The sequence below is a fragment of the Cupressus sempervirens genome, chromosome 5 (assembly GCF_028749045.1).
Source record: "Cupressus sempervirens isolate cs-2001-9-10 chromosome 5, ASM2874904v1, whole genome shotgun sequence".
Taxonomy (NCBI): Eukaryota; Viridiplantae; Streptophyta; class Pinopsida; order Cupressales; family Cupressaceae; genus Cupressus; species Cupressus sempervirens.
In genome coordinates, this window is record NC_143122.1 from 234,848,274 (window position 1) to 234,920,362 (window position 72,089).

The window sequence follows — 72,089 nt, forward strand, 5'->3', positions numbered from 1 at the left end:
TGTGAATATAATTTCCACTTGCTCAATTTGGCCAAAGTGGACCTTTGATTCTTAGTATTATTACAAAAATATGAAGGAATAACATACTCAATATAATTAGGACACTAGATTTGTAAAGGATCTATAAAGTACAATCACCCAATAAGAAAAATAGACCAAATTCTAAAGTGAATTTTCATCCAATCAAACCAATCTTAGGATAGAAAATATGGTCTTCTCTCTAAAAAAATATGAACTTTAGAAAAAATGGCACTCTAAAATATATTTGTATGAGCCCAAACAAACCATCTGAAGTTGTAAAATCAAGGATTGGACATGTACAATCACCAAAATTTGTAAATTCTCAAAAATATGTTAACCAAAATTAGAAAATAGCTACACCATTTAAAATCTTAGAAATTTTTAACTAGATATGGAAAGTAGACAAAAAATTATGCACTTTAAAAAAAAACTACACCTAAGAATGTGTTTGTATGAATCTAAAGAAGCCTCTAAAGTTGTAAAAAATGGGGTTTGTGATTTTAAAAAAGAGGGATAGAGATCACAAACAACCTCCACCAATGTATAGATCATGGAATTCTACCCAAAAAATGAAAAATTGCTTGAAAAAAGGAGTTTGAATGAGTGAGATATTGTTGTTTGAAAATCACCTCTGTAAATTTTTTTTTAAATCACCACCACCACACCTTGCAAATTCAAATGACTTTGGATTTCACTCCGATGTATGCTTTAGATGAAATAAAAGTCAATTTATGGGTTTTTTTAACCTTGTCAATGTAAAGCCAACATTTTGTTTGCAACAACAAGCTCTAATCTTGACCTACAAATAAACATTTCTCTCCAATGGCTATGCAATGGACACTTCTTTGACTCTGATACCATGTAAGAATTTTCTTAAGGAAAATAATGAAAATACCAAGACCTAGAAGATCAATTGATCCAATGTTGATCAAATGATAATTGATAATCAGATGAATACATCATAGAAGTGCCTTGTATATAAAGGCAATCAAGATGACTATGAGTCATGCAAAGAGATAAGTATAACAACTAAGAACACACCCACCAAGAGTGGATTATCCTCTATTATGCATGAAATTACATGCAATAATGATAGGATAAGAACACAAAGGTGTATCTCAAAAAAAGATGTAGTTTACAACATGTGCTCAATTGGAGTACAAACTACTATGTTGTCTACATGACAATTCATACGAATATGCAAATTCCTAGGCATCTACATGACAATTAATATAAAAATACATTATCCTAAGTAAAATTAAGTAAATTTTAAATATTAAATACTTATTTACATCAACAAAAATAATAATCACATTGAGAGCTTTTCCTTCCACTATACTTTTCTGGTAACCTTTTTTTAATGCAATTTTGACACCATGGAAAACGAGTAACATTTTTGCCACATATGTCAAAAAAATGCCTCTAAACTTCCTAATGAGGTCATCCCCTCTCGCCCACCCCAAGTTTCCAAGTGATGAACCATAAAAGTTCAATTTGATACATCCAATATTGGGGTGGCGATCCTAAATTCAACTAATGTTACAATTGGATAAAATCAAGTGTAGTTGTAGACATTTCATGTGACATAGAGATTTGATTTGTGCAATATTATTCATTTACTTTTGATTTTTCTTAAATTTATTTCTTTGTATTGATTGTTAAGGACTGGCTATATTCAAACATACATTGGAAAAGATAATTAGTCAAAAGGTTCATTTTCTCTTAACTCAATTAGGCTAACTCTAAAGTCATGGAAATGAATAAATATAATAAAACTATGATATTCTGTAAAATAATAATGTAGGACTAGGTTCCTTTTACTACTACAAATTAAAATATTCTTAGAGTTATCTCTCCTAGAAGTAGGAATGATAGTAATTTTTTCTTGATGTGATAATCTAATGCACAAACATACTTTGAATTTTATAAATAATGTCTTTGTGTATGGATAAATTATGTAAAATATTTATCAAGTCAACTTGTAATAGAGATAACCACGAATAAGAGAAATCTAAATTTGAAAAAGTAGAAATATAATGGTTATGAATAAAAGAATAAGGCCAACTTTCCACAAAATTATATCATTTATCAATATATAAATTATTATAAACCACTCTACAAAAGTTCCAAGAATAATTAAAAATGACAATATATTAAAATTTTGCCATTATGAATATATGCTTATCTTCTTTACAAATACTTTGGACAACTAATTTATGTTTCTGTCTAATAAAAATGACATTTTCCCTAGTAATTTAAGAATTTATTTATATCTATATTTTTCAATGAAGTAAATCAAGGCAGGGCTTGAACCCTAAACAAACACTTAACACCAAGTTTAGCAAATGAAAAGAAAAATATTCACAAGTAGTGACACCTTACTAAATATAACAAGAATAAAATCAAAAATAAAAAATAAAACCAAACAAAACATTTATAGAATCATAATGGAATAAAACAAAAAGCAAAAACTAGCAACAAATTAGAAACCAACACAACAACATGAGATGCACCAACACTAACCAAGACAATGACCAACAACAAAAGAACCCAACTACATCCTCATGTCCTTGAGATTTTTCCATTGACCAACATCTTTTTTGGAAACAACTTATAAACCTTCATCTTTTCCATGAGCTTCCTCTCTCCTTTTTCTTTTGAGCTTCCTTTCCTCCAGCTTCACTTGAAACCCTCCAATGGTAATATCTATCTTGGCTTGAGATACTTTATATTGTGAATCTAGTTCTTCAATTTGTTCCCCCGACTTGTTTTACAAAAACTTCATAGATACCAGAGCAATGATAATCTCATTTTTCTCCTCCTTTGAGGGCACCGTGTTGTAAATATCTGATAATTGATTCTCCTACAACTCCCAATTTTATAGTTTCTTACGAAGTCTCTCCCCACATCCCACAAGGCCTCATCTTTTTTTTTTTTTTTGAATCCTTTTGTCCATTTCTCAAAAAAAATTCTACCTTAGCAAGGGCTTTAAGCTTGTTGATTTTTCTACTTGCAATATGTAATTAGTATAATAGCAATTTGATGACTACTTTGAGATGATTATAATAGATGAACTCATAAACTTTGAGCACAAGTTAATTCCAAGTTGACATCATTGTCATCAGTTGTGGGAAGAAGAGTAGGAGAACCATAGTCAGCAATTTGAAGGTTCTCAAGATATCTCAACTTATTCTTAATGAAAGGGGGGAAAAGGGAGGTTGGGCAGAGTTTGGAAATAAGTAGTGAGTGAAAGAATTAGGGGTTTGGGATAACTCTATGGCCCATGAAGAAGTTGAGACATAATCATCAAATACTTCCACATTATCCTTTGCTTGCTCTTGCTCCTCCTCTTTTTTATCTATAACTTTACAATCAGGAATAACCCTAACACTTGAGCCATATGACACTCAGGGGTGCTGCTAGGGAGTCTAAAACTATTTCATTGAGGACAACACAAGGGTAAAAACAAGATTATTGAGCTCCACAGTTAGATTAGGGAAAGTGCCAGATTGAGGAATCAAAGCCCAATGAAATTCATACAACCTATAAATTTGGATTTGATGGAGAGGGGGACCCTTAAAGGGGACTTCCTCTATGGACACAAATACCAGAGAAAAAATCTAGAAGGGGAAGTAGAACTACACATTTCTCCTAAAGTGATTCAAGATATGAAAGAGGTGGGAATATAAATGCTAATACTTACCTTCATAAGTGAAAAACTTAATAAGGGTAGAGGCCACCTCTTTTCATTCCCTAGGCAGTTTCTTTTAGTTGAACATTCTTGAGGTCTTAGGATATTTTCCACTAGCTTCAAGAATAGCTTGTAGTCTTCTTTGAAATACACTTTGGTCTTCAAGGGGATTCTAGTGCCCTCCATGCTAATCCTAGTCATAGCTCCAATGATTTCCAACATCACCATGAATAAAACTCCACCAATATAAACCTTACCCTCCTCTTGTGACACCACAAACCTATGAGAAATCTCTTGGTTGTAACCATTTATGCCCTCCACATAGGATGTTATTTCCCTCTTTCCATAGTATTCCAAACCTTGGAATCATTTTTGAATTCCTTGCAATTATCAGGTTCAATTTCATGAAGTTCCCTACTCATCATAGCTTGTAGAAACTATCTTTCATAGGAAACACCTGACCAAAATACCAAAAACCATCCAAACTAAAAAATATCAAATGTTCAACATTGCAAAGAAGAAAACTTCACTATAATTTTAAAAAATAGAGCTCACAGAAGGAAGTATCAAAGATGAACCAACACCAAAGACTATAAAATAGGTAAGAAATGACAAGATTAACTCCCATTAAATGCATTGAAATCTTTATTTGATTTGACAATATCCTACATGATCACCGCAAGAGAATCTAAGGGAGTAGACTGCATGTCTTCCTATATTTTTGTTTGATTGGTATACTTTCCTAGGGAAGCCATCCCATCAGTGACATTATTTACCTCTCAATACATGGGATGGCATGTCACGTCATCCATCATTGCAACTAAAACTTAGCTTATTTATGATGTCTTTTACAATCCATCCCGCATCAACTTTATTATTCAATCTATTGATCACATTCAATGCATCCCCTTCCACACTAACTTTCTTGAAACCTTTTCCAATCACCAAATTGACACCGTGGAAAGTGGCTATCATTTCTACTGCATATGCTATTTGAGTACCTAAAATGACTATATACACAACCATAAACATCCCTCTAGAATTCCTAATGAGGCCACCCCTTCCTTCCTAACCTAGGTTACCAAGTAATGAGCTATTCAAGTTTAATTTGATCCAACTAGGATTGGGGGGCCAATTTTATGTTTTTGCTTAACCCAATTGTATAAGTTTTGAATTTTTTAAAACATTCTACAAGATTGCATCTTCTTGCAATATCTCAATCCCACGAACCCAAAGGGTACCATGCTGTGAGGGATGAATAGTTCTCATATTTTCCTTGATGTTGTGAATAAAGGCATGGATCATAGAATTAACATCTTTTCTTTTATCTTTAATGATACAATTCTTTCTTTCTTTCCAAATAGACCATCTTCTTGTTGGAAATTTGATTGAAAATGAATACTATCAAAGAGGGAGATTGTTGCAAAAAGAAGGAAGATTGTTGTTAAATAATGTTTCAATCATTGTTTTGTCATTGATGTCAAACCTACTATTTGTTGGAATTACAATTTCTTATAAGATCCAAGTACTATCACTTAGTTGATTGATGAAGAGGATTTAATCAACAAGATGTAACAAAAGTACCTAAGGGAAAGGTTGAGTTATGGTTTTGTAATGAAGTGCAAGGATTAGTTAAGAAAATGGTAAAATGATGTATTTATAACATAATTGAAGATACAGAGGCTGGTCACACTTAAAAACACTGGAATAATAGGTTACAAAAAAGATGTTTGCAAAGATTAACTAAAGTTCATTAGTGAGTGCCGAGCAAGCTAGTTCGAGCTGAGCAGATTTTCAGTTAGTGCCGAGAAAATAAAAAATCTAGTGTGTGCCGAGTGATATAGAAGAAGCCAAGTGTGTTAAGGTGCTGAGAAATGTAACAGGTGTCGAGCATTAGTAAAACTTAGTGGATGCCAAGTGAATCCACAATAGGTGTCGAGCATTAGTAAAACTTAGTGGATGCCAAGTAACACAGTATGTGCCGAGCACCAAAATTTCAATAGTGTTGAGCTGCTGCATTATTGGAAAAGTCAAATATTCACCAGATTTGAGCCGAAAAGTTTGTTACCTTGAATTTTTTTAACCAGATGGAGGATAAGGATATTGAACTGGTGGCATACAATTTTATGTAAACCATTTTTTAGCGAATTCAAGAGGATTCTTCATAATTTTCTTCATACCTAATCTATTTGAACTAGAATTAAAGGAGGGGAGAATCAAGAAGGGAAAACAATTCCAAACTTCTATTTAAGGAGTCACAGGCTGAGAAGCTAGAGTTGTTGGTGTGCCAAATTGCAAAGTGGTTGAAGGGTGTCAAGGAGAAGGCATCAAGGAGAAGAAACAATAGAGCACAGAGACTCTACTTCAATAAGTGGTTATATAGGAGATTGCACTAGTACATCAAGTATGAAGTCTCAAGGAGATAATGCTTGAAAGTAGGAGAAGCTATCAAAGCTACAGAGACTAAAAGCCAGGCAAATTGTGAAGAGTTTAATAGAGATCTAAAATTTGCAAGATAAGTTATGAATTGTAATCAGGTCAAAAGTCCTTGTTGTTACTTTCTAACAATTGTGCAACCTAGGGTAAAGTCCTATGGACTTAGGTTAGTTTAATAACCATTTGTAAATCCTTTAACAGTGTGACATTCCAAGAGAATACTCTAAAGTCCTCTAACCAGGCTGACTTCTAATAGGATGGATAAATCCTTTAACCAGGTCACATTTAACAGTGTGTTGTAGTCTTTAATAGCGTATGCCTTTTATAGGGCATCACTTCAGAAGAGTGAGAATTGAGTAGCATGTTACTAGTGGTTTTTCCCAAATTGGGTTTTCATGTAAATCACTGTGTTATGTGTTGATCTTTCATGTGTTATTCTTGCATGTTGATTTACAGTAACTTGCTAAGTTGAAAAGCTTAAGCTTGGATGTATGAACAATTTAATAGGCTCACTTTACTTGATGAAAAATTTTTAATTGGACATTTGGACCTTGAATAACTGATTCACCCCCCCCTGAGTTATTCTAAAGCATTTCTAACAATTCCATATAGAAGAGAATGCCACTCGACTTCTTTAGTAAAAATGATGATTGATGGGAGGAATCCCTGAATCAGTCACCTCTTTGGGGTTATTATCCCAACACCAATGGTAATTACACAAGTTCGAGGTGCATTTCTTGATCTCCCAAGTAAAAGGGCACGAGAACAAAACATGGGAAATATTTTCTCCTTCTTGTTCACACAACATGTACTTGTTAACTAAATGGAAACCTCTTTTTGCAAGTTATCCAACATGATGATTTTCCTATGACAAATTGCCCACCAATTTTTATTTATTTTGGGAAGAGCCTTCATCTACCATAATCTTCCCCAATCAAACTCTTGAGGCCATGAGGGCGTAAGAAGACCGAAACCCGTTTTCATTGTGTAAAATCCTAAGTTGGAATTCTTCCATATCAAGTTCTCCTTTTGATCCAATCTATGGAACTTGAGGGATGAGAGAGTTTGATTGAGCTAAACAAAAATCCCTTTAAGACCATTCCCACCCCAATTGTTGTTAATCTTCCATTGGAGAGGAACAACAGAAGAATCCCAATAATCACTAACCTTATTTCTCAGATGCTCAGCCAACGTATTGTTTTATGTTGGGAATATTGAGTAGAAATCTAGAGGAGGTTGGTTGACCTAGGGATCCAACTAGAAATCCACATCATTACCATTCATAATTTTCTAGAAACAACCTTAGGTTAAGAGAAGGGTGAATTTTTGAAGATTGTTCCATATATTAGAACCTATCTATTGGGAGATTTTAAGAAGGATTGAACCCTTGCAACTTTGTAAATATTTCTCCCTCATAGTTTTAACCCATTCCACTCCAGGGTTCATAATATTCCATTTGATTTTCATTACCAAAGCAATGTTAAGAAGATGGATGTCTGTGACATAGAGACCTCACTAATCCTTGGGGGAGAAAACTATCTCCCAATTTACAAGAGAGAGGAGCTTCTTCTCCTCCAGACCCTCCCCAAAAAACCCTATATCTGAATGTTAAAAAGAAGTTAAATATTTTATATATTATAACTGTAATTGAAAAAATGGATAAAACATTAAAAAAAGGTACATAATTTAGTCACATCCAGTGCATTTGGTGGGATGGCCCACTAAGCACGAGGTGAAATAAATGTCCACATATAGTTTGTGACTAAATTGAATTGCACCATTGACCTTTTTTGTAATAGTCATAATTGATGAGAATTTGATATATATATATCTTGTGGATCATATATTTAACTAACTTGTTTGAATACATATAGTATTAGATTATGATACTGAAAAGATTCAATATATTTGAAATGCAGGGGTGGAGACATATGATGTAGATATGCAGGAGAAGAAGGTCACAGTTAAAGGGAACGTGAAGGCTAAAGATGTTCCGCAAACTGTGTCTAAGACTAGAAAGACAACTACCTTCTAGCCTATTCAAGAGAACATCGTTGCATCTATAGGACAAGTTTCCCAGTAAATGCTTATGATTATATATTTTTGAAGAATTTGGAGTTGTATTCTATGTATCCTCATCATAATATTGTGTAATATATTATGTTACCTATAAGTCTATATTATAACTTTTCCTTTCCTTTTGTTAATGGAGATTTTTAGTAAATAAAATTATGTTTGCCCCCCTTAATTCTTCACATTCTCAATCCCTCTTTACAATATTTTAAAGAAGGAAATGTACATAGAATTGTTTGTCAAAAGATATCTTTTAATTGTTGAGCCAATTGATGTTTTAGAACAACCTTTAATAATTAAAATGGATTAATATAAAACCTTCAATGAACATGAGAAGTAACTCTTCATATCTACTATAACGTTTGCCTATCTTAATTAATTATTTTCTAAATAACATATTAAATTTTGTGGAAGGAATAAAAATGGGATTTTATATAGGGATTGTTTTAATTTAGAGAAACTTTTGTATTAAATATAAGGAGATAAAAAAACAAAGTATCACCAAAGAGTTTCAAAAATTACAAGAGATGAAGCCTCCAACTGAGAGTATTTAAGAGTATAATAGTCCAACATATAAAAGTAAAAGAATGACTAATGAAGTAGGTCCTAATGAGTATCCATCCATGTCGTCCATCCCATACTACCTTCCATCCAGACAACATTCTTCTAATTTTGAATTTGATTGAGCAGGAGGATCATGTTGCCAATAGTGTCTTTGTTGGTCCTCCTAATTTCTTTATTAAATTTCTTGATGGTTTTCTTGAAAAGATGGATGTTCTCCATATGCCTCCTCCAAATGTGACCATCCTTGAGCTTGATCACGAAGAAGGTGGTGTATCTAGTTTTGAGCATCCTTTCGAATTTATCTTTATCAATTTTCATAGTATTATGAACCTGCAATTTTTTTTAAAAATGAGTGAGACTTCGAAAAGACTTAGTAAGCACCCTGGGAGTGTTTTGAAATCTTTCCTCTTTCTTGCATTTCCAAATCTGCCATAAAATGTTAGAAGAAAGAATGTTCCAAAAAATATTAGTGTGCTTTTTAATCCCATTAATATGACTAGTAATCATTTCAAAATTATTAAACTTGGTAGACATAGAGATACCAAACATGAGCCAGACCTCTTTAGCAAAGTTGCAATCAAAGAAAATACATCTCCCCATTTTCAGGGTTCTACAAATATTACAATAATTCATCTAGAATTAACAACCACTTAAAACATTCAATCTTAGGATCAATCATGCTTTTCCAAAGTTTGTCAAAGTATTTCTTCCAAGAGGGGACATCAAGATCAGTATACCACACTTTATTAACATGACTAATGATGGATTCATTATAATCAAGAAAAATGTATATTTTTTTTGCTTTAGGCTTGGTTATAATGGTTCCATCTAACCATTTAATGTTTAAAAATTTGTTAGAGTCAACATGGCAGAGAGAAGGAATGTCTTTGCAGGCTTTGATGAGCATATTATATACGTTCTTTTGAGACAGGGCGATGTTAAATCTATGTTTTAGCTCATGCCACATAATGAGCCTATCAGTTTCAAATATATCATCAAGTTGAGTGAACCTAATGGTAGACCAATGCTTGGTAGAGCATCCTTAGGAGAGGGCCAGGAGCTTACCAGCTAGCTGTAGTTTCCAACAAATGGATCTTTCACCATAGATCTGCTTGTTATCACAAAAGTTATTATTCATGATGTCAGGTTTTGACATGGTTCCAAGATTTCCAAATGGATTTAAAAACAACAAAGCCTTAAATCACAATAGGAAAGTTTCCACAAATCAAGTCACAAAAGTTAAGTTTTTCTAGAATTTAGCATTCTTGGGGAATCCTCCATCAATGTTACTTCTAACAAGAACTTTCTAAGGATCATCCCTATCCTAGGAGTGGAAGATTCATTTGGAGGCAAGAGCTAAACCGCTAGTTTTAAGGTTCTTCAACCCTAAACCTACAAGGAGCTTGTCAATATGACACAACTCCTATTTAACAACATGAAGCTTCTTGTTACCTTTGCCTACCCAACCAGGGGTAGTCTTGATGGCCTTTTGAATTTCAAGGATCTAGTAATTGTTGAACATCCAGTTAGAGGCATAATAAATATTGTAAAAAGAGAGGATTTTTTGCTAGACATGAAATTTACCAGCTAGAGATAAAGATATGTTGTGCCATTTATTTAACTTCTTGATGATTTTTTTCTTAACCCAAAGCCACATATCTTTAAGAAAAGGTTCCATAGAGAAGGGAATGCCAAGATACCTAACAATCTTTTGTTTTTGATGAATAACATGACATTTACAAGCTTATAACATTTGGAAGACCAAGAGTCACAACTTAGAATCCACACAAATATAACCAAAATGTCCCTCTTGAGATTTAAATCAAGAATCTCCACAATGAAAAATCATTGCTTCAACCAATTAAACTAAACACCTAATTTTATATTTTAAAAATAGAAAATTATTTATTTTTATAAAAATTCATTAAAACGTTTTTTTACAATCAAATAATATGTAAAAATAAACTTAGAAAATGTTTATTTCAAAATTTTATAATATTTATGACTAAAATAGAAATTTGAACTTGTTCACATATAATTCTTGAAATTTATGGAAATAACATTGAACACATTAATAATATCAAACTATTTTAACATTTAATTTTAAAAAATATTAATGTAAGCTAAATATTAAAAAAAAGACCCTCTCTAAGATAGACCTAGAAAGAGTACTTAGTGATCCTTTTTACTAGAAATATGAATACAAATTAATCTTGATTGAACTTCAAAATAGTAGTTGATTGTTACAAGAGGTTTATTGGTATTTTCTAATTTATTTCTCTAAAAACCATTTAAATAATAACCACTTCTTATATTCAAGGGACCTTGGATCAAATCCCAACAAACAATAATCAATCCTAACTTTAGATCCTTCTTCACTTTTGGTTTTGCAAGACAAAGAGGGGTAGTGGGGTATGACAATACTGGCTGATGTGTTTCAAAAATATTTATGGTATTCAGTAACAATTTCTAGAAGTGATTGTGTTGGAGTTTTTGCATCAACATTTTGGATCACACTTTGTAGACCAGGGTAGGGGCAAAGGGGTTGAAAAGAAGAAAAAGAAAATGAGGCCCAAAAGTCAAGGACAAAAAGGGAAGAGGGGACAAAATAAAATGAAAAAATGGAACCAAAGGAAAACTTTATATTTTTAAATTTTAAATATAAAAGAAAAAGAAGAGAACCAATAAAAACAAAAGACAAGAAAGAAACAAGAGAACCAATTAAAGAAAAGAGAGAAAGATCACAAAAAATAAAAATAAAACCCAATAAAATATATAAAGACTAGGAAAAAATTAAGATAAAAAAATAATTAAAGAAAAATATGTATCTAAAATCACAAATGATAAAGAGAACAAGACATTTTACTAAAAAAATACCAACAAAAATATTGTCACTTATTAAATTGAAAAAATGTTAAATGATCCATTGTTTTGGCTATTTTCTTCGACCAATTTTCTCTTTTTTATTATCATGTTTTGAGAACATGAAACCCTACATTAACTTATCAAATAAAAGCCACCTATAACATGCTACTAATTCTCACTCTTCTGAAGTGATGCCCTATGAAAGGCTAACCTTGTTAAAGGTTACAATATACATTATTAAATGTGACTTGGTTAAATGATTTCAATCACCCTGTTAGGAGTGAAACTTGTTAGAGGACTTTAGATCATTCACTTGGAATTTCACTCGATTAAAGGATTTACAGATGATTGTTAGGTCAACTTTAATCCAAAGGATTTACCCTAGACTGATACAATGATTATAAAGTAACAGTAAGGCTTGATCTAATAACAAATTACAACTCACTTGCAGATTACAAATCTCTATTTCAGTCCTCCATTTCACTTGGCTTCCACACACTTCAACTTTGATATCTTGTTCACACTTCAAGAATTCATATTGTTAAGCCTTCTTGCTTTGCATGCCATTTACAATCTCTTCTATTTAGCCACTGAATGAAGCAATACCCTAGACTCCTTGTATTCCTTAGGTTCTCACACATGAAAACCTTTTCTTTTGATTAGCTCTCTCTATAAATAGAGATTTGAGATCTTTTTTCACTTAACCACAATCGTCCATTTTAGGGTTAGGTAGGATACAATGAATCTATCCACTTTTCTATTTGGTTCCTCTAGAAACTTCTTCTTTAATCTACCTTGATTTTGTCACAAAATGGTTTACCTTGAATTTTGTGCCACCAAATCATTATAGTTATCTTCCATATGGTTCGCATAATTCAAGAAAGAAAAATAGTTAGCTCAGATTTGTCAAATCTATGTTTTAACATGAATACTAGTACTTGACATCAGTATGCTATTACTCAACTTCCATACTGTTCTTCCACTCATCTTCCACTAGTTTACTTGGCAAACAGTAAAGTTTACTAATGCTTGACATTAACTAAACTTTACTCAGCTTATACTATATTCACTCAGCATACATTGAATCTTCATTTTTCTCAGCTCCAACTAATTTTCTACTCAGCTTGTACTAACTTCCCTCGGCACCTACTATGCACTCGATCAAGCTTGGGAGACACAATTCATCTTACTTGTTCTTCTAGAATTAATCAGTGTATCCTACCTTTGCAGCCTTAAGTAGATAAACAATAGACAATATCATCACTGTCTTAACTGATCTTTGTACTCCTATTTCATACCATTACTCAACTTTTTCTCTAGGTGCTCTTGTTATCTCATTTGATCAAATCCTCTTTATCAATCAAAGAAATGATAGCACTCAAATCAACTATGTAGTTGTCTTACCAACAAGTAGTAGGTTTGACATCAGTGACAAAACAATGATTGTTCCATTGTAGATTCTTCACTTCAAAACAATCTCATCTCAACAATCTCCCTCTTTGGCATTGATGGCAAACCAATACCAAAAATAGTGCCAAAAGGAAAATAATTTCTTGTATTTAAATCTCTCCCTCTATTAGTAGCTTTCATCTTTCGTATAGGCTATGAAATTCAATTTTGATCAACAGACAATCAACTCTTCCTTATGACTCCCTTCATCTGTCATCTTGTAAGGTTTCTCCTTTTGACTTTCTCTGATCACTTCCTCTTTTTGATATGTCTACTCTATTCTTATATCTCCCTCAATACTGTCTCCCTCTTACTAGGTAGATGTATTTCTCCCTCAATTATAATTATCAAGTACACTATTTCCCTCTGAGAAGGTATTTCATATTTCTTTCTCGTTCTAAAGTAATTCTCCCTCTTTTTGGTATTCTTTATTTCTCCCTCTTTGATAATAATGCCAAAAACTTCTCATCTCAACATATAGATGTTAACAATTTTAGTTTCTCCCCCTGTCACCTAAGTTGTGATTGATCTTCTATTCGAGCTCTTTGATTACTTTAGGAAGCTCCTAAAGTAATATCAACTACATCAAGTTGTAAGATACAACATTCATCTTGGTTGATGTAGGGCACTACTCATGCTTCTTAAGTAGCTTTGGATATGGGTATTACCCCTAGTTTACCTCTTAGATACTCATAAGCATCCTTAAGTAATTCTTTTGTGAAAATATAAGTTATCTACTCTTTTGTATCCACATATTCCATCTTTACTTCTTTTTCTTGAACGAACTCTCTCAAGTAATGATACTTGACTGAAATGTGCTTAGTCTTTGTGGGCATCACAGGGTTCTTTCATATATTTATAGAATTTGTATCATCACAATAAAGTATCACAGGTTCAAGGATTTCTTATTTCATACCTTTGAGTAGTTGTTTGATCCATACAATGTTTGTACAATTTACTACAACAACCACATATTCAACTTCAATAGTAGATTGATATATGCAATTTTGTTTCTTGTTGATCTAGGTGACCAACCTCTTTCATAAGAAAAATGCTTCTCCACTAGTGCTCTTTTTGTCATCAATGTTTCCAACTCAATCAACATCAGTGTAGGCTTTCAACTCAAACTTCTCATTTTTCTTGTAGTATAGATCATAGTCTTTTGTTCCTTTCAGATATCTCATAATTCTTTTAAAAACCATCAAATGATTCTCCTTAGGATTAGCAGAGAATCTTGTAACAATCCCATCATATAATGAAGGATTTGAACAAATACGCAAATCAAATCCATGAAGCCCTCGAATACCTGCATGCAGAAAACTTGTCAGAGGGAAGAAAAAGACAAGACGAGGCAAGGGTTTGCTTTGAAAAAATGCAAATTGTATTCTTAGATAATGAAAAGATGTAAATTATTACAAAAGATCAATCCTTATAAAAGGAGATCGAAATCCAAAAGGGTAACCTAAAAAGTTACAAAGGGTAACCTAAAAGGTAAAAGCTGTTTAATAATTACTAATTAACTATTAAATACATAATGCGAAAGGTGCATAAAGAAAAATCTTAAGAAGGGAGAAAAGATAATTTAATTAATGAAATTAAATTAACCTTTTTCTTTGACAACCCCTCTTAAGATGAGCAACAATGTAGAAAGAGCAAGGAAACTACAATGCAATATTGAAAGAAAACTTGGGTCCTGAAAACAAGGCCTGATGAGGTACCCAATCAAAACCAAATCTCTATGAAATAGAGAATAAGAGAAAACCCAATGGAAAAAACTCTACTCCAATTAGAGATGGCTAAAAACCTAGTGAAGGACTGTAGAAGCCTCCAACTAGAGGATTGTCTAGAAAATAGGAACAAAGAGAAATTATGAAGAAAACCATTGAAGCATGTAGAAGCTACAAAGCTCTGTCAAATGTAACTGCTAATATGAAGAACTGACACTGAAATAGAACCTGACTAGGTAGAGAAGATTTTAATCTGCATCGAATCAGGAGGCACATAAAGGAAAACAACTAAACTTGAAGATACAGATGACATGAAACACCAAAGCCTAAAGAGTTGATCAATCAAACATGGAAGGCTGCAACCAAAGTAGGAACAAAAAGAAGAGTGTCTATATGCTAAATGATCCATCTCACTGAAATGCATAAGTAGCCAGCTACTACATTTGCTTAGTACATAGGAACAAAAACTAAATACATAGCTCACTCCATTAAACCAAGGAAGCATGAGAAACAAAATAAGAACCCCCCCTTAATGTAGACAAGGGTAAGGTGACACGCAATTGGGAAAGTGGGTCAATAACTCTTGCAAAATAGAAATAACCAAGAACATCGACAGTGAGGAAGAGGTACAAACACCTATAAGAGCATGTGTCATTGACACATCATGGGGCTAATGTCATGGAAGGAACACTCACTTGACAAAGGAAGAGGGTACTAAAAGGAAAAAAACTATCCCCACATGAAACCTTATAATGTTGTGCAAGTATACTAAGTCGCAATGATGAGAAAGATCCTGAAAATGCAAGGAGTGACACTTTATCTCAGTGTGTTTTCATAAACATGCTTACAAAATATATCAACAATGATAAAAAAGGGAAAAGAGCTATTATAATAGATAATACAACCCAAAAGAAGAAATCCCATACCACAAAAAAGATCCTTGGACCTGAAATACACAAGATATCCACCATATCACAGTAAAGAAAAAACCATAATAGAAAGAGTTTGGAGTAGAATTTGGAAGACAAACTAGGATTTATAGAAAGAGTACTAAATCGACTTTCCAAAAATATAATATTTTTGAAAACAGAGATGGGATACTCAAGATATGCCCCCCCAAAGTGAAATAAAGAAGATTTTGCTTTGACTATCCAAATAGGCAACCAAACAGCATCAAAATCCAAAAATTCATGTGCCACTGTCTCCATCTCACAACCAGCTTCTCAATGCTTAATTTAGATCAAAATAATACCTCTGTATGCTCAAGATATGACCAAAAAACAACAACATGTCAAAAGAGGATCTAAAGGGCAAGTAGGAGGGATGATGTAGTGCTGACATCATCATTTTGCTACTTTAAAATTGATGGGTTGTTAGTTTCCATAGCAAAAAAAGAGTGCCATGTGGTAGTGCCACATGGCATCCACATGGCAGTGGGCCCAAAAAGAGATGATGTGGCACTTTACACGTGGTAGGTTTTAGTGATGCCATGTGGGCAAAGGAGACAGAGGGACCAGAGGGTGGTAGAAAGACTTCCTGTGGTGATGGAGAAGATTCTGATAGTGGCAAAGGAGATTTTGATAGTAGTGTCAAGAGGCAATTGGGAAAGGCCACACCAACATTGGGAAGTGATGCTTGTGCCAGAAAAAGGCTCTGTTGATTGGAAAAGGGGGTTGCAGGCTAGAAAAATGGCCTACAAGCTCTTTTCTAAATTTTAAAAAAAATCACCTTGGAGTGCATTTTGGATAAATGTTTTTGCCTCCCAAATTAAAGTTGTCCAAAATGGAAAAAATTAATATGGAAACAGGGGTTTTGACACCTTCTAGATCCATCTATGTAGTCCATTTAGCCTCATACTACTCTAAAAATTAGTGACCCCCTATTTTCTCAAGAACTACTTAAAAAAATTCTAGATCTGATCTATCAAACCCTCATTGTCCTTTTTTTCCAAATACTGAACAAGCTAAAACATATCTAGCTTTGATACAATGAAGGATTTGAGAAAATATGCAAATCAAATCTACGAAGTCCTTGAATACCTACATGTAGAAAACTTGTCACAAAGAAGAAAAAGACAAGAAGAGGCAAAGTTTTGATAGGAAAATATGAGATTTCATTCTCAAATAAAGAAAAGATGTAAATAATTATGAAAGATAAATCCTTATAAAAGGAGATCAAAACCCAAAAGGGTAACCTGAAAAGCTACAAAAGGTAACCTAAAAGGTAAAAGCTATTTAATAGTTACTAATTAATTATTAAATAGAGAATGCAAAAGGTGCATAAAGTGAAATCTTAAGAAGGGAGAAAAGATAATTTAGTTAATGAAATAAAATTTACCTTTTTCTCTAACATATAATACAACGTTAGGTCTTATATGTACTATGTATTGCAATTTTTGAATCATAGACCTCTACAATGTTTCATTCACATCAGTTGAATCATCATTCTTTGACAACTTGTGTCCTATCACCATAGGTGTGCTAACTGGTTTGGAATCTTCTAATCTAGAAGTTTTCAATATTTCCTTCACATACTTAGACCGAGTGATGTAAATACCATATTTCATCTGATATTCTTGCAAACCAACAAAAAACTTGATCTCTCCAAAGACAGACATCTCAAATTCTTTCTTCATTTCATTTGCAAATGTCTTACATAATACATCTTGACCTTCAAATATGATATCATCAACAAAAAATTCAGCTATTAAAATACCTTTACCTCCTTCTGTCTTCAAGTACAAATTGTTCTTATCATCGGTCTTCTCAAATCCAATCTTCACAAGATAATTGTGAAGCCTTTCATACCATGCTCTCAGGGCTTGTTTTAAACCATATATAGCTTTTTGTAGTCTACATACCATGTTATTTTTGTTAACATCAACAAATCCTTTTGGTTGTTCTATATAGACCTCTTATTCTATAATAGACCTCTTATTGTAATAATTTTGGGAAGTGTTTGAGCTGGAAGGGTGTGATAATAATTTTATCACACATTTTATGCATAGTTTTAGTTTCATTTCTTCTTAGTGAGGCTTCATCGATTATAAATTATTTTGAGAACTTGGCTCTGCAACTTGTTAAACATGACAAAAAATTAGGAAAAGGGAACCTGATAGCTGTAAGAAATGGATGAAAGAGAAGGAAATGTGGGAGAAATTGGAAGAAGGGGGTCTCACTCCTTATATGGAGAAGATGAAAATGGTGAAACTAGATGTCATAAATTTGTTCTTAAGAGGTCAGAATAATGGTGAAGTCAACCTGGGAGGGAGAAAATTGCAAATCAATGTTACAATTATGGCAAAAATTATAGGGCTCAATGAAAAAGGTAAGCTTTTCTTCCAGGATCTTAAGTATTATGAAATGACCATTAAGAAATTCCCCAAAGAAATAGATGGTTAGTTGATTAAAGGGGAGGATGGTATTAATGTTATTATATCTATTAAGATACTTTGGAGGCATGTTCTTATTGTTATAATGGATTATATTTTGCTTGATCAATGGGAGATATGATAGGGTCCATACTACTACTTTGTACTTTTAAACCACTTTAGGTATAAAAAGGGTGTGCTTTTTGTTTCTATTTATTGTGTTCTTTTTCTCATAGTAGTAGTGCTTTGAGGTCTGATCCCAAAGAACCCATAACACATGAGGGTTTGATGAGATTGATTTATAGTGATTTTAAAAAATCTATCCTTGATCTAGTTTTGAAGAACATAGTGGAACACAGTGGTAAAAATCCAGGGCTAGGGGAAGAATTGGGAACGGTAAAAGGATTTTAGGGGAATTAGGGTTGGAATCCCCTAGTTCCAACAAAATCATGAAGGCTAACGTTAATTATGTTGAACTTGTCTATGAAAATGAAGAAGATAGTGAATATGAAGTAGAGAAAGAAGAGATTGAAGGACATGCAAAGAGGAGATGAAAATGGATAACTCAAAAGAAGTTGAAAATTTTGAGTTTCTGGAAAGATTTTTTGGAGGTGGCAATGTCCTAAGATCTCCTTCCTCTTTGTGTTCTACTCAAAATGAGATAACGTCTCCTCTAACAAAAATAAAGATATTTGGGTTACTCAATATGAGTCGAGTACCCCTATTCAACTCCTAAAATTAAAGAAAACCTATCCCCTTAGAATAAAGAGGATGATGAAGAACCTAGAGAAGTAATTAGGCTTGTTGATTATGAAGAATCGATTGATCATGGTGTGTATATCTCTCTGAGAGATATTGAAAGGAAAGAGAATGAAGGCCTATCTCCTAGCATGAACTAGTTTGAGAAAATGGATAAAGCCTTTTGGGAGGAAAAGGAGAAGTGTAAGGTGAGAATTCCTATGTTTCAAGTGATGGACGAGGAGGAGATAAATGTTAATTTGAATGAGGATGACATCAAAAACATGGTTGTCGATCCTCCCCATGGTGTTCTACAAATTGCTAAAGAGATTTATCTTTATTTGCTAAGATTGGACAAATGGACTTGTACTCTCTCAAAATGCTAAATTTGAAGTATAGAGTATTAGTAGGGAAATTTGAGGAGATGTAGAGAAAATGGATGAGCAAGGGTAGAAAGAGAAGGTGGGTGATTATAAGGGGAATATGGAGATAATAGAAGAGATAAGCAAGAAGATCACAAAAATGGAAAAAGTGACTAAAGATATACTAAAAAAATTCTAGGATTTGTTGGATTCTATGATCGAGTGTACAAACATGGTACTAAGCCACATAGATTAGGATAAGGAAGTGAAGGTTGTGCTCAACCTTGAGGATGTTGCGAAGGAAGATGTTGAGGCTAGACCTAGAAAATTTACCTATTCCAACACAAATAAGAAGCAAAAGAATGAGACTCAAACTAACAAAAAATACATCAAAGAGGTTATAGAGAAGATAAAAAGAATGCAACAAGAATTGAAAGATAAGGTGGAAGAATTATCCTAGCTTTTTCCACCTTATTATTTTTGTGCTTTAGTTAGGTTGTCCATTTTTTAGTGTTGCTAGTTTTGGTACTGGTTGTTGCTTGGTTCTGCTAGCTATGGATGTGAGTGTGTCTATCGGTTAGATTTTTCTTTCATTTTGGGACTTGAATTTTATATCTTTATGTAAAATAAGTGGGGTTTCTAGTCTATTATAAAAAACTTATTTTAGCGTTGATAAAAAAACATTGGTATTGTCGCATAAAAGAGAAATAGTTTCATCAAACAATATTTGAATTTACTTTAATGTTTGTTATCTATAATATTTGAGTCTCACATAAAGAAACAACAATATATTTAACTTAATAGTTTTATTGGCCAAATCAAAATCATGAAAAAAGGCAGAATTGCAAATTTCAGCAAGCATCTAAACAAGGCATTCGTTTCTCAAAATAATTTTGGGTGTACTAATCATGAACATTGACAGATATGTACAAATTTCTAAGATTCTTCTCAGGCATTCTTTGCAATGGATACTGATAAAAAAATTTCCATATTGGCAAACTTGGACAATCATACTGTTCCAAATCTCGACAAGTCAAATTCGCAACATGAGGAGAAGCATGGAGGGAAATCAGCCCCAGGGAGTTTCCATCAAGCTGTTCTCAAAAATCTTCAAATTTAGTTGGTAACATCCATCCATACCTGTATTTTACTTTAGAAAGTCTAGATCATCAAATTAGGGTTTTTAGTATGACCAAATATGCATCTTCAAACTTGCACAAAGTGTCTCCATATCTAAAAGTATTAGATAGGGTTTCATTATAGTCCCCAGGACATGTCAACTTCCCCAATACAGATATGCCTAGTGTTGCATCTCCAAAATGCTACATTCCCTCATATCGGTGATCCGCAAAGAGGGCTATCAAGAACATGGAAAAACCTAATGGAATTTTAGTTCATAATGAAAATCTAGGTGACAAAGACAGTCCCATCTTGATCCAAAATGATGAATCTAAAGTAGCATGCTAGGAATGTCAACATCTTGGTATTTTTGTAGTTTGGAATGGGCCTAGTGAAGAAATGTTCTTTCTCTCCAACTGGCTTAAAGAAAACTATCATGACCAGGTAAGTATATCCTTGTTTTCTGAAAAAGTCCTATATTTAAACTTTTTAGATGAACTGGTTAAAAAGGAATTTGCAAATGTCTTTGAGTGTTCTTTTAATAGTCATATTCTCAAGTTTGTCAAATGGTGTCCAAACTTTAAATTAGAAGATTTAGATTTTAAATGCCCAATTTGGTTCAACATTCAGGCCCTACCACTAAAATTGAATCAGATTGAAATCATTAATTCAATAGGGTCTTCTTGTGGTGAGTTCATAGGGATTGATGTATCATTTCAGTATTATAATAATGTGAAATTACTAATCAAGACTAAATTCAATCATTCTTTACATTTTCATAAAAGAGTAATAACCAATAAGAAAACTTATGATTTAAATCTATACTCATTCAAAGGAGAAATTTTAGAAATAATAAAGATTGAAGACAATAATGGAATGGGGTTTCAAAATATACCTCTTACCTCAAATTTTTAGAGTTTGTTTCCTATGATTTACAATCTGAAAAAGAAGATGGGTTATAGATTCTCAGATCTGAACTCCTCTTTACAATCAAAAAGTAAGGATGGGCATCAGGATGATATGTAATATACAAAATTAATGAATCAAGAGGAAGATAAGGTCAATCACACACCTGCTGCAAAGATTAAATCTATCATTATCACTGATCATAAAAATTCTTTGGAATTAATTCAAAAGAATAAGGAAACAAAGAAGTATAGAGCTAAGAAAAACAAGGAAGTTTCAAAGAGAATTTTTAGATAGGGTTCAAATCCAGCTGGGGAGGAGAATGTGACTAATAAAGAGGTAAAGGTGGATATGCATCAAAATCTGACAGCAAGCAATCTGAAAGGAGTTAAAGCAGTTTGTCCATCTATTTTGGACCAGATGACTTGTAATGATTCATGCAAGAGAGAGTCATGTAATATGCTAAGCCTTTCAAGAGGGGGATAAACTGACATAAAAGATCCAATCATAGTAAAAAATACAAAAATACAGGCCCCAAGGAAAGGTGATATAGTCAAGTTGGAAAACTCCTTACTATTTGATCCACAAACATATAGAGCAAAAAGCAATAGTCTATCAAAGTTAGAGAGGCAAATGGTGTAGGAACAGACATAAGCTATAGAGGTTAAATCCGTGACTCCAAGCATTAAAGGTATCAACATTTCTTCAAAGTTTTGGTGGACTCCAAGTACATATAAAAGCTCTCCATTTACTCCAAAGAATACTTAGTCAAATAAGATTGATAAAGAAAAAAGGGAAGACAGATCCATTTCAAGAGAATTACAAAACTTTTTAAAGAAAGATGTTGATATGAACTTAGAGGTAGAAACTTTAAATCCAGAAGATCTGGATCTGGATCAGTTAGCTAAGGAGCTAATTGAGGTATTCAACATTGATAATATTAGCTTTAGCATAGATTCCCAGAAGGAGGATTTAATCCAAAGGATCCTCGAATTAGGAGGCAAAGATTATACAACTGAAGATCTCAGAAGGGATTTATTAAAGATAGAGATGGGAGATAACCTATTAAGATAGACTCAGAATTGTGGTAGCATATCAAGGATAGAACAAGAAGCTAAGAGAGTTGGAAAAATTATCTTCAAAGAGATTAAGAGTGCAGATGTAGAGCAGCCAAGAATAGTTAGTCAGATCATTAGTGAAATTGAAAATGAAGAATTGGATAAACAAAATGACTTCAAAATATTGCCTGATCATAGTCTGGTAAATTCACAGCTTCTCAGGATCCATATGAATCAACGCTAGGGGTTTAAATGCCCCTAGTAAAAAAAGGTTATTAAACAAAATCTTAAATCTTTTAATTCTGAAATCATATTAATTCAAGTAACCAAATTGAATAATATTGAAGGTTTAAAACTTAATAAGATGTTAGGTTTTTGGGAGTCTTTCTTTCTAGAGTTTGCAGGTGCATCAGGGGGTCTAGGTTTAATTTGGAATCCTAGGAGGGTAGACATACAATGCTTATAATTAAGCAATAATTGGATAAGCACCAAAGTGTAGTCTTAAAACAGATCTAAAATTTATTTTAATTAATATTTATGTTCCAATTAGTCATTTAGGGAGGAAAAATATTTGGGATGAATTAAGCTCTATTTTCTATAATTATAATGACAGTCCCATTTTGGTAGGTGGTGATTTTAATACTATTTTAAACTTAGAAGAAAAGGTAGGAGGTTCATAGCATCTCTCTCACTCATCTTTATATTTTCAAACTTGGAGTGGAAAAAATAACATGATAGATGTTTCAATGAATAATGGTATCTTCACATGGAACAATAGAAGGAAGGACCTTGCGTATATTGCTGAAAAATTAGATAAGTTTTTTATAATAGGTAGTTTCAAAGATTATAATTTAAATTTTCATTCCTCCATCCTACAATAGCAAGTTTTGATCATTATCCTGTTTGTTTTGAGCTTAGTGAACCGTCAAAACCAGTCAGGAACCCTTTTAAATGGAAAAAGATGTGGTTTCAAGACCCCAATTTTATTCATTATATTAGAGATTGGTGGAAACAAGCTAGGTTTGAAGGTTCTAAGATGTTCATCTTTGTTTCTAAACTAAATGGTTAAAAGAAAAGATCCTAAGATGGAATAGAGAGAATTTTAATAATATCTTCAAAGAAAAGACAAAAATTGAAGACAAATTTAAAAACTTCAACTTAGAAATTATTAAGCATGGTATGAACAATGAAACTTATGCATTAGAAAAAGAACTCCTCACTAAGTAGGAAGATATCCTCTCCAAAGAAGAAATATTTTGGAGACAGAAATCATGAGATAAATGGCTAGATGAGGGTGACTGGAACACAAATTTTTTTCCATAACTCCACCATTTATAATAGATCTAAGAACAAAATAACAAGTATCATTAATCAATTGTGTATTCGTACTGATAGACCACAAGAAATTATGGATACATTTGTATCACATTTTTAGGGGATATTAAATAATTATGAAGGATCTAATAGATTGGTTCAATAAAAAATGCTTAAATTTATTCCAAAAATAATCTCATCTGAGAATAATAAGGAGTTAAATAAACCAATCACTTTGGATGAAGTATGATCTATTGTTTTCAGTATGAATCTAGAGAAATCTCCTAAACCCGATAGTTTTCAGGCCTTTTTCTTTTAGAAATGTTGAGATATTGTGGGGGAGGATCTATGGAAAGCCATTGAAGCATATAGAAATGAAGGAGCTTTGTTGGCTAAAATAAATTACTCATTTCTCACCCTGATTCCTAAGAAGAATGGGCTGAAAACTCTAGGAGATTATTGTCCTATTGCTTTATGCAACATAGTTTATAAAATATTCTCTAAAATTCTAAGCAAATAGGCTTAAAGGTTTCTTGCCTAATCTTATTTCTGAAGAGCAATCAAGTTTTGTCCTAGGTAGATCTATTCTAGATGGTATCCTTACCATTCAAGAAACAATCTACTCGGTGTCAACAAATAAGGATGCATGTATGTTTATGAAATTAGATATACAAAAGGCTTATGGCATGGTTGACTGACATTTTCTTTGTAAGGTTCTTAAAGCATTTGGATTTTCTCATCAATGGATAAATTTAATTTTCAAATTTATTTCTACCCCTAAGATTTCTATTCTTATTAATGGAATTCCTAGAAGGTTTTCTTGAAATTTCAAGAGGAATTAGACAAGGAGGTCCATTATCTCCTTCCCTCTTCATCATAATGGCAGAAACATTTGGAAGAGTAGTTTTAGATGCCTACCAAAAACAAAAATTTACTAGCATCATTGTTACTAGGAATATGCCCAATATCACTCATCAACAATATGCAGATGACACAATTCTACCTGGTAAGACTACAATTTCTGAGGCTTTGGGTCTTAGTGATATCATTAAGTCCTATATGGATGCCTCAAGTTAGAAGGTGAATGATGGCAAATCAGAGATTTATTTTCTGAATACTCCTTATGAAATGGAAAATTGGATTTGTAGTATTATGGGTTATAATAAGGGGAAACTTCCATGCAAGTATTTAGGTATTTCTCTTGAGAAGGGGTTGAATTCCAGAAAAGTCTGGCTGGATACGCTTGAAAAGCTAGATAAGAGGATAGATAGTTGGAAAGACAAGTGGCTCTCAAAGACCAACAAAACTACCAAAATTAGCTCAGTATTATCAACCATTCCTATTTTTCCTCTCTCTTTCCTTCCCCTTTCTAAGAATATGCTTTCAAAGTTTATATCAAAACTTAGGAACTTTCTTTGGAAATATTGTGAAAATGACAAAAAATTAGCTCTCATTAAATGGGATGATTTATGTAAACCTAAGGATCATGAGGGTTTAGGGATAAAGAATCTACAATGGCAAAATGAAATGTTAGGAGCAAAACATATTTGGTGTTTATACAATGAAATAGATCATAAATGGGCCAAGATATTTTATAAAAAATATCTTGATCCGAATGATCCACTTTCTCTATTCATGATGAAAAACATGCCAAGAGGTCAGAGTGTTGGAATTTTATGTCTAGATGTTGGAAATTAATTTGTAAGTTCTTGACTTGGGATGTTGGGTTGGGGGATAAAGCCTTATTTTGGGAGGACTCTGGGATGGTTGTCCCCCAATCTCTTCTTCCCCCATTCTTGTTAATCTCAAAAATAGGTTGATATCTCTATGCAGTGATAAAGTCAAGGACTATAAGATTAAGACATTTTCAAAATGGTTTGCACAATGGATTTGGTGACTGTTGGATGGGTTATGGTTAGATCTCGATTCAATTAAGGCTTATGAGAAGATTTTGTCAGATAGGAAGATTAAACAATAAAATAGGTATGATGACCTCATTTGGCCTAGCTCTAAGGATGGTAAATATAGTGTGAAAAATGATTATAAAGCCTTGGTCCATTCTCAAAGTTGGAATATAGTGGAGATGCCTCTCAAACTATGTTGGGATGTGGCTTGTCTCCTTAAGGTAGGATTCTTTTTGTGGCTTGCCCTCTAAAATAGAATTTTGACTACCGATAGATTAGCCAGACTTGGTATTATAGGCTCTTTTTGGTGTGTGTTATGTAAGCATAATAATGAAGATGTGGATCATCTCTTGTATAGTTTTCTGTATGCGCAAGCCTGTTGGGATTGGCTCAGGTTCCATCTTATGTGGTCTTCACCTTTGCCAAAATCTTTTCAAGATTTCCTTTTAACTTGGCCTACTAGCATGGTTCACGGTGTTTATAATAAGCTTTGGAGTATTTTTCCTTTGATTGTAGTATGGGAGATATGGAAGGAAAGGAATCATCGCATCTTTCAAGATTTGGAATTAAGAATGGAAGGATTACTTTTAAAAATAGAAGCATCGATTATGGAGGTGTTGAACTCTCATTGTAAAAAATCCACTAAACAAGAGGGATCTCTCTATCTGGGATGGTCTTATGAAAAAGAATTGGCCTAATCTTACTAATCCACCTCTTGTATATTTGAAGAAAAGCAAGGAGGCGAGGGCTAGGTGCAAATGGGAACCACCCCTTTTTGGATGGTATGTACTCAATTTTGATGGAGTTGCAAGAGGTAATCTGAGGGTGGCAGGTATCAGTTGCATAATTAATGATGACATTGGTAAGTGGGTTGCTAAGATAGCTTCACCCATTCCTCCTACCTCTAATAATCTAGCAGAATTAGAAGCACTAGATAAAGGATTGCAATTATGTATTAGTCTAGGACTGTCTAAGGTCATCATTGAAGGTGACTCTAAGATTATCCTTAATGCAGTCAAGAAGCGAGTAACTCCTAATTGGGTTATGAATTCCAAATTAAAGGAAGTCCTTATGCTCTTTGATTGTATCGAAGATACTCAAATTTGTCATATTTTTTGAGAATGAAACTAGAAAGTAGATTGGCTAGCCAATAAATGACATGATGTCATATCCTTTCAAATAGTTAATTATCTGTAGTTCCTTTTGGCTAAATGTAGTAATAGTTTAAATATAAGGCCGATTCATGACTTTGAGTAAAGAAAGAAATTAGGGCTTATGGTGGGGTTGTCTGGGTTGATTTTGTAATTCTCTTATTTTATCTCCTTTCTTAGATTTTGCAACTATCTACTGTATTAATATCATTTTGGAGCTGTGATATGACTTGCTTATTATAATGGTATTGTTTGATAATGGTAATATGTGATTAGACATATTTATTCATAATGTTCAATTGATCGGGTTGTAGTTTATGTGTTTTAGATCCTAGTAGTATCTGTGACTATTTTAGTATGTTTTCTTTTCTACTTTATAGGTTAAGTAAAGGGTGGCCTTTCTTGCTTATTTAATTTGAAAGTAGTTTTTTTTTCAATTTTATGAGGTTGAGCACTATATTAATGAAGATTGGAAATCAAACTTCAAGGAATCTCTTTATGGCTACCTTTTTTAAGTTCACATTTATTATGTTTTCTAACCTTGTGTTTGACTAAGCTTAGGAGGAGGCATGATTGTTTGAGGTGGGAATATGCCAACATTAAATTGGCTTCCGATTCTTGTTCAGATGGACAAAGATATTTTCGATGTAAAATGGAATCAAATCTTATGTGATCATTAGGGGAATGCCCCTGTATATGTTGTAAACTTAAATTTGTATTGATTAGCAGTATTTGACTAGGGTATGTTAATTTAAAAATGTAATAATATATGATGTTTGTCCTGGACTAGACTTGAGGTTTTCTTCTCCATTCTTTCCTACTAGTGCCCATTTGAACAGAGTGAAGCTATTGTATCTTATTTCTTACTTGACCAAGAAATCAACCTAGGTTTAAGGAAAAAATATACCTCCACTTGCTCTTGTCCTTTCTTCAACACATCTATCCAGTCAACATATGCATAAGCCATCAATGTAAAGTATGATTTTTTGGGGTATCATAGTCCAAAGCTTCACTAGAATCTTATTGAAATATTTTTATAGGACAAAAACATGCATGATATCAAATATGATAGAAGCCAAATATAAAATTTTATCAATTACTGATATGCATTTACTTTCATTAGTCTTAAAGGTTCATAAATGTAAGTAATATAAATTTCATTTTAATATAATTAAATTAAGAATATTTAATTATGTTATAATTAATTAAATATAATATAAGAGTGAAATTTAAAACTATATAAAATAAAGATTAGAAAATTTAAATATAATATGATTTAATATTCTATAGATTTATATGATAATAAACATTGAATTTAACTTCAATTATATAATTTCTTTCATAAATGTAATAGATAATATAAACTAATTATAGAATTATATAATATTAATAGATAGTATAAACTAATTATATAATTATATAATATCAAATAATTTACATTATTATGTAATTAATATCACTTTTTTTGGGAAGGCAATTAATTTTTAATACAAAATATTCTTAAATATTAATTACAATTACATATCACTTTTTTGGAAGGCAATAAATTTTTTAACACTAAATATTCTTAAATATTAATTACAATTTTTTAAAATATATTTGACTAAGATTTGGATTGAAATAAATCAAAAAATAATTAAATTTTTAGTTAAATATTTACTAAATCAATTATTAGGTATTCTTAACTTTTAAATTATTATTTATAGTTTGGTTGGTAGAGAGGAAAAAATGTTAAAAAAATAAATATATCCAATTATAAAATTGTAGAATAATTGTAATATTTTTATTATATAGTAGAATTATATTTTATCATATTTTTAAAACATTTCTAGAAATTAGTTAGAAATAATAGAAACATTGATACATAGATTTTTATTTTACTCTTCTATTAGTATCTTATTTTAATTATGATGTTATATATTTTTAAAATAGAAAAAAAAATAAATTTGTAAATGTGCAAAATATGGTGGTTGAAAGGATATTGTTAGATTTTTATTATCTTATCCTATTTTTAACAAATACAAAGGAAAAAATTGTGAATGTGCAAAATGTAGTGGTTGAAAGAATATTGTTAGATAACTAGAGAATACATAATTGCTATAAAGTACACTAGCTTAATATCAATTGCAATTTTTTTTTAGGTAAGCTTATTTATTTTGAAGCCTTGTTCTAACATATAATAAACAGATGGGCACACAAATAACAAATCCATATTAGACACATGTCTTCACCACAATTTTTTCATCTTCTTTTTATTTGCCTATATTTTACTTTTTAGAATTATTTGCAAGAAAACTGATTAAAAAATGATTTAAAAATAATTTTTAGAACATACTTAAAATTATGCAACAAATATTTTGATCTATGGGCCACAAGCTCCACATATTGTGCCACAAAATAATGAGCAGCTAGTGCTAGCGAAAATAAGCTAAGTAGCTGGACTATCATCTAGACAAACACTTGAATAATTTTGAAAAAATCAAAAACATTTGATCTTCATGATCTTGATAGTTTGTAGTTGAAAACAACAAAAAATTTGACAAAAAAACCTACTTCCTGAATCTGGAAAAAAACAAATTTAACTTTGTTTTGTCTTTTGTACAGTTTGGAAATTAGCCTGGTCCTTAAAAATGAAGGGAGCTTTAAAAAAAGAAAGAAAGAGAGAGAGAGATACAAGCAGAGAGGGGGGCAAGGAGAGATAGAAAAGATAGAGTGATTGGATAGAAATAAAGATTCTAAATTTTTGGAACACATGCTGCAAGAAATGAGTAGTCTATTTCAAATTTAGCGGCGAGGTTAGAGCTACTATGGTTTGATACAAACATGTCATTTCATTTGCAGCCTCTGAGAATATAATAGAGAATGGAAACATCACATTCTAAAATGAGACCCTGCCGAGAAATGCGAAACAGGGATGCCGAAATCCAACGGCGGACAAGTTTTAGATCATTTTTAGACACCGCGGACCGTAGATCTGCGACGTCGGATCATGTATTTCAAATTTAAAAATTCCTTCAGCTCTATAATTAAGTTGATTATGGATTCGATAACAAAAGTCTATGATTTATCTCCTCTCTATAATTTAACTGTGTATTTGGAAACTAATACCTGTAATTTTGCCCCTCCGTATAAATTTAGCCCATTATTCACTGGTTCTATAAGAGTTATAGCAACTGGATATTGATTTCTTCTTAAATCAACTAACAACCTTCTCTATGGAAAGTATCGCTGAAAATGGAGGTATTCATGGTGATGCTGTTACTGGTTCTAGTTCTGGTGGTTAATGCTGAACCAGAATGCCCGATGAATCTCGACTACATTACTAGAATTCAATGGAACCCATCAACCTGTCATTCAATTCAGACCTCTAAAGACCTTGAAATGTGTAGTGACACATTGAGAAGTTTGTTGGGAGTTGGTTTTGCTCAGCTGCTCTGGGATGAATCTATTTTTTATCTCCCAGACAACGCCTCCGCCATTGCATGCCTCATATAACTTCAGAAACGGATGAGCTCTATGGGTCTTCCATCAAATCTGGTTTCTCTCTATTTCAGCGATATATTAGATTTTGTATCAAGCCCTCGTCTTTGCGGCGGCATAAAAAGAAAAAGGGACTGGATGGAGAAGTTGGGGCCGACTCCATTAATGGACGTAGCCTGCAGAGGAGATCTCTCTGTTTCCACTGCCTACAGCATATGCCATAACAGCAGATAGGTGGTATTGAAGAGATTGGTGGGGAGAATAAAAAATGCCATAGTTGAAACTAATCTGCAATGCAACTCTCTCGCACTTCTGTATGCTGTTGGTGTAGCCAATGAATTTTGACCCATGAGCTAAAAAGGCACTTGTTGGCCTTGCCTTTCATCCCAACAAGTGGAGAGTTTGATTGGAGATGGTTTTATATGGCTGTGTGGGCGCCGCCATGGCTATCATCTTACTCTACACCGTAGGAATTAGTTACTGGTGGTGGGTCAGCGCAAAAATTAGGCATTTCGTGAGAATTCACAGAAGCCTTCCGAGGATTCACATGGGCTTAGTGTGATTAGATATACTGCCAATCAAGGACGCAACCAAGAATTTCAACTGCGCCAATTTAATGGAGCAGGGCAATTTTGGAATGGTGTGTAAGAGAAGACTTGTCGAAGATCATGGGATGGTTGCTGTGAAGAAAATGAAGTGTTCTTTCCATGAAAACCCACGCCCAGTGTGGTTAATCAATGCGCAGCAAATAGAGGAGGCAACGAGCAATTTCAGTAGCACCAATTTAATCGGGCAGGGGAGTTTTGGCATTGTGTACAAGGGCGTACTTCCCCACGGTCAGATGATTGCTGTGAAGAGACTGAAAAGTGCTATGTCAATGATTTCTGGAATGAGGTGGAGATGATGAGCAGCTTTCACCACCAGAATTTGTTGGCTCTCCATGGCTCCGGCGTTGCCGGTGATGGCAAACAGGGCTGCCATGAGTGGTTTCTCATTTATGACTACCTCGCTAATGACAGCCTCGATCACCACATCTTTGGATGGAAAATTAGAAATGGGAGAGCAAGACTGACATGGGAGTAGAGGAAGAAGATTATAATGGGCATCGCAAAGGGGTTGTGTTACCTGCATTCCGACATTCAGCCACTGATATATCATAGAGACATCAAGGCCACAAATATTCTACTGGATGATGACATGAATCCCTACATTGTGGATTTTGAGCTGGCCATAAGGGAAGGGCAGTCTCTGATTGGGTCAAAAGTAGCAGGCACGCATGGGTATTTGGCGCCTGAGTATTGCCTGACTGGACTCCTCACAGATCGTTGTGATGTCTACAGCTTTGGAGTTCTACTATTGGAAACCATGAGCAGCAGAAAAGCCATGGATATAACTTCCTACTGCCATATTACCGATTGGGTATGGAAGCTTTTCAAGTGAATAAAATGGATCTAGTGATAGACTGGAGAATGCTGGAGAGGAAAGAGGTGAAAACAATGGAGAGATTTGTTAAGGTGGGCGTTTTGTGTGCTCATGTGAATGTGGCATTGAGACCGAGCATGGCAGAGGCATTGAAGATGTTGGAGGGAGAGGCTTCTATTCCTACAATGCCAAAAAAGCCTTTGTCTATAGTAAATCACAAAGCAGAGGCCGATAGCACAGATTTTCTCATATTTTTAAATCCTTCCTTCAAATCATCCGTCAGAACAAAATAGGAGGCCGTGTATGCATTCTATCCACATGTGATGCATTCTCCTGTAGCTACTGTTCTGTGGCGGCGTGGCTTGAACTGGGAAAATATTTTATACTACCTCCAAAAAAAAGTGTATAGAAAAATGATTCTCTGATGTTAGTATTTCTTCTCTGCGTTTACAATTGCAATGAGACACATATATGATGGCACATTTATTCACTGTACATTTTTTGGACTTGATTTCGGATCATGGCATAACAAAACATGCTTTTACCTTTTTGGGTTGGTGAAATTCAGTTCATGAAATTGGGTTAATGTACAAAGCAATTGAAGTGATTTAGTCTTTGTCTGCAAATGAAACTGGTTTTAGTTTTGCCCTATCTGCAAATGTTTTATTTCTTCTAATTGTATTTTAAATCTTTCGATATACTAGTGTAAAATATAGAACATGTCATTTTGACTAGTTCCAACCTTTCGAAACTTCTGAGCTTTGTATGTGAAGCTAGAACTACTAAAATGATAAAGAAATTCAATAGCACATAACCTACCATTAATATCATTCTAGAAATGAACATGTATGCTAAAATATACATATACGCCAACCTTGCATGGAAATTAATATATTTCAATGCATACTTAGTATATAAAACTCAAATGGTCCAATACAACCCCGTGTGTTCCCTACATCTTTTCTAGTCTTGTCTATTTATCTATTTATCTATTATTTTATATAAAACTTTTCTTCTTATTTCTTACTATTTTGGGAAACAACCTTAAAGATAACAAATAGTTTTTTTGAATTATTATAAGGTATTTAATTTTTGGTGTCCCATTATGTCAAATTTATTGATTAGAATTTTCATTTTAAGTAGTTGGAAAGGATCAATAATGTCATATGTTGACATATTTTTCGATATAATGATGCGGAGTTGGACGCCAATGCAATTTTTAAGAAAGATATTTTGAATTAGATTTTTAAGATTTTAGTATGTTTTTATAGATGGCAACTTTCATGCTTTTTGACATTCTTAGTTTATTTGCAAACTAATTATGTTTTTTTTTAGATAGGAGTTTCTATATTTTTAAAACTTTCAATTTCTTTCAAATTTATTTTTCATGTTTCTAAAAGTTATAAAAAAAAGAAATGCAACTGAAAGTGTTGTAATTTATTTCGAATAATAAAAAAGGTTCAAGTTTCATGAAGATTATTGTATATTTTTTTTTTATTTCTTAAGTTTATAATGCTATGTTATGGATAGAGATAATTCTTTGTATGCCTTTCAAATTATTTTGTTTAGAGGCATTCATGGCCATCTAAATTTTGAAAATATATTTTTAATTTTTAAAAACTAATTGATAGTCATTTTTTGTTTTTATTAGTATCTTTTTAGATTGTAGAATGTCTATTCCAATAATTAGATATTTATTGATTTAACTAGCACATGCATCTATAAGAAACCCAAGGAATACATGGATAATAAATCAAAAGTAAAATTTAAATAAATTTTACTAATATACTAAATTATATAATAATTAAAATTTTATATGCATTTTAATAATTTCTTTTTATAATTCCATTTTTGCTTTACACACTCTCTGAGTTATAAAGTGTGTACAATGAGCAGTTTGGACTCATGATAGATCGAGTAAGATGATATTACCGAGTTTTAGGTTTGCCAAGTTTCTTATAGAAGGCATATGCTGCATCGACCTTCCATTCAATATGTTCTCTTGCTTCCTATACATAGGGAAAGGTTTTTGGATAGTGATTTCTTGTTGCATCATTTGAGAAGAGTTCATCTCCCCTATGGAATGATAGATTGATAGATGATTTTTAACGTCCACAAGGCTAAGACTAGCCTATAGGACAATCTTCCAACTAAACCATAAATTGTATTTTATCATCAACTTGTTTCAAATTTCATATAAAACTCACTTGAGTTAATTCAATCTTAGCCCAATGTAAGAATTTGGTTCCTATATGTGTTTGTCGCTAGGTAATTAGTAAATATTTATTGTTAGCTTCAACCCAACAATTTAATTTCTAGAATGGGGATGAGTATAGTATCAAAATAAATAATTATTACAACCAATTGGTTGACACAAACCAAGAAGAAGATATTAGAAACTTATGGAATACATGTGTGGTTTTTCCCATCTGTCCACAATGAACAACTATCGTCTACATCTAATTGCATTTAATAAATGTTGTTGATTAAGAGTTAAAATAGGTTTTTTATAAGGGACTTGAAACCCCAAGAGTTAAAACCTTAGATCCAACGATTCAATCCAAAAATAAAATAGTACCTAAAAGAACTAGTACACCCGATACAAAACCAACAAGAAAAAGCCTACATCCAGGCAACCAAAACATGTTAATAAAATAAAAACAAACACAAGAAACCAAAAGATAAGAACTACCAGTGTGCCTAAAGGCATGACAATTCCTTGACTAGCTCCTCCTTGAGCTCTTTAATTCTATGGATGGCTTCTTTAATGTAGATTCTTGATTAGGAATAGGGCTAGCCGACCGAGTTCTTCTTTCTTGTACTCATTCTGATACATTTCCCTAGACTTGTTGTATCCCCATTTGCTTTAGTTTCCTCTAGACCATGAACCAATAACTTACTAGAATTTTGATCCACCTTCCCCATCATCTTACTTAGGTAATCCATAGTCACCTCCATTACCCCTTGACTACTATTGGTAACATAATTAACCAAATTCTCCATTTTGTTGATTCTTTCCTTTAGGTCCTCAAACCCTTTATCTTTATTACCCTTATCCCCAACCTTAACCTTCTCACTCCCATCCACCACTATACTTTGGATCTCTTCCATTTTAGCCTGAATAACTCTATATTTAAGGTTTAGTGTCTTAAAGGAGTTCAAAGTCTATTTCTCCAACCAAAAAGTACAAAGAGAAATACATTTTAGTGTTTGTAAAACCCCAAAGGGACGGTTGACTTTAACATTCCTCACATTATCCTCCAACAATTTAATGTTAACCTCATCTAGCTCCACCATTTTGAGCATCAAATAGTTTTTCTCATTGTTGTCCTATTTCTTACCCCCATCACCCTCCTCACCTTCAATCTATTCTATTCTTTTATTTAATTTCTCTGCAAAGGTTTGAAGATAAATCTAGACACATGCTCAATAGATTCCCCATCATCCACTATGTGGAGGGCCTCTTTTTCAATATCCTCTTCATTCTCATGCACAAATTTGTCTTTCTTCCTATCATTCTTCTTAGTAGGAGGCATATTCCTTCTATAGAGACCAAGAAGACATAGGCGATTGAGTAGTACTAGAGGGCTTGTAGAGCCTTTCAATGGACCCATAAGAATCCTCACTCTTCCCTTCCTCAAGGGGAGTGTGTAATGACCCATACCAATAGGCCACTGGATTGATCAAATGGTGGAGACTGAATGTTGAAGATGATATGGTGAAAGTGCAACTCCACTGGAAACTCCAAACTAGCAATTAAGCAGAAGTGAAAGGACTGAAATATCCTTCCCACAGCAGCAATAATTTAGGTGATCTTTCACACCCTCAAAATTGCATACCAATTGAGATTTTTCATTCTCAATGGCCAATTGTGACTACTTGCAGAAACCCTAGGCTCCACAATGCACATAAGAAAAAATCAATAATAAAACTCGATGATAGGCAATGAGCCCTCAATGCCTATTTATTCTTTTTTCCTTGATAGGTCGGCCTCCCTTTTTAATTTTTCTCTGCTTCTTCCAGCAACCTCTAGAAGATTTTTTATTATTATTTAATTTATAAATTTGCCTTGTAATAAATATTTTTTAATTGATAACTTTATAATTAATTCCTCCAAAAAAATGGGACATTACAGAGTGCACCAAGATGGTGTACAAAAAGGGGGGAATAAGTGGACACCTTTTTTTTCTGAAATCAAGTAAACCTAAACTTGGATGCAAGGTTTGAGAGTTATCCACTCAAAATGAAAAGATGTGGTAAACATATAAATTGTAGTATTCTGAATCTACTTTTTAAACTACTAGAGTTTTTAAAAAATCGATAAGATTAGGTGGGTCAAAATCTATGCACACAAAAATTAGTTCCTATTTTTTTTTATAGAAAATATAACATAACTATTTTCATGTGCATCACAAAAGACATAGTTATAATCACTATTTTGTAGATCCCTTTGATAGGATGATAGTTAAGAGTCATATCTAGAAGTTGTATATTTTTTAATAATTTTTGGATGAGAAATTTTTTTTTAATATTATGAGTTATTGAATTGACTAGATCCTAAAATTTTGGTACCTATTCATGTGCTAAGCATAACATACACCAAAACAATTGAAAATGGATGCTTTTTTTTTTTTTGTAAATGTGTATAGAATCAAGTGTAGACCAATAATATATGGTTTTTTTTTATATTTTAAAGTATATTAAAATTTATTAAAAAAATGGTAGACATATGTCTATGAGGAATGTCAAGGCATTGGTAAAAGTAATTAAAGTTTACTATGTTAGTTTTGTTTATAAATAGAAAAATTTATATTGTTAGAAAGCTAAGGATACGTGTAAGATTATGGCAGAAATTTTAGAGATACCCGCTTCACCATTAGAAAACTTGATGAAGCCAGAGACAAGAATTCATCTTAGAAGATGAAAAATGTCTAAATGAAAAAAATTAGAGGAAAAATAGTCTCCCAAGCCTTTGGGTCATTTCCCTATGCTATCACCAAGCCATAACCCAATCAAGTTTCTAGGATTCAGATAATCTGAGTGGCTTATGAAAATGAAAAAGTGCATCCAAAACCAAATCATGTTATTCAAAACCTAATCGAGTTATTGAAAACTCAATTGGGTTTTATAGAAATAAATGTAGGCTTCACTCCAAAGTGCATAAATTTCACATACAAAGTCTGATTGAATCCATTCAAAATATATTGAGAAGCTATTGAAGAGATCTACAACATGGTGTAGATAAAAAAATCCTATATCATCAAAATTTTATTTACCATCAATTTTAATTAAGCATAATATAAAATAGCTGGTTAGTATTTTCTAAATATGTAATCAATAGGTAAACACAAATGATAACATATGTTTAATTCTCTCTCTCTCTCTCAAACACACATACACACACTCAATCACTAACTAAATAACTCCTAATATATTATCTCTCTTACTAACTCCTAACCTCTCACATTCTTTAACTAACTCATAACCCCTCCCTCTCTCTAACTTGTTATCCTTAAGTGTTGTTTGTCTCTCTATGAGTAATCCCTAAGCCCCACCCCCCCTCTCCCTCTCTCTCTCTCTCTCACACACACACACATCCAATTCTCTCCATATTTCTCACTCTCTTCATCCTATCCCCAAATTTCTCTCTCATGTCCCTCTCTCTCCATCACATCATCTCTCTCTCACTCTTTGTATCTCGCTCTCATTCTCTCTTATCATTTCCCCTCTCCCCCCCTCTCTATAACCCCTTACCCATCTCTCTATGACCTCTAATTTCTAACCACCCTCTCTCTCTCTACATGAAGTTACCACTTCAAGGATTAGAGGTCAGGGAGAGAGAAGGGGGGGTTTAGGTATTAGGAGTTAGAAGGAGATGGGTAAGTGGTTAGAGAGAGAGAGAGAGAGAGAGAGAGAGAGAGAGGCTATTAGTTAGTTGGAGAGATATCTTAGGGGTTATTTAGTTAGTGATGAGAGTGTATGTATTTTAAAGAGAGAGGGGGGTTGAGGTTAGTTGGAGAGAGAGGTTTAAGAATTATGAGTTAGATAGAGGATAAGAGTTTGTAAGAGAGACAAATATTAGAAGTTAAAGAGTGAATAAAAATGTATATGTGTGTGTGTGTGTGTTGTGTGTGTGTGTGTGTGTGTGTGTGTGTGTGTGTGTGTGTGTGTGTGTGTGTGTGTGTGTGTGTGTGTGTGCGCGCGCGCGTGTGCGTGTGCGTGTGCATGTGTGTGTGTGTGTGTGAGAGAGAGAGAGAGAGAGAGAGAGGATTATGAGTTATATAAAGAGAGGTTAGGAGTTGGTGTGAGAATGAGATAGGTTAAAAGTTAGTAGGAAGGAAATTAGGAGTTAGTGAGTGAATGAGTGAGTGAGTTTGTGTGTGGGAAAGAGATAGAGAGAGTGAGAGATGAAGAGAGGTGAGAGAAATATAAAAGCTATGATAATACTCTTACCTACATATTCACTCCATGTTTGGAAAATATTGAATACCTATTTTAGACCATTATTGACTCTAATGGATGACAAATAAAATCTTGATTTTCTACTATTATTCTAGTTTCATTATGTTGTATGTCTCTTCAATAGATTTCCAATGTATTTTGAACAGAGTCAATCAGAGTCTGGATGTGAAAGTTATGGCTTCTAGAGTGAAGCCTATTTTTATTTCTTCAAAACCCGATCAGGTTTTGAAGAGCTTTTTCATCCTACAAACCCAATTAGGAATTTTTTTTAATATATTTTTGCAAGTCTTTGTAATCAAGCCTCGCTACCTTTTGAAATTTTATACAACCCAATCAGGTTATTCAGAACTTGATCGGGTTATTGATGTTTTTGGTTTTTTTGTGGTGTCCACTAAATTGTACACCATCTTGGTGCACACAACCTCAATTGTCTCCATAATATTCAAACCGTGATAAAAAAAATTGTCCTTAAGCTCTTCTTCAAAATTTCCCCCCTTCAATTCTATTTCCATCTCCTTATAGTGAACCATTTTTGTCTTTCTTTTGGTCATCTTTAGAGAAACATCCTCTAGAGATCTTCCATTATCTATTTCCCCTTACCATTACTACTACCAAGGCTCAAATGGTTTCGTTTAATTTCCATAATAGATGACACTAAATATTGCTTGTTATTTTTTAACATATACTAAAAATTCAAATGCATAAGCCCTTTATACAAGCTAGGCTTGTTGGGCTTCTCCGTAAAGGCTTTAATACTCCATGTTAATGAACAAAGCAAGTAAAAGTTAAAGTTGAGCCTCATCTTATACCTAAATTTCTTTGACATGATGATATGGTAGGTATCGGATCTATCATAGTGCTTGTCAAGCGTTAAAGTGAAAGTTGACCCTCCTCTTGTACCTAAATTGTTTTGGCATAATGAAATGGTAGGTATGGGATCTATCATAGTTCCTGTCAAGCATTATATACTCGACAATAACTTTTAACACCTTTTTCAATGCAAGTTTAATAAAAGAAACAACATACACCTACCTTTTTTCCTTGACTAGTTCCCGACATCCTCTTTTAGAAATATTCTAATAGAAACATCCAAAACTTCCTTGTTATGATAAAAATGCATACCTTTGGTATTCAACCCCATAATGTTCAACGTGACCTCAATGTTCAGCTATGATTTCCTTTCAGCCATCATGATCATTCCAAAACCCCAACCATTGATGAATTGTTATGATATCTTTGACTTGGAGTCTTTCATCCTATTCAAATATCAGACAATACCACCATTTTTTAGTTTCTACTAGACCATTTTTACTTTTATCCATTTCTTATAATTCCATGACTCCCTTATTTTTAGTTTGCCTCCCATTATACTAGACTCGGAGACAAAACTCTTCAAACTCACTCTCAATGCAACATTCTCAGAAATAGAGGAAGAATGATAATACACAAATGAAAACTAAATACCCACAAAGTGATGAAACTATACCTTTTCTTTGGCTTTTTACTTGGCAAAGTATCATCATCATTAAATTTAGTGTTCTATTACTTTCCCTTCGTTGTTAGAGAGATTTCATAAGTCAATAACTTTACTATGCATCTTATCATGATTTATGAGGGATTTTAAATTTTCATTACCTCCTGTGCTCCATCATTTCAACAAGTGATAGATATGTTACTAACCACCACATTTTTTAATACGTCACTGATCCTACTTGCTTCTCAACTCCATAAACTTACTTGACATCTTCAACAAATTGAGGGCATAAATAGGGAGATTTGCAAAGTTGACTTGATTAGCTAATTTTTTCCAGCTTGACTCAACAAAGCACCTTTCCAGCTAGATAGTTTTTATTAAAATTATCAAATAAAGAAGACCAAAAATAATCTAGAGGCTTGAGCCCTAGTGGAAGACCAAGGTAGAATTTTATGAGATTATTAATCTTACACCCCAAGATATTCATAATCTTCACTTGTCTAGGGACGAAAGTATGGATAAATATCAAAGATTTTTTTCCCCAATTGATCAGTTGATCAAAGGCCTTAGTATAGATCTAGAGGATATCTTTGAAATCCTTAGATTCCTTGAGAGATGACTTACCCATCTTCAATGTATCATCATTTAAAAATTATTCATGAGAGTATACCATATTAGACAAAGATGGTTTGAGCTCCACTCTCTTCCTAGTTTCAACTCTAGTATTAATAAAACAACCAAGTGTCTCCTCCATAATAACAAAAAATAATGGCAAAAATTGGGTCTCCTTGCCTTATCCCTCTTGTAGGTTTGAAAAAATTAGAGGAAGATCCATTAATAATAACAATAAAAAAAGAATTACTAATAAGCCAGTTAACTAATTGAATGAAGAGATTGCCAAAACTAAAACACCTCAAAAATTTAAATAGGAAATACATTTTAAAAATGTTATATCTAACTATGGTTATATATTTATGATATAATTGCCTATAAATAGAATGGTTGGGCCAGTTGGCTCTTTAGTGCTCCAATTTGTAGTAATCTTCTTGTTATGTGTTTGCAATATTTGTCATACTATCTGAGCCATGAGTAAGGAATGGTGTGTATTATCTTTTTGTTTAAGATAGTATTTGGATCTGAGGAAATCAAGGAGATTATTTCAAGGAAGTTATCTCAAGGATATTTTTGTTTAGAAATTTACTAAAGTCAATACCATTTGCGTACAACAAGAAAGATAAAGTGCTAAAGGAAGTTTGTGCATATTGTAGAAGTTGTTGAAACTATCCCTTAAAGAGCTTGTATAGATTTATTTTTTGGGTGACATTAATAATTTGGTTTGAGTATAAGACTTAATTCCAAGGTTTCTTAGAAACCTATAGAATACCATGTAAGATCTTCACTAAATGACACATCTTTTCCCCTTTAAATGACAATGACATTTTGAACATACGAAGAGCGTGGACTAGTAAACTTTGTAAAGTTGACTTTAGAAGTTGAAGTTTCATTGCTTGGTTAAGTAGGGCCCCTTTCTAGCCTGCCAAATTTGCATTTAATCTATTAACTAGCTTAGCCCAAAAGGCCTCTATTGGTCTCAACTCTAAAGGAATCCGCAAATCGGAGGCATGCAAGTTCTTAATTTTACACTCTAGAATTCTAGCAATCTTCTCTTGTCAAGGGATAGGAGTAAATTGATAAAAAAAGATAGGTAAGAGTCATAGCTAGAAGTTTTATATTTTTTAATAATTTTTGGATGAGAAATTTTTTTATATATTATGAGTTATTGAATTGACTAGATCCTAAAATTTTGGTACCTATTCGTGTACTGAGCATAACATACACCAAACCAATTGAAAATGGAAACTTTTTTGTTTGGTAAATGTTAGTGTTGTCTATAAATAGAAAAAATTATATTATTAGAAAGCTAAGAAGACGTGTAAGATTATGGCAGAAATTTTAGAGATAACCAGTTCACCATTAGAAAACTTGATGAAGCCAAAGACAAGAATTCATCTTAGAAGATGAAAATTTTCTAAAGGAAAAAAATTGGAGGGAAACCAGTCTCCTAAGGCTTTGGGTCATTTCCCTATGCTATCACCAAGCCATAACCCAATCAAGTTCCTAGGATTTAGATAACCTGACTAGGTTATGAAAATGAAAAAGTGCATCCAAAACCCAATTGGGTTATTCAAAACCTAATCGAGTTATTGAAAACCTGATTGGGTTTTGAAGAACTAAATGTAGGCTTCACTTCAAAGGGCATAACTTTCACATACAAAGTCTGATTGACTCCATTCAAAATGTATTGAAAATTTATTGAAGAGATCTATAGCATGGTGTAGATAAACACATCTTATATCATCAAAATTTTATTTACCATCAATTTTAATTAACCATAATATAAAATAGGTGGTCAGTATTTTCCAAATGCGTAATCAATAGGTAAACACAAATGATAACATATTTTTAATTCTCTCTCTCTCTCTCTCTCTCTCTCTCTCTCTCTCTCTCTCTCTCTCTCTCTCTCTCTCTCTCTCAAACACACATACGTACACTCAATAAATAACTAAATAACTCGTAACCTCTCACATTCTTTAACTAACTCATAACCCCTCCCTCTCTCTAACTTGTTATCCTTAAGTGTTCTCTCTCTCTCTCTCTCTCTCTCTCTCTCTCTCTCTATGAGTAATCCCTAAGCCCCCCCTCTCTCTCTCCCTCTCTCTCTCTCTCTCTCTCACACACACACACACACACACATCCAATTCTCTCAATATTTCTCACTCTCTTCATCCTATCCCCAAATTTCTCTCTCATATGACCTCTAATTCCTAACCACCCTCTCTCTCTCTCTACATGAAGTTCCCACTTCAAGGATTAGAGGCCAGGGAGATAGAGGGGTTGGGATTAGGGAATAGGGGTTAGAAGGAGATGGGTAAGTGGTTAGAAATGTGTGTGTGTGTGTGTGTGTGTGTGTGTGTGTGTTTGTGTGTGTGTGTGTGTGTGTGTGTGTGTGTGTGAGAGAGAGAGAGAGAGAGAGGTTATTAGTTAGTTAGAGAGATATCTTAGGGGTTATTTAGTTAGTGATCAGTGTGTATGTATTTTAAAGAGAGAGGGGGGGGGGATGGGGTTGAGGTTAGTTGGAGAGAAAGGTTTAAGAATTATGAGTTAGATAAAGGATAAGAGTTTGTAAGAGAGACAAATATTAGAAGTTAAAGAGAGAATAAAAGTGTGTGTTTGTGTGTGTGTGTGTGTGTGTGTGTGTGTGTGTGAGAGAGAGAGAGAGAGAGAGAGAGAGAGAGGTTATTAGTTAGCTAGAGAGATATCTTAGGGGTTATTTAGTTAGTGATGAGTGTGTATGTATTTCAAAGAGAGACGGGGGGGGGGGGGTTGAGGTTAGTTGGAGAGAGAGGTTTAAGAATTATGAGTTAGATACAGGATAATAGTTTGTAAGAGAGACAAATATTAGAAGTTAAAGAATGAATAAAAGTGTGTGTGTGTGTGTGTGTGTGTGTGTGTGTGTGTGTGTGTGTGTGAGAGAGAGAGAGAGAGAGGATTATGAGTTATATAGAGAGAGGTTAGGAGTTGGTGTGAGAATGAGAGAGGTTAAAAGTTAGTAGGAAGGAGATTAGGAGTTAGTGAGTGAATGAGTGAGCGAGTTTGTGTGTGAGAAAGAGATAGAGGGAGTGAGAGATGGAGAGAGGTGAGAGAAATGTAAAAGCTATGATAATACTCTTACCTACGTATTCACTCCATGTTTGGAAAATATTGACTACCTATTTTAGACCATTATTGACTCTAATGGATGACAAATACAATCTTTATTTTCTACTATTCTTCTAGTTTTGTAATGTTGTATGTCTCTTGAATAGCTTTCCAATGTATTTTGAACGAAGTCAATTAGAGTCTGGATGTGAAAGTTATGGGTTCTAGAGTGAATTCTATTTTTGTTTCTTCAAAACCTGATCAGGTTTTGAAGAGCTTTTTCATCCTAGAAACTCAACTAGGAATTGTTTTTTATATATTTTTGCAAGTCTTGGTAATCAAGCCAGCCGCCTTTTGAAATTTTATATAACCCAATTAGGTTATTCATAACTTGATCAAGTTATTGATGTTTTTGGTTTTTTTTGTGGTGTCCACTAAATTGTACACCATCTTGGTGCACACACCCTCAATTATCTCCATAATATTCAAACCTTGATCAACAAAAGTTTCCTTAAGCTCTTCTTCAAAATTTCCTGCCATCAATTCTATTTCCATCTCCTTATAGTTAACCATTTTCTTCTTTCTTTTGGTCATCTCTAGAGAAACATCTTTTTGAGATTTGCCATTATCTGTTTCCCCTTACCATTACTACTACCAAGGCTCAAATGATTTCCTTTAATTTCCATAATAGATGACACTAAATATTGCTTTTTATTTTCTAACATATACTAAAAATTCAAATGCATAAGCCCTTTATACAAGTTAGGCTTGTTGGGCATCTCTGTAAAGGCTTTGATACTCCATGTTAATGAAAAAAGCAAGTAAAAGTGAAAATTGATCCTCATATTATACCTAAATTGGTTCGTCATGATGATATGGTAGGTATGGGATATATCATAGTGCTTTTCAAGTGTTAAAGTGAAAGTTGACCCTCCTCGTGTACCTAAATTGATTTGGCATAATGAAATGGTAGGTATGGGATCTATCATAGTTCCTATCAAGCATTATATACTTGACAATAACTTTTAACACCTTTTTCAATGCAAGTTTAATAAAAGAAACAACATACACCTACCTTTATTCCTTTACTAGTTCCAAACATCCTCTTTTAGGTATATTCTAATAGAAACATCCAAAATTTCCTTGTTATGATAAAAATGCATACCTTTGGTATTCAACCCCATAATGTTCAACATGACCTCAATGTTCAGCTATGATTTCCTTTCGGCCATCATGATCATTCCAAAACCCCAACCATTAATGAATTGTTATGCTATCTTTGACTTGGAGTCTTTCATCCTATTCAAATATCAAACAATACCACCATTTTTAAGTTTCTCCTAGACCATTTTTTCTTTTATCCATTTCTTATAATTCCATGACTCCCTTATTTTTAGTTTGCCTCCCATTATACTAGATTCAAACACAAAACTCTTCAAACTCACTCTCGACACAACATTCTAAGAAATAGAGGAAGAATGATAATACACAAATGAAAACTAGACACCCACAAAGTGAGGCAACTATACCTTTTCTTTGGCTTTTACTTTCCAAAGTATCATCATCATTAAATTTAGTGTTCTATTACTTTCCCTTTGTTGTTAGAGAGATTTCATAAGTCAATAACTTTACTATGCATCTTATCATGATTTATGAGGGATTTTAAATTTTCATTACCACTTGTGCTCCATCATTTCAACAAGTGATAGATATGTTTCTAACCACCAAATTTTTTAATATGTCACTGATCCTACTTGCTTCTCAACTCCATAAACTTACTTGACATCTTCAACAAATTGAGGGCATAAATAGGGAGATTTGCAAAGTTGACTTGATTAGATAAAGTTTTCCATCTTTACTCAACAAAGCACCTTTCCAGCTAGCTAGTTTTTATTAAAAATATCAAATAAAGAAGACCAAAAATAATCTAGAGGCTTGAGCCCTAGTGGAAGACCAAGGTAGAATTTCTGGACATTAGTAATCTTACACACCAAGATATTCATAATCTTCACTTGTCTAGGGATCAAAGTATGGATAAATATCAAAGATTTTTTTCCCCAATTGATCAACTGATCAAAGGTCTTAGTATAGATCTAGAGGATATCTTTGAAAGCCTTAGATTCTTTGAGAGATGACTCACCCATCTTCAATGTATCATCATTTCAAAATTATTCATGAAAGCATAACATATTAGACAAAGATGGTTTGAGTTCCACTCTCTTCCTAGTTTCAACTCCAGTATTCATAAAACAACCAAGTGTCTCCTCCATAATAACAAAAATTAATGGCAGAAATTGGGTCTCCTTGCCTTATCCCTCTTGTAGGTTTGAAAAAATTAGAAGAAAATCCATTAATAATAACAACAAAAGAAGAATTATAAATAAGCCAATTAACTAATTGGATGAAGAGATTGCCAAAACTAAAACACCTCAAAAATTTAAATAGGAAATACATTTTATAAATGTTATATCTAACTATGGTTATATATTAATGATATAATTGCCTATAAATAGAATGGTTGGGTTAGTTGGCTCTTTAGTGCACCAATTTGTAGTAATCTGCTTTTTATGTGTTTGTAATTTTTATCATACTATCTGAGCCATGAGTAAGGAATGATGTGTGTTATCTTTTTGTTTAAGATAGTATTTGGAGCTGAGGAAATCAAGGAGATTATTGCAAGGAAGTTATCTCAAGGATATTGTTGTTTAAAAATTTACTAAAGTCAATACCATTTGCATACAACAAGAAAGATAAAGTGCTAAAGGAAGTTTGTGCATATTGTAGAAGTTGTTGAAACTATCCCTTAAAGAGCTTGTATAGATTTATTTTTGGTGTGACATTAATAATTTGATTTGAGTATAAGACTTAATTCCAAGGTTTCTTAGAAACCTATAGAATACCATGTAAGATCTTCACTAAATGACACATTTTTTCCCCTTTAAATGACAATGACATTTTAAACATACTGAGAGCATGGACTAGTAAACTTTGTTAAGTTGACTTTAGAAGTTGAAGTTTCATTGCTTGGTTAAGTAGGGCCCCTTTCCAGCCTGCTAAATTTTCATTTAATCTATTAACCAACTTAGCCCAGAAGGCCTCTAGAGGTCTCAGCTCTAAAGGAATCCGCAAATAGGAGGCATGCAAGTTCTCAATTTTACACTCTAAAATTATAGCAATCTTCTCTTGTCAAGGGATAGGAGTAAATTGATAAAAAAAGATATAGCTTTTTTCCCAATTGATTATCTAACCCGATGCCATTCTGTACAGTTGAAGGAATTCTTTAAAGCTTCTATCTTCTTTTATCATTTCTTCCCCCATCATAATCATTTCATCAAAAAATTGCTCATGAGAGAAAGTAAGGTCATAAGAAGATAGTTTGAGGCCAACTATTGGCCCTTCAGATACATGAACATTGACTGATCTACCAAGGGTCTCCACCATGATCGCAAAAAAGAATGAGAGATAGAGGGTCTCCTTTTCTCAACTCTTTGAAAGGTTTGAAGTAATTAGAAGAGGACCCATTAATAATAATCGTACACAAGGATGTCCCAACCAACTGGGAATCAAGCTAAATGGAAAACCCCCCCAAAAAAAAATTCTTCAAAACTTTAAGCATAAAGTCCCAGTCAACTCTGTCGTAAGCCTTAGATAAATCTAGCTTGCAAAGAAAACTTTGAGAACTTGAATTTTAATAGAATGAATCATCTCATGGAATTTGATAATGGAATCCAAAATTTGCTTGTCTGATACAAAACCATTTTGTTGAGGCAAAATAATAGAAGGAAAAATAAACAACAATCTAGAGGTGAGGATTTTAGAAAACTCCTTATAAATAGAGTTACACAAACTTACTAGCCTAAAAGCTTCCACTGTTCTAGTACCCTCCTTTTTACGGATCAAAACAATGAAGGTAGAATTGAATTCTTTAAGCAATTTCTTGGAGCCACAAAAATTCTTTAACTACCACACTCACCTCTGACCCAATTGACTTCCAGAAGTGTTGAAAGAAGAACATAGGAAATTCATTGAGCCCTATGGACTTATCTCCTTCAAAATAAAACATTGCTTTATGAATTTTATCCATAGATGGAATAAAAACCAAAATTTGGTTATTATTGTCATCTAGCAAAGAAGGAATAGCCACTAGAAGATGGTTCTAAATTTTGGGGGAAAGATTATTATCTTTTTTGAACAGTTTATAAAAGAAATCCACAAAAGACTCAGAGATTTCCCCATCCAAATTCACATCTCCTTTCTCTATGGATATATTCAAGATTCATTTAGAAGTTCTATGTTTACACATCTTAAGATGAAAAAACCTTGTTTTATGATCTCCAACCTTCATCTAGAGGGCTCTTGACCTTTTTCTCCAATAAAGCTCCTCTTTGGTAATAATATCATGATACTTCACCAACAACTCATTTTCCTTTTCTATATAACCATGAGAATCCCCTTCCTCTTGAATAGACTTTTGAACTTCATCCAAACCATTTTTAATAACATTTTTTTGGAGAAAAATATCCCCAAAAGTCTCCTTGTTCCAAGGTTTGAATTTTTTTATTATGATTGAGTTTTTTAGCTATCTTGAATATGGATGACCCTTCAAAATTCACATTCCACCAATCCTAAATGAGATTATTAAAATTTGGGTGTTCCATCCACATCCTTTCAAACTTGAAATGAAAATTATGCTTAACAGCTAAGGGGTCAACTAATAGAGAAATCAAGAAATGGTTGGACCTTATCTTAGTGATAGAGGAAAGAGAACAGTGGAATCTATTAAACCAATCACCCAAAATAAGATCTCTTTCAAGCCTTACTTGAATAACGTGCTTACCCTTTCAATGATATTTGACCACATGTAGGAACAACCTTGGAGATCTACATCCAGAAAATCATGTAGATTGATGAAAAGCATAAAATCCAGCCTTCCATCTAGATGAGCTTGGGTAGAAATGCCCCCCAATTTATCATTATCATTCAGGGGAGAGTCAAAATCATCCATAACTAGCCATGGGATTTCAATGATAGAATTTCTAAAAGTCCCCAACCTTTCCTAGAAGGCTAACCTCCCATTTTTGTAATTGGGAGCATAGATATTAGAGAGAATCTAGGAGAAATTATCTCTAATATGAGAAAAAATAATAGAAATGATATTTTTTTGAGCCAAAAGGACCTCACCTTTAACAATAAAATTTTTCTATAAGATAACCATGCCTCTTGAGGCTCCTTCAGAATCACACCCAAAAACTTTTCCATTCTTAAAGAGAGATAAGACCTCAACTTTATATTTAGTTATCTTAGTTTCTTGGATCAACAACACACTTGATTTTGGTATGTGTAGGACCATGGTGTGACAAAAAGTGGTGATGTGAATAAAATAGAGTTTGAAAACATCTAAAATTTTTTCAAAATTTTCTCTAACTTTTTTCCACCCATCTTGTTACCAAAGCTGGAAAGTAGGCCCCCAACCCTTATTGGGTATTCGATTTGATATCGGATACCAAATATAAAATTAGATACTTGATAATATTAGGTATCTAATATCAAATCAGATACTCAATGATTGTGCTATTATTTAAAAAAAACACAACTTGAGGGTTGCGATTTTGACAGTGATTTAGTGTTTTCGAGCTCAGATATCTGTTTTGCAATTGGATACACGATAAGTAGGTTTTTAAAAATATTTTTAATCAATTTTAGTATAAATTTATTAAATTTTATTATAAATTTGTTAGTTTTAGTTGAATTTGTTAGAATTTAGGTATTTTTTGATAGAAATTGTTAAAATTTAGGTTTTTTTAATATAAATTATGTTTTACGAATTAATAGGTATGGCTAACCAAAATGATGATATTGAGGCAAGGAATACTATTCCTCGTAAGCCCCCACAAAATGATCCAATGCCCTCACAAAATCATCCACCAAATGATCCTTTACCCCCTCAAAATCCTCCTTGAATAGAGGATTTGATATTTGAAAATCTCATCGAATTGAGGGCTTTGTGAACAACATATAATACTATACACACATTGGCTCCTATGTTATCCATGTTAAACACCATAGTGGATAACATTGAAACACTTATTGAGGAACAAAATTCCACTCTTCATTGGCATGATGAAATGCATGAGATTTTTTATGATGGGTTGGACAATGATGAGGTTGTGACCCTCAATATAAGTAAAGATGATTTGGTTGCCCTTTTTGCGAACCCAAAAACCACTTTACTACTCGACTACAAAAAGCCCAAACTATCGATTAAATGGTGCACAAATGATGCTAGACGTGCAAACTTTTGGGGTCATTGGTGGATGGTTTTTGAAATCCCTTCACATAGCAATTTAGATGTGCCATTCTATTTTCGTAGAAAATTGTACGCAGAATTTGTGTTGGGCCTCAAGGTGAACTATTCGAGCATGAAGCCCAACATGGGTGTAGGAGGAGAAGCTCCTCTGGATATAACCTCTTCCCAGCAGAAGAGAGCTGGCACTTTTGTCCCCCCTACTGATGTCTCCCCCCTCCTCAAGTGCAACATCCTAATATTATTGTAGAGGCTAGCTCTCAGGTCATTAGAGCCATCTGTAGACTGCGTAGCCTATTGATATCCCACGCTAGGTCAGTCCTGCCTCCCCATGTTGATGATGCTGGCATCAGTTCATATTGGCTAGCTCATCACATGTTTGTGTGCCTCATACTTGCATTACGTGCAAGAATATTTGTTTGGGTGCCATAGGTGATCTTCCTAAGTATCAGTTTGTATTAGACGAGGATACACCAGATGCATGTGTAGAGGCTATAGACCCTGATGTGAGAGAGGAGGGGCATGGAAAGGCATGAACTCCTTCTGTGTTGGTACATGTATACATTTTTTTGTTATGACATATGTGATTTAAAGACAATCTTTATAATAGAGTAATTTTAATTTTTAAGCCATACTAACTTATACATGTATGTGATCTTCATTCATGTTTAGTTGATGACTGAGAAGGAGCTGAGACATCTAGAGTAGATGATGCCACACTCTCGGCTATTTCATTTGGCCTTGAGAAATCTATGGTACATTATGTTTTGTTTTCATTTTTTTTTCTATTTGATATTGTAGCATATATGGTTTCTAATCTTTATTTTATCTTGCAAGTACCACCTGTTCCTAGGGGACAAAGTGCAGGGGATGAGCCAGGACCCATTGACAAAGGAAAGGTAATTAGGTGCTTTCTATTTGATTAAATATTGATGCATTCTTGTAAAATGTTTGTGGTAATGAAATTTAATTACATTCTTTATTGTATAGGGCATGGCTACTGGTGATGAGCCCATGTAAATTCCACGTCGTAGATGCTCAGGCATTTCCATTCATACTGAGAGCCCCATTGTATGTATAAGTATAATTTATTTTTTATTTTCCTCATTTTCATAAATAAATTCAAAACTGATTTCCATGATATTAACAACTATTATTTTGTATCTCATAGGAAACTCCTAGTGCACACGGGGTTGGATGGGAGAGTTTTCTATCTTTGATGATGTAGCCACTACATCTTGAGGAGCCTACACTAGTAAGTTGTAGTTTGAATTCTTGATTATATGTTATAAATTTAGCATGCTATGAATTATAATGTTATAGTTTAAGTTGTAGATTCATCTGACAAACATATTTGAACATACATAGGCCACAATCAGTGAGGTACAAGCATTATGGAGGGCATACGAGAGGACTCCTAATCAACACAGGAGGTCAACGAGAGAGGTATTTATGATGAAAGTTTAATAGTATAAATCTTCATTAAAAAAAATATCATTATGTATTTGAGTAATTCAATGTTAGATACAAAGAATCATATAAATTTAGTAGTCTAACTTTGGGTTTTCATTTTTTGTTTATGTAGGAGGCATCCGATCCACCTAGTGCAGTGAAGAGGCTACATTTTGATCATCCACCAGTAGCCTGGGATAGTATAGTTGTCATAGGATGCATAATGAGACATTTTGAGATGGGATATGCCACATTGTTTACAGAAACATTGATATTATACACATTTTGATGGCATGATCAACCACATTTTGTAAATGGATCTATGCATTTTGATATATATTTGTGTAATTTGTCTATGGGTACATGAACTTTGATATATATATTTGTGTAATTTGTCTATGGATACATGTATTTTAATATATATATTTTTTATTTATGTGCACAATGATATACATATTAATTTAGTATCTATTATTGTTCAATTTATCATGGATCATGTGTATTGTTCATGTTTATGGAATATCATTAATTTTGATCATGTTTGTTATATTCAATTCAAATGCAATAAATTTTTAATAACATTTTAACAACCTTTATTATCAAATTTGGATGCAATTTTTAATTTGAAGTGCTATCATGACATAAACACACTTGTTAACCTCCTACACAAGGTTCACATAACCCCAAATCTAATTTTAAACTCCACCTTCAACCTTGAAACTAACTCTTGGCTTCAAATATAATCTCAACACACTTAAGGACTCCACTCCTCAACCATGGATTTTATTCCCAACCACAAACTCATTCCTAGACTCATAATCTTTGATAACTACCCTTCACTTTGTTACTATCCTCATACTACAACTTTTCAATTTCAACATAACTTCAAAATATCCCAAATTTAGGGACTTGATTAGATCAAACCTTTTTAACTTGGTTCCCCAATACCATATCCATATGAATAACATCTATACATTTCTCACATTGATCAGATTACCCATACTGATACACTTAACAAGACTTAGGAACCAAATCATCCAAAACATACCTTTTTGCTATCCTTTGTATAGACCCAAACACAATCATTCATAACTTTTGAACCATACTTCATTTCTTCAATCCAACCATCGAGTAATGCATTCTATCATTATGTAAACTGGCTTCATTTATGCATGCTATCATTTGACACCTTTTATAAGTGTTTACAACATTGTATGGTCATGCTCAAACCCCTAACTAACTCTTTGCACTCATTTTCACTTTGCAAGAAAAAGTTGCAAAAGTTGCAAAATTGCAATTTTTCAACTCTTGCAACTTTTGCAATTTTGAGAAATTTTTGCTATAACTTTAAATTCTTAATTAGACGAGTTCACCAAACTTGGTAAGGGGTTATTGATAGCTTACACAAGCTTTGAGTTACGAACCTCAAAAGATTGACCTCGATATGCACTTAGAGCACCTTGGAGACTCCTCGGTACAGGGTGGTCGTGGATGATGGAGGGTCTTTGTAGCCAGAAAAAGGGTTTTCATTAGGGTTCACCTACCCATCCAAAGCTAATGGCACTGATGATTTGATTCCAAGATCAATGGTTTTAAAGTTACGATGTGGTGCACCTATGAACTGAGGCACACTATGAGTTTTGGCAATGAGCAAGATCACTGTGCCAAATCCAAATAGAATATGATCTCTTGAAAATGAGATAAATTATTTTAGGCCTTGACATGACCATCCTATAGCATTCAATGTTTCATTGATAGCCCTCATGAGTTCTGAGTTATGAACCTCAAAAGATCAACCTCGAAACGTACTTAGAGCACCTTGGAGACTCTTTGGTATCAGGTGGCCATGGACAATGGAGTGTCTTTGCAGTCAAAAAAAGGGTGTCACTAGGGTTCAATTGCCCATCTAGAGCTAATGGAATTGATGATGCAATGCCAAGATCAGTGGTTTCAAAGTTACGCTATGGTGCACCTATGAACTGACCCACACTATGAGTTTTGGCATCTGGCAAGATCGCTATGTTGAATCCAAATGGAATGTGATATTTCAAAAATGAGATAGTTTATTTTAGGCCTCAATATCTCCATGGCTAGGACAAGGGTTTCACTAGGGTTCACTCAACCATATGAAGCTAATGGAACTGATGATTTGATGCGAAGATCAGCAGTTTCAATGTTATGCTGTGGTGCACCTATGAATTGAGGCACATTAAAAGTTTTGGCATGTGATCTCTCAAAAGTGAGATAGACTTTATTTTAGGCCTCAACATCACCATCCTATAGAATTTGACATTTCATCAATAGCCCTCACGAGCTCTAAGTTACAACCCTCGAAAGATTGACCTCCAAACGCACTTAGAGCACCTTGGAGACTCCTCGGTATGGGGTGGCCATGAATGATGGAGGGTATCCATAGCTAGGACAAGGGTGTCACTAGGGTTCACTCAACCATTTGGAGCTAATGGATATGGCAATTTGATGCCAAGATCAATAGTTTCAAAGTTATGCTATGGTGCACTTATGAACTAAGGCACATTCTGAGTTTTGGCATCGAGCGAGATCACTGTGTTGAATCCAAATAGAATGTGATCTCTCAAAAATGAGATAGGTTGTTTAGGCCTCGACATCACTATCCTATATAATTTTATGTTTCATCAATATCCCTCACAATCTCTGAGTTATGACCCTCGAAAGATTGACCTCAAAACACACTTAGAGCACCTTGGAGACTACTCGGTACGGGGTGGCTGTGGACGATGGATGGTCTCCGTGGCCAAAACAAGGGTGTCACTAGGGTTAGTATTAAAAGAAAAAACATTATTTTTTACCTCTCTCAAGTTTTTGGCATTTGGCAAAATGCAAGTTTGGTGTTAATATGTATTAAAATCATCATTTTTTAGGTCCCACCACATTAATTGCATTTAGTAAAATCATCTTTGTTTCTTATATTAAATCAAAAAGTTTTAAATTTACAAATTATCAAGTGTTTCATCATTATTACATCAATACACAACTACCAAAAATTGTAGTGTCAAAAATAGTAGTGTCAAAAATCGTAGTGTTAATAAAAGTATTGTCAAAAATCGTAGCATCAAAAATAGAATAGATTTTTGAGAGATCACATTCTGATTAGACATGAATGATGGAGGGTCTCCATATCTAGGACAAGGGTGTCACTAGGTTTCACTCACCCATTTGGAGATAATGGATATGGTGATTTGATGCCAAGATCAATAGTTTGAAAGTTATGTTGTGGTGCACTTATGAACTAAGGTACATTGTGAGTTTTGGCATCGAGCGAGATCACTGTGTTGAATCCAAACAGAATGTGATCTTTCGAAAATGAGATAGGTTAGGAATGAAATATGATCTCATTGTTCGGGATGTATAGCAATTAGATGGTAGTACTATCAAAACTGTAGGTATCCTTAGGAATGTGGAGATGGCCATACATGCATGCCCTGGTTGCACTATGATTCAAGACATATCTGTTGCTGAAGTCAAGCCCTATTTTGCCATCTGTCTTTCAAGAGACTTCACTACCCAAATAGGTAGATTCATATCTGCTGATTGGTCATATATGTCATTTAAGACCAGATATGGAGCCAATGCCTCAATTAGAGTAGAACCTCAAGCCCTTCATCACACTGAATCTTACAACCCCAACTTCATCAATATAAATTATCCTATTCTAGAGATGGATCAAAATGACATAGTAAATGAGCCTGCCACTTCCATAGCAGAAATTTTTGATTTGTTCTTGGATGAGTGGGCAAATGCATATTAGTTTGAGCCTATGTTAGAGACTCTTGAGACAGGCCTTAGTACATATTGCATAATAGAGAAAGATGCTCAAGTTCCTGATCTTGTTAGGACTAATGGTGATATAAATGGAACATGGAGTATGTACTTTGATGGCTCAAGGAATAGAAATGGATTAGGGGCTGGTGTTATGTTCATCTCTCCTGCACAAATAAGATACTACTTCTCCTTTAGGCTCCAATTCAGTTGCACCAATAATGTGGCCGAGTATGAATCTTTGATTCAAGGTCTCTTACTTGCCCAAAAGAGAGGAATTCAAGCCTTGAGAGTATACAGGGATAGTGAGTTGGTAGTTAACCAAGTGAGAAACCAAAATATCACCAAAAATGGCCTGCTCAAGTCTTACAAACATAGAGTTTGGGATTTTCTTGAGCGCTTCGATGCATTTAATATTTAGAGCACTCCTAGGAAAGAAAATAGACATGCTGATAGACTTGCACTAGTGGGTGCAGCTTATGATGTACCAGGGAATCTTGAGGAAGAAAAGAAGAAACAAATAAAGGTGGTAGTGAGGCCTACCATCCCTGACAACAGCACTCATTGGCAAGTGTTTGATTTTGATGAGCAAATTGTGAGTTTCTTGCAGAATGAGGCAGAATTCTCAGATAGAAACCAGTTAAGACTGCAAGATCAGTATGGTGATCAGATCATTCATCTTAGTTCTAACAAGTTTCCCAAGGGTCTAATTACCTTGGAGAGTATCTTTAACCCTGATGATCAAACAAGAGGCAAAGGAATGAATCTGGCTGCAGAAAAGGATGATCATGCCCTAGTTACAATTGCTGGTGGAAAATCTCTAAATATGGGGAAGGTATGTTCTGAAATTGAGCAAGAAAACTTCATTCAGTTATGTAAAGAATTGAATGATGTATTTGCTTGGACATATGATGATTTAAAAGGGTTTGACCCTAGTTTGTTTCAGCATACCATGGATTTAATTGATAAGGCCAAACCAGTAAGGCAAAAATAGAGGCCAGTGAATCCTAAGATTGAACCTCTAATGAGAAAAGAACTATCCAAGTTGATTGAGGCTAATATAATTTTTCCCATCAAGCACTCATCATGGGTAGCTAACCTTGTCCCTATAAGGAAGAAAAATGGAGAAATTAGATTGTGTATGGACTTTAGGGATCTTAATCAAGCTTCTCTTAAAGATCACCATCCTCTCCCTTCCATGGAGAAAATCCTATCCAGAGTCAGTGGGTCAAGGAGATTCTCTTTTCTTGATGGATTCTCTAGTTATAACCAAGTGTTGGTTAAAGAATCTAATAGATATAAAACAACACTTACCACTAAATGGGGCACCTATGCTTATTGCAAGATGTCATTTGGATTAACAAATGCAGGTTCCACATTTCAAAAGGCAATGGAGATGGCCTTTAAAAAATTAATTGACAAGTTTTTCTTAGTATACCTTGATGATATAACTGTATATTCTAAAAATATAGAAGATCATTTTGATCATCTAAGATAGGTATTTCTAAGATGTAGAGAGTTTGGGGTTTCCCTTAACCTAGCCAAGTGTGTCTTTGCTACAAGCCAAGGAAAATTATTGGGACACATTGTATCCAAGGATGGGCTGACCATTGATCTAGAAAGAACAAAGGCAATACTTGCCCTTCCTCTTCCTAAACACAAGAAGGGGCTGCAAAGTTTCCTTGGTACAATAAATTTTGTAAGAAGGTTTATTCCTAATCTTGCTACCATGGTGAAACCTCTTACAGCTATGCTTAAGAAAGGTATGGTCTTCTCATGGACCAAGGAAGGGAAGGAGATTTTTGAAGAGATCAAAACAGCCATAGCCTCAGCTCCTACTCTCATGAACCCAAATTTTGAAAAAGATTTCATCCTCTACACTCTAGGTGGTGAGTCAAGTATCTCTGCTGTCTTGACTCAAACAAATGACAAGGATGAGGAGCAGCCCATAGCCTTCTTTAGTGAAGGGCTCAAGGAATATGAAGATAAGTACAGCTTTGTTGAGAAGTAGGCCCTTGCGGTCATCAGAGCCTTGAAGAAATTCAAGCACCTCTTATCCCACAATAAGATCCATTTGTTGGTGCCCCATGCCAGTGTAAAGGACTTTCTGTTAAGCAAGGATATCAGTGAAAAGAGAGCTGGATGGATCACTAAGGTAATGGAGTATGATGTTGATATTCAGATTACCAAGCTAGTAAGAGGGAAGGGGTTGTGCAAAGAAATTTTATCAGGCCAGGATTCTGATGAAGAGATTGTTATGGTAATAACAAAGTAGCAGGAGGTAAGAAATGTTAATGGCCCAAGGAGCTGGATAAATTTCATGAAGAGCTTCTTATCAGGAAATGGATACCCTCGGGGATTGGACAGAACTAAAAGGAGACAATATAGACTATAGTCCATTCCCTATGTTGTAATTGATGGTATCCTATTCAGGAGGGATTTTAATGGGACCCTGTTGAGATGCATTGAAGAGGATCAGGCTGAGAAGATGATTAAGGAACTTCATGATGGCCCTGATGGTGGCCATTTCTCTGCAAGAACAACTTCCATGAAGATCATGACGGCTAGTTATTATTGGCCATCTCTGTTCCATGGTTGTTATGGATACGTGAGAAAATGTGAGAAGTGTGCTTTCTTTTCAGGCAAACAGAGGCTTGCAGCTCTCCCCCTTCATCCTATTTAGGTGGATCAGCCCTTTACCCAATGGGGGTTGGATTTAATAGGCCCCATTAATCCTCTGTCTAGCGCAGGTCATAAATGGATTTTGGCTGCTACTGATTATTTCACTAGATGGACAGAGGCAGTTGCCTTGAAGGATGCCACAGAACCATTAGTTGTTGAATTCCTTGATGGAATTGTATCTAGATTTGGTGCTCCTACTACCATCTTGGACAATGCCAAATCTTTTGTTGGAACCCAAATTTGTGCATGGGCAATGAATCACAATATCTACCTGAGCACATCATCAAATTACTATCCCCAGGGTAATGGTTTGGCTGAGTCTTCCAATAAGAATCTGATCAGAATCATGAAGAGGACAATAGAAGACAATCAGAGGGTCTGGCATAAGAAATTAAGAATTGCTCTATGGGCTGATAAGATAACACCCAAGAGATCTGTTGGGAATTCACCTTTTGTGCTGGTATATGGTAGGGAGACAAGACTCCCAATTTCATTGGAATTCCCATCCTTGAAATTGGCTCATTAGCTGCAATTGATTGAAGATAATGCCATGTCAGTAAGAATGGCAGAGCTGATTAAACTAGAAGAAAAGAGAAATAAAGCTATGCAAACCCTAGAGATACATCAGCAGCAAATGAAAAGCAATTTTGATAAGAAAACTAGGGTCAGAACCTTTAGAGAAGGGGATTTAGTTCTAAAGTGGGGTGCAGATAGGGAAAAACCAGGAAGACATTCCAAATTTGATGCACTATGGAGTGGTCCCTATCTGATTGCCAGTTGCAAGCAGACTAATGCATTTCAGTTGAGCAGGCCAAATGGTGAAATTTTGCCCATTCCAGTCAATGGGATCTATCTGAAGCCCTGCTTCTGAAAATTTGAGAATCCATGTACATAAGTAGTTTAGTTTCTTTTCTGTTGTTTCTTACTTTTCAAGAAGTACGCGGGCACAGCCATCTCCCTGTGAGGTAGCAGATTTTGAGGTGTCTCAGGTTGCAGAGGAAGTCTTGTTTTTTGTTTCCAGTCGCAGTTGCAAAGCTAGGGTTTAAAATGTTTTGATCTCCTCATAGACGAGTTAGGGTTTTGCAATTCTTAGATTCATACTTTTTTGACTCCATAGCCCAATGGATACATGAGGCCACTGGTCATACACATAGCAAGCTTGTGTCCCCTGTGAGTCGCCTGAAATGTTATCATTTGTTCGCCCTGGGAAGATTCAATTTTTAAAAAATGTCTAGCCCATCCAATGGCTAATTCCCAAAGCTAATATTATTTTGATGCCTAAGCCTTATGACATGGTTTCTACAACTCGCAGGTTCTCCATCACCAGATCTAAGGCAGATCAACGGTTGGTACTATCTCGCCATCGAAAGCTACACGAGATTTATGTTCTCGACATGGTGCCCAGAGGACACATGTTCGGTGGGTCTAGCTTGCAGGGCAGACATGTTTTGGCGGGTCAAAAAAGTTCCACGACACCGTGGGCACTATGTCGCTATCATGTGTTGGCCAAAAAATCTTCATAGCGACATAGCGCCCAACGAAAAAGGTTTCACAGTGGGCAGGTTGCGTCACCGAGAAAGTTTTACGGTGGGCAGTCAGTTCACATGCTGGAGATGAGAAATGCCGGTGAGGTGCTATGTCGCCATCAAAAAACTCATGAGTTTTCTGATAGTGACATAGAACCTAATGGAAAGTTTCCACAAAAAAGAACTTCAGGCAAATGAGTGGGGTCCCATTCTGTACTCCGTTTGCCCAATTGGAAGGGTCCTCAATCCACGCTAACAAATCAGAACATGCCACATCTGCAAGAAAAGGTTACTCAATGGGTCAAGATGGTACAAGTCACTAGGATGATGCTACGCAGACCAGTCTGGGGTCACCACGTGTATTATGGGACCAGGGTTTCTAATGAGATCAGTAGGATCATAGCAGATCGACGATTAGCGCTATGTCACCTTTTAGAAGTTGCACAACGAATATGATAGTGACATAACGCCCTCCTGCCACGTGTTTGGCGAGCCTCAGATATGCTCCATTAGATGTCAGCGAGGATCCATTAGATAGTTGTTACATGGCCAGTTCCTATTCATTGATGCACTGAGGGGAATGATCTATCTTGCTCGCCATCAGATCGATTCTGATCAACGACAGGCACTATCTTGCCATCGAAAGCTGCACAGTGTTTACCATGGCGACATAGCGCCCTAGTGACACATGTCAAGTGGGCCCATGTTATCTCATAAACCTCAGGGGTGATGCCAGGTGTGCTGATAGCAGAGGAGAAAAGTGCAAAATATGATGGGTCTCCCCGATCATCAGATCAGTTTAGATCGACGAACGATGCCATGTCGCTATGGTGAAGTTATGTGATCTTTACCATAGTGACATAACGCCCATCTGGCATATGGATCAGCAAGGCCAAGTTCCACCAAAGTACGCTAGGTGTCATGCGAGTGTGGTGCGGTTGCTAAGGTGGTGCCAGATATGATGGGTCTGGGGTAAGGACAACACAGTGATACGACGAGTCTTCATGATCATCCGATTTTAAGGCCAATCAATGGTTGGTGCTATCTCACCATCGAAAGCTCAATGATGGATAGCATGGTGACATAGCACCTTGCTGACACGTGTCTCACTGGCTCAGCCAAGGTTGACAGTTAACGACTGCCAGTTAGTGTCGCGGTCAGGTTTTAATCACCACAATTAATGATAACAATTCGAGGGTGGCGCGGTTAGTTCAATAAAAGGAGGTCAACCACAGAGGACTTCCCAGGTGGCAAAATGAAAAGATGTGATTGGCCCATGTGGCCCAGTCAGCATGTGGAACCGTTTGACCTTGTTAATCCTACGGATTCATGTACCAAGAAACAAAGGTAATCGATTTGGTCATGCGATCTGATCTTCATGATCAATCATGACCTACTCGGAATGAATGTAGAATGGGGAAGAACACTCCACCATCTCAGTTGATCCATCTACCCAGTCAAAACATTGATGGTGCCATTTTCAGTCCTCTTAGGACACCTGTTGCAACAAAGATCAGATTTTCCTTAGATTCCCATGATTGTCCTCTGCAGGACTTAATGGCAGGCAGCTGCAGGGTCACTTCAGCAGCAAAAGATCTCAGTTATGCCTGAACTATAAAGGTAGATTTTGTAGTTTTTTGAAGGGGTCTCCTTTCTGATTTCTCTGCTACTTCTTGCAGATTTGTAGTGTAAAATTCCCTTTGTCTCTAAGCTATATAACATTCTATATCATCTCCTTCAGCCATCAATGTGTATGTGCATCCATCTTACCTCTCATTGGTGTATTGTTAAGATCTGTAGCTTGCATACTGTATCTATTTTTGACCTATTGGATAATATATAAGTGAAATCCTTTTCCTTGTGTTATTCAGTTTGGTTTCCTAATCTGTATGTGGTTGTTGATTGACATAAGCCTGGGTGTGTATGTCTTTTGAATGTTATCTTGGTTTTGTAGTGCATATATGGGTAGAAATGAGTCTGAACACTCTATTTTGGTGCATCACCTCCTTAGATTAGACTAGGTAGATTTTCTTTCGTGCTCTCCTTCTCCCTTTTCCTCTCCAAGAGCAGTTAGGTGTGCCCTGATAGTAAGAGGAAGTCGGCCTTCTCCGGAGACTCAACCTCGTAGTTCAAGTCCCATAGCTTGGAGGTTGTTTCCATGTTTCACTAGGTTGTCCTCGCGCATAGGCCTTGGACAAGGGTGCAAACCTAAGTGACAATAGTAACTTATTGTATTAAACAAGATAATCATCAGTTCTATTAGTAAATAGTTTTTCTCAAATGGTTTTATATTCAAAATGGAGAAAAATGCATACCAACATATTGAATTCATATAGAATATTAAGGAATTCTCTAATTAAAAGTTTTTTTCCAATAAAATAGGCACAACTACCTTTATTGAAAAATAATAGTTTTTTGATCTTTTACCCCAAAGGAAAGATCTTTTCAAAACATAATCTACTCAAAGTGCTGAATCAACTTATTCTATTTCATCAATATAAAGTAGATTTTAATGCTAAAAAACCACTTGATCTTAACCATCAATATTATCCACATAATTGAAAGTCAAGTAAACAAGTAGGTAGATCAAATGAAATTCACATCTCATAGCTTCTCAAATTTTGATTAAGTAATCTCAGAATGAATGAAAAACTAAGCAAAAGCTTTTTGTATAAATAGTATCTTTAGAAATACATATTTGAAGAAGTAGACATTAATATCTACCTCCAAAAGCCTTTAGCAAAATCAAACTATAGAGTTCTATTTATGTTTGCTGAAAATTTGAAATGGTATCTTTGAAAACTTTAGATTAAACCTAAAACAAAAATAGTTTTGTTTATCAGTTTGTTGGAGATTAACCCTATGCCATACTAATGATTAAATTTATATATGGGATGGGGCTGGACAATTGCCAAAATTACCCTGCTAGGAGTAAAATAGTTTTTTAGTTAACACAATTGTGTTAACCGAAATGTAAGAAAGTAAAAACTAGAAAGAACAGCTAAGTGACTATCTATAACTATGTATTCTGATCAAGTAGCACCATCCACACTAATTACATTCGTCACCGCTTTCCATGCTTCATAGGTGGTTGAAAATGTAGAGATAATAGATTGATGAGGTAGGCCAATGTAAGTGAGTCGTTGTTTCCATATTTCTTTCTCCTTCTTCAATTCCACTATTTTTTCCTCATGCATTTCCAAGTGTTTCAGATTGATTATCAACATGGCTTCAATGTGGGCTACGTTTCAAAAGTCCTACTTTGTTGGTATCTTCTTATCTTGGAGCTCCTAGAATTTCTTTTGGACTTCTTTGATCACTTCCTCTACTTTGGCAATGGATTCATCATCTTTACCTACGAAGTGTTTGCCAAACCATTTGAGGTCTCCTTGAATTATCCGGTATACAACCTTGAGTTCTTGTAGGGTTTCTTTGATTTCAATTTTTCCTTGTATCAATGCTTTGTTCCTCCATTCAATATAATCCTTGATTCCATACAAGGCTTTCTCATCTAAACCAGCTACAAGATACTAGGCTTGAAATTTCTAAAGTCCAAACTCTTGGATATCTTCCAACCATATTACCACTTTTGCCCAATTGCTTCTTTCTTTCTCGTACCCTTCATTTCTCAACTCTACCTTTTTGGTGATGGCGGAGATCTCTTTCAAAGTCTTATCCAAGAGAATTATGTGTTTCATAGTGCCATCTAGGATACCTTGAACCCACTCCCCTACTGTCTTTGCAACTACTTTGTACTTTTGCAGATTATCAAGGGATTTTTGGTTGGTTACAGGGGACACATCAACAATTGCTGAAATTTTACTGATGGGATTTGCTTCAGGGTGAAGGATGGTGTTTATATATTGTGCCATGTTCTTTATTGTCTCCTTCATCTCTTTTTTATCCTATCCATCCTTCCACACCCTGTGTGAGATTTTCTTATTAGAGGCTTCAAAGAACTCCATATCGACTTCACGGTTTCCTTTTCCCAAGTCAACCTTTGTTATTTGGTAATCTTGAGGGGTTAAAGATTTCCACAAGCTTCCATCTGGTGGCATGGCTATTTCAACTAACGAGTGCCTTGAGTTTTTGTCAAATTTGATTCTTGATCCTGTCATGGCTTTCTTCACCTTAGTTGTTTTCCCCAAACATTTACTAACCAAATCATCAATTGTCATTGAAAGAGACACCATGCTTCACTTCTTTTCAACATAAGTCTCCAACCATTTGGGAGTAACTAGTTCTTTATCAGCTACAGGGGAGAACTAAGCCAAGGTAAGATTACTCTCTTGGCTATCAGTATTTATTGGTGACTTCTGGGGTTCTAGTACACTGTCCGCCATAGGTGATTCTTATGTAGTCTCAAGATCAACTGTCACTATATTCTTGCCTTTGTTTGATGATACTTTCTTTGTGCTCAAATGGGTCACCCTTTTAGACTTAGGAATTTTTTCTTGAACTTGAAGTTGAAGTGATTGTGGAATTGCTTCAGCTTCAACTTCAACTGAACTAGCAATGGGACCATGAACACCTGGGTTAGTGATAGTTTTTTTCTTTTGGGAGGCCTTTTTACTTCTCATTTTTGAAGACTTTCTAGATGGATCAAGGGTAACAAAAATTTTTGATTTTATCTAATTTTTAGTCCTAGCCAGCACGTCTTTAGTGCGAGAGAACAAATCATCTTCTTCTCTTCTTCCCTAATCAATCTTAGGAATAGGCATGCATTCAATTTGGTCAATATAAAATGGGTCAATCACTTCTTCTGAATCTTCTTCTTTTAGCTTGCATGTGTCAAGATCAACATTAAACATATTAATTTTCTTAATTGTTAATCTTCACCATAGCCTTTTTCTTACTTCAAACTCATCAGGACAATTTGCCTAGTAGTCGTCTAACTATGGAATGTGAACAAAAGAAATAACATTTTTAAAATTGTTCCTGACAAATCTTGTGTAATCAAAATTTTCTCGAGGGAAGAAAGGTTTGAAACACAAATGGGTCAATGATGCTCTTGTCAATATGGCTTGCTTTAGACTAGGGCATTTGTAGTGACCAATTTAAATGGTAAAGAAAATAGAAGAGGACCTCTTGTTAATTTCAAAAGACTCCATGACTAAGAAAAATTGTCTACATATGTCAGATAAAATAATAGAGTCTAAGAAATAATGAGGCAACTTCAATGGTTCACCTGAAAAACCACCCATCATGAGGTATGCGAACCTAGGGAATTGAATATAAAAAAAAACCATAGACTTGTATAGCTTGCATTGCTTCCTCAGATAGTCTATTATTTTCATGACCCTGAACCTCAAAAACTAGCCTTCCCAGAAATACATCATTTTCTCTTTTGAACTCTTTACACGAAGTAGCTTCCTAGAGATCACTATAGTATTGGTAAATGGGCATTTCATCTATCCATGGTGAATGTGGAAGGCTTTCCCATTTTTTAGATGCTACCAAGACATAAACTAAAAAGGAAGATAGGAGAAATGGACCAAGATTATTGAAAACCACTAAACCCTTGTGTAAATTCTCAGCAACTAGGTCAGCCCAATTAATGAGCTTATCCCCCTCAACAATCTTTTGGATGAAGAAATACATCAATGTCTCCCAATGAAATGCATGCTTGTTTCCTTTGACTCTACTCAACAAAAGCACAATATCTACAATTTCTTTGATGAAATGTTCAATGGTTAATGGTTTGGGCAACCTTGAACCATCTTCTGCTGGTTTTAGGAGCCAAGACTGGGCTACTTTATTGTCATAATTATTTTTCCTTTTGGCATACAAGTGTTCTACCTCCTCAAATGTCCATGGTTCATAAGGTTCCTTATGATGGATCTTAAGGGCTGAGAAAACACTGGTCCTATTGATTTTGACTACCACTTCTCCTAAAATTTTCTTGACACATGTCATGTTAGGATCATAGTGGTTTGTACATTCTATGATTAACTCTGGGCATGTAATAGCTGTACGAAATGTTGGTAGCTTTAAGAAATCCACTATTGACTAGTTTCTAATATATAGGACCTAACTAGGCATTTTTGGGTCTTTCAATTATATCGATCAAGCTTTTATTAACTAGGAATGTGTCATGAATCTCAGGTAAAGAGCTAAGGAGACATGGTTTTTCCAATTTGGGCATTTTGGGGTGAAATAATGTTTATGGGGTGACAGGGTCTAAAAGACGCAAATGAAAACCTTTCAAAACAAAAGCAAGAACAAGAAAAATTACAAAGGGTAATGGTGATGCACTTATAGTTTGACAAAGCTTATCCTGTGACACATTCTCCCTACTAGATGACACTAAGATTTCCTTTTGCAAATGGTGAAATGAGTAGTGAAATGGCTAAGTAATGCATTTGAGGGATGACTTATGAAGAAAATCTCAGTACAGATATGGCAAGTAAATATAATAATTACTATTCATGTGTCGCACATCAGAAAAGACCCTCTGAGTGATTTGTTATTAATGCCCATAAAATCCACATGCCTATTAATGCTCCATGTCATCATGAAATGAAAAATTTGCCTTTTCTCCAATTCTTTTCATGTCAAGACACATGCTTCCTTAACATCCTTATTTATTATTTTTCATGCATTGAAAAATGTCATCATTGGGGCCCATTTCACTTTTTTATTTCAAGGATTGAATGCCTGCATGAAAAAATAATGTTAGTATACAAAAATGATATCGAAGTTGAAGTTGAAATTTGAGATGATCAGACTTCAACTTTGACTTCAACTTCATCAAGACTAACTCAGGAGAGTGAATGTGGACTTTGAAAGATGAAAGACAATAGGGAATGTGAACTTAAACTTGAAGTTAATTGGAACTTCAAGTTCAACTTCACGATCAAGAAATGACTCATGCATGAAACACCTAAGGACACGAGAAAAATATGAGTGTGGTAAAAATTGGCTCTAGTTGGCGAATGAGACTGGAAGGATCATAGATGAAGTCAGGATCTTTGGCTTTGCAAACTAACTCGAAAAGGAAAAAAATAGAAAGATAAAACAAAAGAAAGAACAAAACCCAAAAAGGATGGTATTTATAATGAGACGAAGACCAAGCTTAGAATTGGTACAGTTTAAGGTCTTGTCCATTATAAGATAGGGGGAAATCATCTCCATTAAGATATTGTAGTTTGAATTCATTAGAGTCTAGTTCTTTAGATATTACAAATGGGCCTTTCCATAACCTCTTGAACTTGGTGTGAACTCCTTTAGGTTTCTTTCTATTTTCCCACAACAATACTTGATCCCCTTTCATGAATCTTTATGGCCTTGTTTTTCGATCAAAAATTCTTTTGACCCTTGCTTGATTGTTGGTGATGTGATCTACCAACTCCCTTCTTTCTTCTTCTATTTTTTGGAGGTACAGTATTCTCTTTTCAATGGGAGAATGAAATATTCCATCTTCAATTTCCTTTTGTAAATTTAAAGTGGCCAATTCTAATGGCAAGGACAATTGTGCTTCAACTCCATACACTAGTTCAAAAGGAGCCATGCCAATAACTTTGTTTGGGGAACTTCTATCAGCCTAGATTGCTTCATATAACTTCTTATGCAAATCCTTTCCCTTTTCATCTACTAACCTTTTCATGATATTGATCAAATTTTTGTTCATGGGCTCTGCTTATCCATCACCTTGAGGAAAATAATCTGAAGCATGAGACAGCTGGATACATTGATCATAACAATACAATTGAATTTCTTGAGAAGAAAAATTTTGTGCATTGTTAGTCACTATTTTTTTTGGTGTACCAAAATAGGTTAGAATGTTTTCCATCAAGAACTTATACACTACATGTGATGTTGTGGCTTTAATAGGAACCACTTCAACCCATTTAGTAATGTGATCTATAGCAGTGAGGATATCTGCGTGACTTGCACTTGAGTTTGGTTTGATAGGCCCTATAAAATCCAATCCCCACTGTTGAAAAGGTTCTTCTATAATCACAGGTTTTAAAGTAAGAACAGTTAATTGTGGTTTTCCAATAATCAATTTACATTACTCATAATTTCTCACCCAATTATATGTGGCTCTAAAAATACTTGGCAAATAGTATCCGCTTCATAGAATTTTGAAGATTCTCACTGTTGATAAAAAATGTCCCTCGCAGGCTCCATCGTGGAAGGTGTTTAATAGTTTCTCCTACTGGTTAGCATCTGTTGATCTGACTTTTTGTGCAACAGAAGTTGAGTTAAATTGTCGAAAAGTCAGAACCTTTATTTCTAAGTGAAACTTAGGATTTCTAGATAATCCATCGATAAAGAAAAAACTCATGAAAACCCTATGTTCTATCTGTTCATAAACTGTCAGGCGCGAAACTTTTGAATTTTCAAGTGAGATGAATATTTTGTCCCTTTTATTTTTTGTTTCCCTGAGATCCTCTTTTTTCTCAATCTTTCCAACCATCAGATCCAAGTAGATCTACTGCTCTCGTTACCTTGCTATGAAGAATTGCATGCTTTTTAAGCCATGCGAGGTAGCGAATGTTGAGTATTTTATGAGGAGGAACCATAAAGTGAAGATACGGTGGTCAAAGTTTTATTTTTTGAATGATTTATTGTGCAGGTACACATTGCAACTACCATCCAAACAGGAAAGGGGACCCAGTAGGATATCTGAAATAAGAGCCAAAATGATGATTTTTCTAGAGCTCGCTACCTCACTATCAAAAAAATTAGATACTTCACTGTTAGCGAAGTAGCGAGGCCTCGTAAAATTTGAAGATCAGCGGTGACCTTTGGTGACGTGGAATGATAATTAGGACTACAGTAAATTTTTGACAGGAGCCAACTATGCAGAGATCCATTTTTCATTAATGCCTTTCTGAGCAAATGTGCAATGAGATCCTGAAAGTCAGCTTGGAATGGAATCAACGGTCCTCACTACCTCACTATGCGAAATTGCATGCTTTTTAAGCCATGCAACATAGCGAGTATAAATCAAAAGACCCTGTGCAGTTTCCTCACCCTTGATTGAGTATGTGATCAATGGCTATCACCTTCTCGCTATGAAGAGTTGTGAGGGAGATAATTATAGCGACATAGCGAATAGGGCCCACCGCCTTCTTTCTGAGCAAACCCAATAGCATATCATTTGATTGATTCGAAATCAGATCGATGATTGTCGCTACTTCGCTATGGCAAGATGCTTGTTTTTTATGCATAACGAAGTAGCGACATACTGTCATGTGTCCTTAGATGTCAACGGGTCCAGATACAAGCACCATCAAGGAAAGAATGATATATGTGGTAAGTTCTCATTGGGTAAATTGACTGACATGTCAAATACAACTCCTAGTTGTTCTCTCCGTATCACATGATCGTAGGATCTACAAAGATTGACGGTGCAGTTTTAAACACAAAATGTAGTGCTACTCCTTGTATTAATTAGACATGAAAGCATCATCTGTAAAAAAAAAAGAAAAGTATAATACAGAGAGATTTCATCAGTTTCATCTTATGTGAGCAAAGATTTGAAGCCATTCTTGTGTAGAAGCAATTACTGAAGGAAAGTGTGCCAAAGCCTGGTAGAAATTGTGAAGTTATCTATTCACAGAAAGTTTGTGGAAATACAGAGGAAAACAAAGAAAAAATTCAAGTAAGTAATACTATGATGATTTGCTTGAGTTGCTTCCTGAGTCTACTGTAGAGACAACACAAGTTAAGAGGTAAACCTCATTGAACCCTAGGCTAAGGATAGCTGATGGACTGTATGATAAGGGTGATTGGATTCAGGATGCTCAGACTTCTCAAACTAGTTTGAGTCTATTCAAAAAATGGTTCGCAAAAAGGAAATTATATGCCCCTCATGGCAATATATGGAATTTTGATCGTGGGAAGCTTGTTGTTCCCAGTGTGTTTATGGATTATGACCTGCTTGAAACTGTAGCAAAAAGCTATGATCCAGCCACTAAGGTAGTGAGAAGAATGGATGGTGAGCTTTTAATTACCATCAATCCAGAAGAAATTAGGAAGGTTTTCAGTCTGGGACCTCTCACCATGTATCATGTGCCCATTAATTTGTTAGAGTTAGAAAAAGAATATATGTCCAAAAGGGATGTAGTTAGACAAGGTGCATTGAAAGCCCACATAGGAAGAATTGGAAACCTACCAACAATAACATCATCTTCTAAAGAACCTTTCAAGAAATCATGCTTTAATGCCAGGGTAGTAGAGATTTACAAAACCCTGTGCAGAGTTTTCAGAGAGGGTGAAGAAGACTTTATTCCGGTGAGCTTCATGTATATGATCACCCAAATCTCTTCTTTCAATGTAGAAATAATTTTTGATTTTGCATCTTACCTGGCTAATCAGATTCACAATGGATTGGTGGGGATTGCAAAGGGCAAGTTGGAAAAGGTCTGGGGTCAGTACTCCCTATTGATGCATATGTTTCTTTTTAAGGGGGCTACATATTTCGCTAAAGAAATAGTTTTAAATAGGGAACACAAAGGGGAGGCACTACCAGTTCAATTATGGAGTGTAGACATGACTTGGGAGGTAAAAAATGCTAGTTTTGTCAGATTTGATAGGAATTTTGCTTCTAAACTAATATGCCTCATATTAAGTGACAATCCCAAAATTCCTAAGGCACTCATGCATCTTGTTAGGCCTATGGACAAACCCCATAGTTTAAAAGTGTCACACAATTGGGGAGATATCATCCCATATCCAGTCTCAACTGTCATTAGGGTCTATGGTTTTAATGGGACAGCCCATGTACTACCCTATCAGGTACCTTTAAAGGTAGGGGTAGCTAAATTTTTATGGCAATTGGGAGGAGTGGAGGAGATCTTTTTGCACAAAAGGGGAACAGGATCAGTTTTTCCTACTTGCACTATAGCTCACCAATTTGTAATAACTAAAGAAGGGTGGATCTTCCTCTACAAATTTTTAAATCGGTATAAGATGGCAGTATCTCATGCTCATTTTTGTGACACAGAAGACTTCTTTAATTATGCTCTTAGACATAGAATCAAGCTTCGTCCAAGTCAGCATGAATTTTATTTCCCTGAAAATATAATAAGGAATGAATATTCTCTCCAATAACAAGAAACAAAGAAAAAAAAATGGAGAATCTATTCAAAAGTTTTGGAATTTATTAATTGTTTTGACAAAGATTACAGCCCTCTTAGTAATGCTGCAACTAATGCAGATCGGATAAATAAGCTCATGAGTACATTCTTAGAAATAATGGAGGTAATGAATGAAAAGAAACAACATTTTATTGATTCTTTTCCAGATAAAGCCAGAGAAGTTCTGAGGAAATTGGGTTTCACCCCTAACACAGGAGTAGGTCCATTGGTTGTCCGAAAGAGGACAGGATATACTGTTATTTGGGAGTAGGTGCCCATTGTAAACAAAGAAAAATAGGTAATTGAATCTACTAGTATTGTCCTTGAAGAAAGACCCCCTGAACCTTCTCCCAAAAGAAGAAAAATAATAAGGGAAGAAGAATCCCATGATGAAGGTTACTCACCTTCCCAAACTCCAATGAGAATTGAGGAAGAGTGGCTCACCAATGAGCAAATTGAACACATGGGGTTGCAAGGGGTAGTTTTTGCTACTCAAGCAGAAATTGATGAAGGGAACCCCCAGGATCCTCCTATGCTAAGTTTTGAATTAACTGTAGCAGATTTCAGAGGAAGGGAATTAGACCCTATTTTGGAGCAGGCCAGTCAGCAATTTTTGTTTGATAACAGTTTTGTAAAATCTAGGGCTTTTCATCAGTTTGCATGGAGGGAAAACATGCACATTTTTTAACAAAGGTGTAGGAATATGAAAGCAGGGCATCCAGAAATGGATGAAGCCTCCATTCAGAATCAAATAAAAGAACAAATGATACAAGAATTCCAAAATATAACCTGTGACAAGGGTAGACAGATGGTGAAAAATGCAAATATTTTATTATTGCCCAGTTGGGATATTGCTGATGCCTTAATTTTTAATTATGTGTCGAATAATTTAGGATTACAGGATCCTGATAAGAAGGAATTCTTGGGAACAACATTCAGTAATGAAAGGAAACACCATTTTATTGATTCTTTTCGAGATAAAGCCAGAGAAGTTATGAGGAAATTGGGTTTCACCCCTAACATAGGAGTAGGTCCACTGGTTGTCTGAAAGAGGACAGGATATACTGTTATTCGGGAGTAGGTGCCCATTGTAAACAAAGAAAAATAGGTAATTGAATCTACTAGTACTGTCCTTGAAGAAAGAACCCCTGAACCTTCTCCCAAAAGAAGAAAAATAATAAGGGAAGAAGAATCCCATGATGAAGGTTACTCACCTTCCCAAACTCCAATGAGAATTGAGGAAGAGCAGCTCACCAATGAGCAAATTGAACAAATGGGGTCGCAAGGAGGAGTTTTTGTTACTCAAGCCGAAATTGATGAAGGGAACCCCCAGGATCCTCCTGTGCCAAGTTTTTAATTAACTGTAGTAGATTTCAAAGGAAGGGAATTAGACCCTATTTTGGAGCAGGCCAGTCAGCAATTTTTGTCTGATAACAGTTTTGTAAAATCTAGGGCTTTTCATCAGTTTGCATAGAGGGCAAACATGCACATTTTTTTAAAAAGGTGTAGGAATATGAAAGCAGAGCATCCAGAAATGGATGAAGCCTCCATTCAATATCAAATAAAAGAACAAATGATACAAGAATTCAAAAATATAACCCCTGACGAGGGTAGACAGATGGTGAAAAATGAAAATATTTTATTATTGCCCAATTGGGATATTGTTGATGCCTTAATTTTTAATTCTATGTCAAATAATTTAGGATTACAGGATCCTGATAAGAAGAATTCTTGGGAACAACATTCAGTAATGATCAAGCTGCCCTTGTTATGTGGTCACTAAGAAGAGAATCAAGGACTACTCCATTACGACCTGATGATTTAGGATTAACAGGGAATATCATTGTGAAGAGGGTCGCTGATACTTCAAATGTATAGGCAGCCTACATGAATGTGGACTATTCTAAATTTGCCTTGGCCACTACAGAAAGAGAAGAAAAGGAAATGACTGA

General features: G+C 34.5%; 1 pseudogene; it reads left to right on the forward strand.

Annotated features, from left to right (window-relative positions):
• Window positions 1-31,326: 31,326 nt before the first annotated feature.
• On the forward strand, window positions 31,327-31,668 carry LOC149555346 (putative receptor-like protein kinase At1g11050 pseudogene; annotated as a pseudogene).
• The last annotated feature ends 40,421 nt before the right edge of the window (window positions 31,669-72,089 follow it).